This window comes from Saccoglossus kowalevskii, chromosome 19 (assembly GCF_978046115.1).
Source record: "Saccoglossus kowalevskii chromosome 19, keSacKowa6.1, whole genome shotgun sequence".
NCBI classification, from domain to species: domain Eukaryota; kingdom Metazoa; phylum Hemichordata; class Enteropneusta; family Harrimaniidae; genus Saccoglossus; species Saccoglossus kowalevskii.
In genome coordinates, this window is record NC_140659.1 from 18,727,379 (window position 1) to 18,792,943 (window position 65,565).

Below are 65,565 nucleotides of genomic sequence, written 5' to 3' on the forward strand. Positions count from 1 at the left end.
TGAAACCGTAGAATATATACTTTGATGAACTCAATGAACGGGTTATGAGAGTTTAAAAGAAATAACTATTATTTTTGATTAATATTTTAATAGTAAGGGGAGAGAAAATTGTTCTCAAATGTTTGTATAAGTGTATAAGTTCAAATCAAATAAGTGGTTCTCAAAATATATAATTATTTTCGGGAAAAATGGTAAATTATTATGCAAATTAGACAATTAGTGATTGAATAACTATATTATCAGAACTTGCATTTGTCCCATGCTGCAAATTTTGTTTTTTATAATAACATTTATTTATTTTCTTGTTTATCATTATTTACTATTATTGTTCATCAATATTATGTATGTGTTTATCATTAATCATTGTTTATTCAGATTTTAATGTAATATTTATGTTTGGTTTCGGGACAGCGGTAATCCAGATGGTAACAGCGCCCTCAATGGTCGACGTGCTCCTTAAAATGGCTGTCGCAATAAAACCGCGGTAATTGGACTGTCTTTGTTTTACGATTTGTTGTGGTCGTTTTGGCTCGTTTTTTGGTCGTTTGGGTCGTTTTGGTCTCGTTTGGGTAGTTTTTGGGTCGTTTGGTTAATTTTTGGCTCGTTTGGCTCGTTTTTGGGTCGTTTCGTAATATGTCTAAGCCCCACAACAAACGTCAAAATGAAGAATGTTTCAACCCCTTACAAATTTTTATTGGGCTTGTTCAGGCACGCTTCCGGATGGAATTCGACTTTTGTGAATTCAGTGGCAAACTACAAAAAATCGACAATGCATGGGCAGTAAACAAAGCACTGTGCTGCCGCGATGGTTGTAAACTACACTATTGTTTTTGAATCTGTCGCCATTCTATTGTCGGTGCTTCCTGTTTTTGTTTGATTTCCTTGTGGTACTCTTGGGTCGGGTGGCGTCCTTTGAGAAGATACATGGGTGCTTTTGTACCTGGCGTCAAGTTTGCTTCGTGGGGTGGCCAGAGCCAAGCTCCGCCGCACATCAAGTTAAGGTACCATGTACCATTGCTTCAAGTGAGCATCAAAGGGATGGCTAAAAAGCCACGTAGATTTCAACAGTTAACCAACGCAATAAATTTCTTTGCCTATATTTTATAATAAAGTTCTGCCCTAACAACCGTGTACAGTAGTATTTTTTAGTAAATGTTGTGTGTTTTATTTCTGCTGTGGGATTGGTAGGGGGGTTCGTACACAGTCATTTGGGGGCTGAAAATCAATAAATACTAATTTTTAACAAAAAAATCATCCGCTATACGTATATAAATAAACAAGTTGTGAAACATGGCACCTAGTAAATCGACACCCTGTCGGTTTCAAATTTCGATTTCTTACCTTAAAATGCGAATTTTTTTTTTTAGAGGGGATCAGGTGTTACGTTAATAACCATTGTTCATAATCGCTAACTTGGTTTTATTCAAAACTGCACAAATCCCGCGTTTTCTGATGATATCCGACGATTTCATGAACGAAAATGGCCAGCAGCCAGAATCAAGGGGGATTCGCACAGAGTTCTGGGTAAATCAAGTGCGCATACTCATTTTCAGCCAATCAGGCGAGCCGTAACAGCGAGTATTTCCTTGATTTACCCAGAACTCTCTATTTATTGATTTTCAGCCCCCAAGTGACTGTGAGTTCGTAACCTCTTGTGGTGAGAACCGGTGTGACCGGCCTACCTGCAGGGTCCCATGGTTTAAAGTGATAGGTTTTTTTTCCTCTATTAATTGTCAATTGTACTTGTCTCTAACTGCGACACAAAAATCACTACTAGTGTTATTACTATGTAGGCTGTCAATACAACAGAAGCAACACTGGCGACAATTATGTTAACATGTTTCATTGTGTACATGCGCGATGTCGAGATCAACAAAGATTGCAATACCCTACAAAACACGACGACCTCGTAACACTGGAAAGCGCCCAAGAAAGATAATTGATTTTAAAACGGCATCATAGTAATTAAAATTCTAGTTTTAAAATATTCAAATACTATATTATCTCAATTTTTCTCAACTTACCTTTGAAATAATCGAAGTTTTGCGCCACAGAACACAGCGACGCCATTTTGAATGCTGAAAATGTGTGCCTCGTACGATGCCAAAAAAATACACCTTCAGTAGTATGTAGTATTCTTGCCTAGTTACTCTGGGGACTTAGTTTATGAGTAATCCTAATCAATTTTAACTGCAAAATGCTATTTTAATACTTGTTTTTATAAAACTCACAGCATATTTAAAAAAATATGTACACGGACGAGGCCTAACTATTTGTGATCGAGACAAATTTCCATTCACAGGACTTATAGTAAGACATTTCATAAACAGTATATTAAAATGGAAATAGTCAAACGTAAATACATAAAATCAGGAGATATGATTTCCGCAGATCCACAGATTTGTATACGACTTTTATTCGTCGAGTTATCGTGATCTGAAGTTTCATTTTTTCGTTGAATTTGCTCTTGCGCAACGTTCGTTAAATTCAAGATAGAAACTATTTAAAATCTCATTAGCATACAGGCTGCCGGCTTGCTGATAAGAACAAAACTAGAGTACTTACTTTTCAACACATAGCATATCATTGATTTAAAAAAACCTGTTATTTGACAAAGAGGTCAGAGACTGAAATTGCAGAATGACCAGAAAATGATCAGTAAACTCAAAAGGTCAACCACTATTTTGTGGACATTTATAGTATTTTGGATATTTTTTATTAATTACTGATGACCATCCTAGACCGGCAAATCTGATATTGAACCAAAAGTCAGGCAAATCTATACCCTATTCTAGACCAAACAGCTAAAAATTACACCCCCCCCCCCAAAAAAAAAGAACGGTACATCCCCATAATGTTATTAGCATTAAGTGGCTCCGGGTTGCATGCGTACACTCAGCTATGATGTATAATACTAATACGTCATACCAGATTATAATTGCTCATTCACATAGAGCGACATATGGATGTTTTAATAAACAGGCAAATTTATTTTCTCTCGTTTCACCTGTATGTAAGGTAAGTGCAAGAACAAACACACACAGTTAAGACGTACCACGTAAATACAACTATTCATGCGTAATGTAAACTGAATAGTGGGCAATTTACTGCAATTTATGTAGAGACAGTGCTGCTATACGTCTAGGAACTGTATGAGTACGTACGTCTGCTCACGACAAGCGTTCTACTACGCCATGATTTTAAAGTAGGATTGGCATTCATCTCTCAGGAAACGAGTCTTTCCATAGAGTACCTTGCATTTCCTGGGTAGGACGTATGTAAATATGAACTTGCAGACGAGGTGTCATCAAGGCATTAAATGTGTAATATTGTATAACAAATTTAATATTAATATCTGGTTGTTAAAAACACCAGATGAGATAAATACGCATGTGCAACTGTTGTTTTCCTTCCTTTCCTCTAAAATGTGGGGGGGGTGGGGTAATTTATTTTCGGTAAAATCCATGTGATTTTTTCACTAATTCTATCGTAAGCTAAAGCGCATATTTTGCCTCGGTTAATTAGCATGAGAGTCACGAGATATAGCACGAGACAGATATACAGGGTGTTGCCATTAATACCATGCAACATATTCCAAACACGTTCATATATTAAGGTAATATATTACAATTTACTATTTCCACCATATGGTTTCAGTTGCTGACTGAATGCAGATTAGGGTCGTGAATAAGTGGTGAATAAGTTCCCCCACGTGACTTGTTAATTACCGATTGCTTTGATATTACATATATAGGTACTACATGTATATACCTCTCTGGGATTTGTTCATTTCGTGATGATATCTCTAATTTTGATGATTATTTTTGGTAAAAAGTAATATTTTCAACTTCTTTAAAAAAACACAAGTCCGATTGCTATTATATTACATATATAGGTACTACATGTGGTCCTTTTTTAGATTTGTTAATTTCGTGGTGATATCTTAAATTATCTAATTTTGGTGATTATTTTTGTCATTTTAGGTGAAAAGTGTTAGTTTTGAATTCTTGTTGAAAACAGCAAGTCCGGTTGCTATACATATTGTTCATTTTGTTAATGATATCTTCTGTTCTTTAATTAAAATGTGCTTGCTGACAGCGGAGCTACTCCGGCCGACAAACTGCTTGTCAGGATAAAGGTAATTCACGAACCACAAATGGATTAATTGCAGATCAACGACTTGCAACCTGTGGATTACATGTATTTAATAAATAGTGCTTAAATTATAATAATAAATACAGTGACTGTTATTATGACGACTGAAGCAGTCTTAACAGAATAGCTATTATAAAAAATATATATTTCGAATTGAGCACCTCTGTTCCTCACGAATGACAATAGTTTTTAAATTAGTCTTTGCCATATGGATGATCCAAACTTCATCAAGCATGAAATGAACCATAATTTGATTCGTTAATTACCCTAACCTGTTAATTGGACGCTTGAACTTGGGGATTGTGTTTCTAGAAGTTGGTCAACCAAAGGTTCGTACACTTCTAAAACAAAGTGACATAGCTAGAATGTTTTTTTTTTATTGCTACTTATTTATGATATGAACTCGCAACAGACTAGACATGGATCTACACTCTATATTCGTATGTATGTTTGTTCGTTTCATGCACCAGTTTGTTATTATTCTTTCTTATGCGAAATGTTTTTTTTATTTTATTTATACTCCTCTGTTTCGTTGTATCAGCCAAAAGTTGTCGTATATCAAATTGTGCACAACCGCATTTCCGTTTGAAAAATATCTGAATAAAGAACCATATTCGCCAATGGTCAGCATAGAAATGATTTGTGAACGCATTTAAGCAGAACGTGAACAATTGTAATAATGTTATTTAATAGACAGGTGTGTGATTCACGAGTCAAAAATCAATCAGACGTAGCTTACTAGGGATGATTAAAACACCGATGCCACAGTTAATCCTTCATTTGCAAATTAGTAGCTTTTAGTAAAACGACAAAGTTGATTGTCATTGGTGATGTCAATACACTATTTTTAAATAGATACACGTTATTTGTTGATGCTGAATTCTTCGAGTTACGGACACAGATTTACAAAAACATAGAGTTACACAAATGACCACGCCTACAATTTAGAAACGATGTAAACTGTAATCTATATCCAATTCAAATATTAAGTAATTTGTTAATTTTAATTAACATCGAACTTTATTTTACAACACCTTTAATTTGCTTTGCAGGTAACACAACAATTATGAATGGAAGTCTCCAGCGACGATTCCTGTGCATGTGCATTTGTTTACTATTGTTCGTCGTTCTATATTATTTATATTGGCAAGGGGAATACCTAATATCAAATTATGGCTATGTTACATCAAACATGTCTAGCCAAATTACCCATCGTGAACAACCAGTATTTAACATGGTCAATAACAATGATACACTGGATTGGAAAGCATTAGTAGAAGTAATAGTCCTTGGCACTAATAAATGCAGTGTTTTGAATGAAGCACTACGTAAGAAATATAAAGCCGGCGATGCTGACAGAGAGTCTCTTCCAAACTTTTATTTGAATGAAACAGGTAATAATGCTGTGAACGAGTACGTGTATCGTGAGGCTAATATTGTATTCGTCCATCTACCTAAAGCTGGTGGCACTTCTGTTGAAAATATTCTGTTCCAATTAAAACCAAATGCTGGAAGGATACGTACAGTTGCACTGTATCATTGTACTGATTTTTTCAAAGAAGCAGTTAAGTCGAAAAGTAATGCGGTGCAGTCTATATATTACTCAAAACGCTCGTATGGGATTCATGATTATTTGTACCCAAAAAGGCCTGTAGGTTATGTCACGTGGTTTCGTGAGCCATTAGCTAGGCTTATTTCAAGTTATTATTATCTGAAGAAGACACAATGTGGATCAGTCCATGTTGTATGTAAGAAATATTTGATGAATTCCCCTTCACTGACGCACTTTTTAAAACGCACGGAACATGTACATCTCCAAGATATGAGCAATTATATGGTACGACTATTACAGTTTGGTGATTTCCCAGAAATTGATGACACTTTTGAAGATTGTTGTGGATCTGTGTCATTATCCGATGCCAGTAAAATACCTATCGTCGAAGAAAAACACTACCTCGTGGCTAAGAGAAATTTAGAAACCAAAATGGCGTTCATTGGACTGACGGAAGACTTTGAAACATCTCAAGAAATGCTTGCAAATATGTTTGGTATATCACAGCTGACGGAAACGGTTCATGTGAATGTTAATGCTCATAATCCAAATATTACTAACTATGAATTGAGTGAATTACGTAAACGAAATAAATGGGATTTGAAATTATATGAAGATGCAAGGAAGATATACGAAGAACAAAAACAAAACTATATTAAGTACAAGAGGTTTTCGTGATATGCGCATATTCATTTCCTCCTTGTAACCAATTGTGACGTCTGCTTCAGATTTGTGTGTTTCAAGGTGTGGCCATTGTACTCAGAGACCGGACAGAGACTGATGTGGTGAAGGCTCGAAATAAATGAAAAAAGAGTACACGCGTTCAATAAATCGGATCTTTTAGGGTCACGAATTTGATATCCTGTTTATCTATTTTGCAGCTTCTAAGAGCTAAAACTAAAATGTAGTGAACATAATTTATAAAGTATAACACTAAATGCAGTTGTCGTAATTTGGAACGTGTATTGGAAACATCGTATGCAGATTAGGTTTGTTTGCCTAGTTAGTTTTGGAGCCATCACTGTGATTATGGTTACGGAAATTAATAGGAACATAATTTTAAATTGCCAATTTAAACCGTAACCGCTTCACAATCCGTTTTAGTCGACACCTGAAACTACCAGAAATATTCAAATTTATATAGTAATTAATAATTCAAAGAATATTGTGTAAAACCAAAACAGAAGTTACGACTGGGTTAAGCCTATTAAATTTCTAGTCGAGTTAATTCCCCTATCTTGTCTGTTTAAACGTTTTTTGACACTCAACATCATTTCTGACGCTAGCGTTCACTGTCATCGTAACCGAGGGCGGTTATTTTTTGCGGTTGCTATGCGGTGTTTTACGCATTAAGAGTACTTGCGATGCGTCTAGAAAAAAATCCATTGTTATGACGAGTTTATTCGTGTTTGAATTTTTAAAATCGGCCGATCTATCAGTAAGTTATACTTTTACTTCGAGATTTGTAGGAGAAGATACATTTGGCGAAAGGATTAAAAAAATCATTTCCATGCATGTTGTCCTGGCAACGGTAAGCCAAGAATTTTTTCAGATTTTACCACCTAACTTGAGGGGAGGTGTTATTATAAGGGCAATCCTAGCGGAGCGGATCACCAACAAACACAACCCTATTATAAATGCATGGGGTGTACGATTACATCTGATTTCTGAATGGGATACGGTGCTGTACATCTGAGCTAGGAACTGTACGGGTGAGCACGTCTGTTTAAAGCGAGCGTTCTACTACGCCACTGTTGGTACCACTTTATTGTACTTAAATATTACTATATTATAACAGGTTGTTTTAATAATGGTTGACCATTTGAACCCGAAAGAGGAGTCTTTTCACGGACACGTGCTCTTTGTGTTTTCATTGGTATTCAATATAGCGGTATATGTTTTAAGAACTCGTGGACGAGTAATCATCAGTTCACGAGCGGGAACGTGTAGTAACATGTTGCTCACTAGGTAATTTCAGTGCCACGAAATACTACCAAAAGTAGTGACATACTGGTATAGTTAAGTTAAACCCGTCGACCAACGTACAGTAGCGACAATTGTTTCCGCGGGAAAAGCGACAAAACCTACCAAATAATTATATTAGCACAGAACTTGAACGAGTTGACTGGAGACAGTTCTATAGTCGTTCAATTGTCAAGGTTGCAGGCGATTATATAATGTAAGACGCATGTTTTTTTCCTCGGTTAACTGCATGAGAGTCACAAACAAATGGAAAATACTACACAATCCAGTGAGGCCAAAAGCTTGTAAATAACGCCATGCAACTCATTCCAAACACGTACAGATATTATGATAATGCTAATATACTTATTAAAATTCACTGTTCCCGTCATATGGTTTCAGTTGCCGACTGAATACAGATTTGAGCCGCGAAGCTGTAGTCAGCGAAACAACTTTCCTACACGTAAAATGTGTAAAGCTATTTAGTTCTCTCAGTCGTGTACATAACGACATGAAAAAAGAAGTTCGTTTCGCTAAATACAGCTAACAAAACTGCTTGCATACAAGGTTAGGCACATTGGCTGTTAACTGTCCGAATGAGTGCGAATATATGTATTTAACATATATGTATTTAGCGCCTATTCTCTGATTAAAAACTAATCACGTGTTTATTTAAGCTATCTAGGATTTATTAATTAAGTTAATATCACACAACTAAACTATGCAAAGAAATTATACTTTGATACATTTGGAAATAAGTGTTGTAACATGTGACAAATGTTTCACCCCTGGGGAAATACCCACACAAAATAACGGCAAAAAAAGTATATAAATATAAACATAGACAAATAGATGTGTAAATTACCTAAGTCCGTGGGCCCATTCTCAAATATGCCACACCTGCAACTTATCGCCTAAGGATATGGGAAATTTAGGAAACGATTGACTGAATCATAGTAGGAACTAAATTGTTGTCGACTGACAGTGCTCGGACTGTTTTTAAAAATGCTTCGATCAATACTAGTCCAAATTAACGTTATTTCGATTTTTACCGAGGCCAAATATATACATTTATCTATCGAAATATCAATTAAAACAGCTTGGTATATTAGGATTATCACACCAGTGTCAAATCAGACGTTTATGCTTACTTCAATCCGAACGTAACAGGACAATTCTATTACACCTTGCCAAATTTCAATCCAATCACATCACATCAGTCCAAACAAAGGTGATTCCTACACAAATGGTAGAGAGCGCTAAAGTCAAACGTTTGTTTTATTTTACTATTGAAACTAAATGCACACCATAATGTATGTAGTAGTCACATAAAAAAGGTGTACTGTACAGCCCAAAACATACGAATGGCTTATTACCTTGAAAATAACCTGCTGCAAATGGTTCTAGAATAGTCCGACTAGGGTCAAGACGTTGCGAAAATAAAAAAAAAGAATTATGCTATGCAAAAGGCAAACAATTCCAGGAAAAACACTTATTTTAACTTGAACTCACGTAGTACATAAGATCAATGAAATACAATTTTAAATTTTTGTTTGAATCTATGTTTTTTTTACAACGAAACATCCGAATAATTCGATATTTTCAATTTTGTTGGTTGCAAATGCAACGAACTGCTATCGGAACTATGATTAGCATATGATAAACGTAATAACATTTTGCGCTAGCGCACGTTTGATTTGAAATATGCCCATGCAATCCAACTCAGTAGCAATCTCGTTTGTCCGACATTTTTTAGTATTTTTGTGTTCCGAGCTACTTGTGGGTAAGTGGTAACACAGAATATTGATGATCTTGTGGAAATCATTCTTGAGTGTCATCGGTGAACATATCGTCGAGCTTTGCGATGGGGAAAATAATGTCCGTATGAATTGTCATCATCAACCACTTCTTCTATGAAGTCATGCATTTTCTGATCTTCGGATAATTTATTATCAGATTGCAGTGGATCGGGTGTTCTTTTTTCTGCAATACGATAGTTGGTCGGAAGCGGTGGGTGTTCTGGTTTCCAGGGGAGGCGTGCAGTATAGCGTCCGTTTTCTTTCAAGAGATGAGTGTCGCGGTAACGCTCAAAATCGGTTTCCTTGGAAATGGGTTGGGACGCGTCTTTAACACCAATGCTTTTTAAGTCCCAGAAACGTTTTAGAATGTTTTCTTCTTCAATGGAGTTCGTAGCTATGTGTAGAATTGTGGCATCAAAAGTGTGATCGTTTGTTTGTCGGGAATCAGTCTGTCCAGAAAGTAAATACCCGAGTTTTGATGAGACAGCAGTTGGGCCTGGTCTGAGTACTACGTGGTCTTCAACGATATCCCAGTAGTCCGCTCCAATTAAGTTGGAAATTTTAAACGAGTCAACTTCTGAGAGAGAGACCTAGCTCGAGCCATTCCATTAGAGCGCGTCCGTTCCTTTAGAGAGCGTTCCATTAGAGAGCGGTCACGTGACGTGTGATCACCTGACAAGTGCTGGATACACGCTCTAACGGAAAATACCGTGAGGTTTAGCGAATTTACGAACCGCTACGAAAGAGTTTGCTCGTTCGAAGACCGTTTTTGTAAAAGCGACAGCCTTGGTCGATACACTGTTCATTTACACAATCTTTCCTGGCACCATACGCACTCACACTGTTAGCGGCGGAGTGAAACGCGCCCATGTCATGCCATTAACCGATTACTGACGTCTATGTATTTCATGTCTTTGGCATGAAAGCTATAAAATATATAAAATACAATGCCTTGCTATCGTTTGAACATTTCAAATATTTAATTAGTCTAGCGTGTTTTTTTTCATTCCATTGGAGACGAGTCGCTCTTCATTTCATTACAGGACGGTATGACCCAAACCACCCTCTAACGTCGCTCTATTTACTTGAATTGATATGGGAGCTATTAAATATATTTAATACAATATATTCAAACAGTTTTGAACATTTCAGTTATTTAATTGACCAAGCGATCGTGTCATTCCATTACAGACGAGTCGCTCTTCATTCCATTACAGGACGGTATGACCAAAACCACCATCTAACGTAGCTGTATTTACTTGAATTGATATGGGAGCTATTAAATATATTTAATACAATATATTCAAACAGTTTTCAACATTTCAGTTATTTAATTGCCCAAGCGATCGTGTCATTCCATTACAGACGAGTCGCTCTTCATTCCATTACAGGACGGTATGACCAAAACCACCCTCTAACGTCGCTCTATTTACTTGAATTGATATGGGAGCTATTAAATATATTTAATACAATATATTCAAACAGTTTTGAACATTTCAATTATTTAAGTGGCCAAGCGATCGTGTCATTCCATTACAGACGAGTCGCTCTTCATTCCATTACAGGACGGTATGACCCAAACCACCCTCTAACGTCGCTCTATTTACTTGAATTGATATGGGAGCTATTAAATATATTTAATACAATATATTCAAACAGTTTTGAACATTTTAATTATTTAATTGGCCAAGCGATCGTGTCATTCCATTACAGACGAGTCGCTCTTCGTTCCATTACAGGACGGTATGACCCAAACCACCCTCTAACATAGCTGTATTTACTTGAATTGATATGGGAGCTATTAAATATATTTAATACAATATATTCAAACAGTTTTGAACATTTTAATTATTTAAGTGGCCAAGCGATCGTGTCATTCCATTACAGACGAGTCGCTCTTCATTCCATTACAGGACGGTATGACCCAAACCACCTTCTAACGTCGCTCTATTTACTTGAATTTACATGGGAGCTATTAAATATATTTAATACAATATATTCAAACAGTTTTGAACATTTTAATTATTTAATTGGCCAAGCGATCGTGTCATTCCATTACAGACGAGTCGCTCTTCGTTCCATTACAGGACGGTATGACCCAAACCACCCTCTAACGTCGCTCTATTTACTTGAATTGATATGGGAGCTATTAAATATATTTAATACAATATATTCAAACAGTTTTGAACATTTCAGTTATTTAATTGGCCAAGCGATCGTGTCATTCCATTACAGACGAGTCGCTCTTCATTCCATTACAGGACGGTATGACCAAAACCACCATCTAACGTAGCTGTATTTACTTGAATTGATATGGGAGCTATTAAATATATTTAATACAATATATTCAAACAGTTTTCAACATTTCAGTTATTTAATTGCCCAAGCGATCGTGTCATTCCATTACAGACGAGTCGCTCTTCATTCCATTACAGGACGGTATGACCAAAACCACCCTCTAACGTCGCTCTATTTACTTGAATTGACATGGGAGCTATTAAATATATTTAATACAATATATTCAAACAGTTTTGAACATTTTAATTATTTAATTGGCCAAGCGATCGTGTCATTCCATTACAGACGAGTCGCTCTTCGTTCCATTACAGGACGGTATGACCAAAACCACACTCTAATGTAGCTGTATTTACTTGAATTGATATGGGAGCTATTAAATATATTTAATACAATATATTCAAACAGTTTTGAACATTTCAATTATTTAAGTGGCCAAGCGATCGTGTCATTCCATTACAGACGAGTCGCTCTTCATTCCATTACAGGACGGTATGACCCAAACCACCTTCTAACGTCGCTCTATTTACTTGAATTTACATGGGAGCTATTAAATATATTTAATACAATATATTCAAACAGTTTTGAACATTTTAATTATTTAAGTGGCCAAGCGATCGTGTCATTCCATTACAGACGAGTCGCTCTTCATTCCATTACAGGACGGTATGACCCAAACCACCTTCTAACGTCGCTCTATTTACTTGAATTTACATGGGAGCTATTAAATATATTTAATACAATATATTCAAACAGTTTTGAACATTTTAATTATTTAAGTGGCCAAGCTATCGTGTCATTCCATTACAGACGAGTCGCTCTTCATTCCATTACAGGACGGTATGACCCAAACCACCCTCTAACATAGCTGTATTTACTTGAATTGATAGGGGAGCTATTAAATATATTTAATACAATATATTCAAACAGTTTTGAACATTTCAATTATTTAAGTGGCCAAGCGATCGTGTCATTCCATTACAGACGAGTCGCTCTTCATTCCATTACAGGACGGTATGACCCAAACCACCTTCTAACGTCGCTCTATTTACTTTAATTTACATGGGAGCTATTAAATATATTTAATACAATATATTCAAACAGTTTTGAACATTTTAATTATTTAATTGGCCAAGCGATCGTGTCATTCCATTACAGACGAGTCGCTCTTCGTTCCATTACAGGACGGTATGACCAAAACCACCCTCTAACGTCGCTCTATTTACTTGAATTGATATGGGAGCTATTAAATATATTTAATACAATATATTCAAACAGTTTTGAACATTTCAGTTATTTAATTGCCCAAGCGATCGTGTCATTCCATTACAGACGAGTCGCTCTTCGTTCCATTACAGGACGGTATGACCAAAACCACCCATAACGTCATCCTATTGATTTGAAATGTGAGCTATAATATATATTTAATATAATGTATTCAAACAGTTTCCAACATTTCAATAATTTGATTAGCCATATTCACGTATTATGTGCTCATCCCGTTACCTATAGTTATTCCACAAACCATCGATTTAAATTGATAAGTATAAACAGAATATGGTAAACACATTGTTAATGCTTGAAGTAAACATGCCTATTTATCAGATAAAAAACATGTTATTTAATGAAGTCATGAAACACACAACGTCATAGTAATATTTCCTTTAATTCAAAGTTAGTTAAAGCCGGGTCGTCACCAGCGCACGCCGGAATTGAGTCCAAAGCGAGGATCATAACACACTCTAAACACGCTAGATAACTGATTTCCGGAGGGTGTAAAAAGTGAATGCCTACTTAGGGTAGTTTGCTACCACTAAAAATACTCAGAAATCCAGCTAGAGGGATTGGGTTACTGTAATGGTAAAGATTCTGAAATAAAAATATAGGGTCACCGAACTTTTCTAAGAAAGGGCATCAAATATTGATGAAAAATGCATGTTAGAATAGTTTTTTTTTTGTTTTTTGTTAGAATAGTTTACAATGTTGGAATGTTATAAGATGGCGGCTCTTTAGACACATTTAGTAGATAACTATGTAGCATGTTATTATATAGTGGTTAGGTAGCGAGAAATTTACTTCAAATGTGACTTAACGCAGCACTCTTAAATTACTCTTAGTTGGCTTTATTTACTTAGAAGGCCAGTTATATAGTAGATATGATTTGTGCATGATATGTACTTTGAAGTCAAGCCAAACAATATAATGCTCCCTAAAGAAAGACCTCTTCAACTGTAGCAAGCAAGTTACAGTTTTTTATATCACTTTTCATTCTCTATATATTCAACTTTTCATCACTATTATGTAGTCCGTCGTATTGATTCTCCAGCAAAAAACTGTGGGTAAAGTGTGACATCATATCCACTGTTTTAAAAAATTGAGAAAATGTATTAATTTATAACGTGAAAAATACTGAAGCGAATTTGTTCAAATTGTCAGTGTGCATATTACTCACGTGTATAATTGTAGTAATGGAAATTAGAATGTTACAAATAAACATAAAGTGAAGATATTGCTAAAAACGTGAAAACAATAACAATCATTATTTTAATCATTAAAAGTAGAATGACATTGTTTTGTTCCTTTTTGTTGCCAACAGGTTATATATCACCCGTATAATCTATTCACATTGATAAATTGTATACAATATAAGGACATTTGAGCATTTTGTAGAAAAACACACAAATGAATACTGGTATTTACATTTCCGTCCTGACAACTTTTTTATATGCTTGTTTGGCGCCGGTACATGCATGCTACCACGTTCTACACTTTCAGCCAATTTGAAGTTCGAAGTTATAGATGAAATCATTTGTCAATTTCTGACAACAGAGAATATGATGTCATACTTTACCCATAATACTTTGCTGAAGAATCAAGATGGTGTACTACATAAATTATTAAAAAGTTAAATATCTAGAGAATGAACAGTGATATGAAAAAACTGTAAATTGTATGTTCTTATGTTGTCAGACTTTTCTTTTAATATATAACATTCAAATTATTTGTGTATGTAGCTTGCTATTGGATTTGATGTGTGAATGCATCTTTAACTACATCTTCCTACAGGAACTTATTCAAGCAAAATATATTTCCCCATGTTTGACCGCATACATCGGTGTTGATGTGGTGGAATGAATTATATATCGTTGTTTCCTAAATTATTAAAAGTTGATGGTAATAAAGCTATAAACTCATATACACTAAACACATGTAAATATAAATCATGACAGCAACTTCAACTGTCATAAACGAAAACCACTATGTGTATAACTCCCAGATATTCTGAATAAAATATAATTACACGTTCATCTTTTCAATACGCGTAACTATGAGTCCCAAAACCCATGCGTGTTCAATCTTGTGTTAAACCGTTCTAAACTGTCAGAGATGCACATTTCGAAAAGTGATCAACAGTAATGAAGTTAGTAATTCTACCAAAGATACGATACAACAGAGTAAGGAAAATTGTTGTACCATACATATATAGTTCCAGAGTTTCAACTTTTACTCATGCTTGTTAAGTGGTTCTTGAGATACATATGGAGCAACTACTAATTGCTTATTAATATACGTAATTAAATTACTGACTTACATTAATAATTAATTAGTTCCACATGGCATTTATTGACCAAAATTTCTTTGACAACCACCTAATAAATTTCGAATTAACTGTTAACAGAACTTCCAGTTACGGAAAACATAACACATTAAACAAAATAAAAAATCTATGTCACCCGTAACTCGAAGTTACAATGCCTGTGTGGCACCAGTAGTTACTAAATTATAATAATGGTCAGCATTATATAATTAAATTGAATACTCTTCCTAATAATGCATGTAATACAAATAAATTGATGAAACCTATATATTGTTTTACTATCATACCTGTACATGTTCATGCTACTGATACATCTCTAATAATCAGAAGATACATGCACTGTAATTTACATATCAAGTATAGTTCTCTGCATCATATATCTCATATTGATGTCATCTCATTTTTACAGGCGACTTGTGTGGCATCCAAATAATAACACATGGTAGTTTTGTATTTTTATGACTCGTTCATACAGGATCGCATTGAATACTTCGAGAAAGGGTAACACTATCGAGTATAGTATTTGCAACAAAGAAATAGCTATTGCATTGCATAATCTAGTGTTGGTGTTTCATGTTCCCATACACGATCTTGCAATTCTGTTGCAGGTAATATTTCTGTTTATAAGCTTGTGTAGCCTAGTGTGTTGCTATGATAGGTTCGAGCACATGAACATTGCTATGTTATGACATTAAATAGCATTCTTAAATGTGTTTTATGACGAACTTTCTTTAATTATAAAATAACAGCCAAATATGTCAAAGAGCATACATGGACAACACTTAGGTATTGTGCTATGTTGTGTATTTCCGGTGTTAATTACAGTTTATACATTAACATGTGGCTCTCAATAGTATGAGATGGATATATACATAGCACAGATGATAAGTATCAACTGCCGATACATTATACATGTACATCTATTTAGCTTTACATTTATCACTGCTTGTAGCGTAATGATTTAATATTTCTTTACATGAGAAGTTGAGATATGCTGATGCTGGATCACTTCTTCTTCATGACTTATCTCTTCATGGGTGTACCTACATCCAATAATAAAAATGTTGTGGCTATGTGTATAATATTGGAAGAATTTTCGATGAATCTACTGCGGAATATGTATAAATTATCTATCTTTAATTCACAAAAACTGATGCCCATATATGGTCCTTTAGGTTAGGTTAAGTTAAAGTTTGCAAACATAGCATGTCAACACAAAACGCTACTACCACCACAACTGAAAAAGAGAACGTTTTCACTTGCAAGCTCTTGTGATGAAACATGTAAGTCTTACTAATACTTGATGAGCGGTGCGTGTTCCAATATAGTATTTCATTTCATATAGCTATTCATGTGAGAGTATCCTGTACCAAAAATGCATGACTGTATAAAGTAAAATGACTACCATGTATTATATGTGAATGTCACATAGAAGATTGTTACAACAAGATCAGCTAGCTGTGCACTAGCATGTATTTAGTTTTAATTGTTTGAACCAGTATATTTTGTTATTTTAATATGTTATTGATTGCTTATTATATATTTATGCTAATAGTCATGATTTCTACAAAGAACATGCCTGTGACTGTGAAATGCCAAACCACACATTTACCGTTTTGTGTTTGTGTTCCACTGAAATAGACAATTATTGATTTTTTTGGTTGAAAATGATTATTCGTATCTGAGTAAATTTGAGATAATTCTCTTGTTGTAGCCATGCCCACCGATCCTGAAACAGTCGACTGTTTTCGGCTTTCCGACTCTAGCCGAATTAAAAGTGCTCCATCAAACGCCAAAATATGAGAGGAAGCCATGCTCTTGTACTATAATTTTATAATACTGCGTCATTTAACAATACTATTAACGATATATATTTTTCGGATAACATTTTAAAGAGACCATATAGTCTGGAAGCTAAGGCCAAGAATTTGGAGTTTAACTGCACCCCACGTCAAACATTGTGGAAACAGACTTTTCTTATGCAAGATGTTCTGACTTTTTCAAAAATGTTTGTTTCCAAAACAGAAATGTCCTGAAAAGCTATGTAGCTATGGCTACATGAAAATATCATGAAATCGTTAAAAGATCTATATTTTCAATACATATGACAACACTATTTTTGCTCAATATTATTCTGAAGGTTATCATTTTATTTTCTATAATTATAACATGTTATAAATAAGACAATACAACTATGAACATGGCAATCAGATTTGAAAAAAATAAAATCTTTATTTATACAAATTATTTGCATACAGAACTAAGCACAATTATGCGAAATGAACAAGCTTTATAGCAAACTATTCACCATATCATGTGTCTTGGTTTTACATGAAAACAGTAATGATAACTCTGAAGAAAGTGTGCATCTGCACTGCAGCAAATTGTGCAAATACTTCAAATTTATGTTCTGTTACTTTACAAAACTAGTTTTGGGAAATCATACAAAACCTTCTAAGATTAATACATGTCCAATGTTTTCAAGGTGTTTTAAATCATCATTAGTCATAATCACTGTCTGCATCTGCTCTGAAATAGGTGAAGCTCTCGTGACCTTGCAAAAAACACCAATTTGCAGAAAAATTAATGTTCTGCCTTGATGATTAAATTTCGCCCTGTAACTTTAAGTTTACGTTTAAAGCTTCTGTTTCGATAGCGTTTCAAAAATGTATGCTTCAGCAGACTCTGATGATTCAGCTTTGATCAGTCGACATTCCACAAACTCTTTACAAAGTTGATCACCATTCTGTTGAGTAGTAGAAACTTCTCTGTTTTATCTTCTGCTGCTACCCCTGTTGAAATTGAAGTTAACTTCTCTGATTTAGAAAATGGATTCAACATGCTGGCAAGGACCTTGACTACACGTCTCACATCTTTCTCATCTTTTTTTTTATCCGGGAGGGTCCTGCCTCTTTGTAGAGCCACTTGCATTCATCTGACATACCAGCATATCTTCTGATGTTTTCAGTTATCTATGAGCGGTCATCTGTTATTTCAATCCATCTCCCAACTGCATCTTGATTTCTGCTTTTTCCAAGAATTCCTCCTGGTATTTTGCTCCTCTTGTTTATTGTTTCCTCAATAGATCCTCTGGAGTCTTCGCAAATGGATTTTATTTTGATAGTTGAAAACCAAACTGACCATTTAGTTAGTATTCCCCACACCTCGCATAATGGTCTACAATCACTTTCAGCTTAGACTGTAATCATATGAATGGCATTTGGATCCCTGGTAATAAACATGATTTGATTTTATTATTTACCAGGGATGCAAATGTCATAATCGTGATCACACTCTAAGCTGAAAGTGACAATAGAATGTTTCTGAACAATTTTGCGTAAGGAACAACTGTTTATGAAATGTTTAGTATCAATGAGACAAGGGTACATAATTAAGTGTTAGTAAGTTGTAAGTCATGAAACCAAGATCCCATGAAAACATTCTCTCGTATTTTGACATGTAAAAGAACTGAATGATTTGGCGATTATCAATCCTGTTGGACATTAAATATCAAAATCTATGGTTTGAATATTTCACTGAAATATATACCTTGTTTGGTTAAAGAAACAACTTCTCCCAAAGCGGAAATTGTATCAATCGCATTGTTGTTAAAGCGTCCCGGGTTCTTTCGCGTGCTCATTGAAATACGTTCCAAATATCGCAGTGTACGAGACGAGATTTCCGTGGGATCTTAGCTTCATGACTACACACAATCCTATGGATTTCGATAACCCCTAGTTATCTATTTCCGATAAGATAAATGCTTGTACATGGTTAACTTAATTGCAATGCTATTTAAGTAATATGCAAATTAGCTAATATGCAAATTAGCTTATATGATGTCATAAATAATTGGGCAAATAGTGTTGTGAAGACTGTATCTTCCTGAAAAACCAATCACGCAATATATATAATTTTCTTTAAAAAGACAGTGTTGTTGCAAATGAGCTAATTAGCATATATGATGTCATAAATAATTGGGCCAATCCACGATCTACATTTTGGTACCAACTTTACTTCTATATCTTCATATGTATTGAAAATATAGATCTTTTAAGGATTTCATAATATTTTCAGGTTGCCATAACAACATGTCAATTTTCACCACTTTTAGGGCATTTTCCGCCCTGGAAACAGGCATTTTTGAAAATGTCAGATCATTTTGCGTAAGAAAAGTCTGTTTCCACAATGTTTGACGTGGGATACAGTTAAAACCGTTTTTAGAAGGCTTTTGAGAAGTAGCTTCCAGACTAATATAGTTCGTGTTATGTAAGAGGTAGCAATGACGTGACGCGAAAACCGGTGCGTCAACAGTAAATCACGCAGAATTCACACGCAATTGTTTTTAATTATGCTGTCTAAAATTTTCTGAATTGTTTTGTGATTGGTGTTGATTTCACACTTCTGTGATCTTTTCTTGCAATTTGATCTGCGTAATAAGTGGACTGTCAATATTTTGCGTCCACGTATTCTTTAATGTGATGTCGTAATTATGACAATCGCGATAACTCAAGTCGACATAGACCTGTGCGACCTTTGAGAGTTGTACGGCAATAGTAGTCGGCACTTCAACCGACTTCATCGACCACAATGCAATTGACTGTGATTGTACAGTACACGGTTGATCGCGGCGACCAGGCGCGTCAGAAAGGATATATTTTGTATCTAACTCAACCCTGTACGATAAACTTATAACGATAATATGTGGTCTATATGGTCCACTCATCCTCGAGAAACAAATACCTGAGCAGCAATTCAGTCAAGACAAGAAAATTGAATAAGAAATGCGTCTTACATAGATTAACGGCAATGTACGCTGACCAGCAAGTTATCATTCATATGTCAAAAAGGATATTTGAGTACTAGTATGCAAATGAGGAGTTAATGAAGAGCCTCGTTTTAAAATACATTAAAATAACATTTTAAACCTACATTTGAAACCAATTTTTTCACTTTGAAATTTATATTATACTTAATAACGTAAAAAATACTGATATTGATGCACCAATAAATGATTTTGGCCAAAAAATAGCAGGCATTTCACAAGCACTTTAATGTTATTATATGCGTATATTATAGCCATTCAAATTATAAAAATCACGCAGAAATTAAACATACCAATGATACAGATTCTTCTCTTATCTGACAAATACTAGACTAATTTTTGAACTAAACACAATTCTAATGGAGAAATTAATAGTATAATACTAAGGCGGTTATCTTGGAGTTATGCAAATAAGGAATGTTAAAATGATCACATGATTCGCTCAAGAGACATTCTAGTACCTTTTAACAAGAATGTCGCTTTTTAAATCACGAACAAATATTAATTGGAGGTGTTGATATGCCATCATGTTAAGGTATCGTGATGACCATTTCGGATTTATGCAAAATTAGAAAAAAATACCCAAGGATGATGTCATGCCACCATACCGATTCATCACGTCTATCGTCCCAGGAAACAAAATGCATCAAAATATTTTGTATTGACTCCAAATACAGGTCCAGCTCAAAAAACCATTTGCCTGCCGGGCGATATATGTCATTGAATAAATTAGACGACCACCGAAGATGACGTAATTCAACGCCTAATGAGATGGATTTAACGTCGCTATAATCAGGAAATAGTTTTATGTATATGATGTTTAGACATCATTCATTCAGTTAGCAACTGAATAGCAACTGAATCAGCAATAGCCTTTGTGCGTACTTCAAACAATGAAAATCGTTTGGCGAATAAATAATTGACATTTACTACATATATTCTTCATCTCCTATGTAAAATAAAATAAATACAGTGACGTAGAGAGTAGTTTCTGCCATAGTGGGCTCTAAATAATGAGGAGAGACTTGTCTATAATGGAATGACAAGATCACTTGGCCAATTAAATAAATGAAACATTCAAAACTGTTTGAATATATTGTATTAATTATATTTAATAGCTCCCATGTCAATTCAAGTAAATAGAGCGACGTTAGAGGGTGGTTTTGGTCATACCGTCCTGTAATGGAATGAAGAGCGACTCGTCTGTAATGGAATGACACGATCGCTTGGCCAATTAAATAATTGAAATGTTCAAAACTGTTTGAATATATTTTAATAATTATAGTTAATAGCTCCCATATCAATTCAAGTAAATACAGCTACGTTAGAGGGTGGTTTTGGTCATACCGTCCTGTAATGGAATGAAGAGCGACTCGTCTGTAATGGAATGACACGATCGCTTGGCAAATTAAATAATTGAAATGTTCAAAACTGTTTGAATATATTGTATTAAATATATTTAATTGCTCCCATATCAAATCGAGTAAATAGAGCGAGGTTAAAGAGTGGTTTGGGTCAAACCGTCCTGTAATGGAATGAAGAGCGACTCGTCTGTAATGGAATGACACGATCGCTTGGCCAATTAAATAATTAAAATGTTCAAAACTGTTTGAATATATTGTATTAAATATATTTACTAGCTCCCATGTCAATTCAAGTAAATAGAGCGACGTTAGATGGTGGTTTGGGTCATATCGTCCTGTAATGGAATGAAGAGCGACTCGTCTGTAATGGAATTACACAATCGCTTGGCAAGTTAAATAATTGAAATGTTCAAAACTGTTTGAATTGTATTAAATAAATGTAATTGCTCCCATATCAAATCGAGTAAATAGAGCGAGGTTAAAGGGTGGTTTGGGTCAAACCGTCCTGTAATGGAATGAAGAGCGACTCGTCTGTAATGGAATGACACGATCGCTTGGCCAATTAAATAATTGAAATGTTCAAAACTGTTTGAATATATTGTATTAAATATATGTAATTGCTCCCATATCGAATCGAGTAAATAGAGCGAGGTTAGAGGGTGGTTTTGGTCATACCGTCCTGTAATGGAATGAAGAGCGACTCGTCTGTAATGGAATGACACAATCGCTTGGCCAATTTAAGTAACTGAAATGTTGAAAACTGTTTGAATATATTGTATTAAATATATTTAATAGCTCCCATATCAATTCAAGTAAATAGAGCGACGTTAGAGGGTGGTTTGGGTCATACCGTCCTGTAATGGAATGAAGAGCGACTCGTCTGTAATGGAATGACGCGATCGCTTGGCCAATTAAATAACTGAAGTGTTGAAAACTGTTTGAATATATTGTATTAAATATATTTAATTGCTCCCATATCAAATCGAGTAAATAGAGCGAGGTTAAAGGGTGGTTTGGGTCAAACCGTCCTGTAATGGAATGAAGAGCGACTCGTCTGTAATGGAATGATACGATCGCTTGGCCAATTAAATAATTGAAATGTTCAAAACTGTTTGAATATATTTTACTAATTGTATTTAATAGCTCCCATGTCAATTCAAGTAAATACAGCTACGTTAGAGGGTGGTTTTGGTCATACCGTCCTGTAATGGAATGAAGAGCGACTCGTCTGTAATGGAATGACACGATCGCTTGGCCACTTAAATAATTGAAATGTTCAAAACTGTTTGAATATATTTTAATAATTATATTTAATAGCTCCCATATCAATTCAAGTAAATACAGCTACGTTAGAGGGTGGTTTTGGTCATACCGTCCTGTAATGGAATGAAGAGCGACTCGTCTGTAATGGAATGACACGATCGCTTGGCCAATTAAATAATTGAAATGTTGAAAAATGTTTGAATATATTGTATTAAATATATTTAATTGCTCCCATATCAAATCGAGTAAATAGAGCTAGGTTAAAGAGTGGTTTGAGTCAAACCGTCCTGTAATGGAATGAAGAGCGACTCGTCTGTAATGGAATGACAATATCGCTTGGCCAATTAAATAATTGAAACATTCAAAACTGTTAGAATATATTGTATTAAATATATTTAATAGCTCCCATATCAATTCAAGTAAATAGAGCGACGTTAGAGGGTGGTTTGGGTCATACCGTCCTGTAATGAAATGAAGAGCGACTCGTCTCCAATGGAATGAAAAAAAAAACGCTAGACTAGTTAAATATTTGAAATGTTCAAACGATAGCAAGACATTGTATTTTATATATTTTATAGCTTTCATGCCAAAGACATGAAATACATAGACGTCAGTAATCGGTTAATGGCATGACATGGGCGCGTTTCACTCCGCCGCTAACAGTGTGAGTGCGTATGGTGCCAGGAAAGATTGTGTAAATGAACAGTGTATCGACCAAGGCTGTCGCTTTTACAAAAAACGGTCTTCGAACGAGCAAACTCTTTCGTAACGGTTCGTAAATTCTCTAAACATAACGGTATTTTCCGTTAGAGCGTGTATCCAGCACTTGTCAGGTGATCACACGTCACGTGACCGCTCTCTAATGGAACGCTCTCTAATGGAACGGACGCGCTCTAATGGAATGGCTCGAGCTAGGTCTATTCGACTTCTGATGCTGGGTGGGCAAACTTGAGATTACGAAGATAGGGTAAGGATCGATTTTTATAGGTGTAGAAATCTGTGGTGTCGTTAGAGCGGAAATGTTTATTTTTTGACCATTAATCGTGTGTAACGCGAAAGTAAACACATCAAACCATCGAGTACGTGTATTGGTGTCCCCAAAAGTACTTAAGTTGGTTGCTTCTTGCCTGTCTGGTTTCAGGTTCAATTTTTGTTTAAAACGTCGAGTCGCAAACGAGCGTGTAGCGCCTTCATCAAAGAGAATTACTGCTGTAGCCATTTCTGATCCGGCTGACATTTCGGCGACGGCAGTCTTCAGTAGTACTGGTCCTTTGAACGGATTAGCGGCTGCTGTAAAATTAACATGAGTCTGAGAAGTTGGTTGCGAAGCAACGCGGGAAGTAGGCGGAGATTCAGATTCACTTGCCCTATTTTTACCTAGGTTTGTCACGTTTTGCTATTTCGTATCGTTGGTCAGTATTTGGTACAATACGGCAGTCGTTAGGCGAGTGTGAGTTCTTACAGTAAACGCATAGTATCGGTTTACGGTACTCAGTAGCGCGACTTCCTGTATAAAATGCGGCTGTCACGGGAGGTACTGAGGGGAGTTTGCGTTCGTTGAAATGAACAGGGAGTATCGAACCAGCTTGAAGTGCGTCTATTTCGTGGAGGATTGCTTTGCGTAAATCCGGCAGACTTAATTCTCTGTTTCCATGGTCCCGCGCTATCTGTTTGCGTACGTTGATTGGCAGTTTTTCCATTATAATGGGAACCAATAAATCGCCATACGCGTCTTCTGTTTTTCCAGGGGATTTCAGTCCACGCACACAACTTTCGAGTGTATGTTTGAAGATGGCTTAGGTAGATCCCACAGCGATCGCATATATGCAGCAACTATTTTATGCTTTTGACCACATAGCATGTGCATAATTGTCGTTTGTCAAAGTTAAACCGTCGATTGTGCTAGCTGCTTCGCCGGTTAGTTGGGCACGTAAATATTGAAATTTCTGGATAGTATCGAGGTTTGAATTGTCATGGATTGCTGAATTAAAAGCGTCTCTAAAACTCACCCATTGGAGAATATCGCCGCTGAAGAGAGAGCTTAGGTAGACGGTGTAGTTTGTGTAGCGGTGACGTTTCCGGTACTAGGACTTCTGGGGTTGCTCAGTTGAGTCTGTTTTCATAGTTTTCTGTCGATGAATTGACTTACTTTCATGTTCCTGTCATAGATGTCATTAAGATAATCATCTGATTCAATTAGTGTTGTAGCGAGGCTGTCATCTTCTGTTGCGTCGACTATCTGCTTGTCTAGATTAACTAGGAGTTCGTATTTGGCATGTAATAATTCTCGGGTAGCGGTGATTTCATCTAAGAGATCGTTGTTACATTCTCGAGGAAGCGTCTTGATGATTTCTTCGGTTATTCTGAGAAGTTTTGTCATTTGTGTGCTCGGGTACCTTTGAGCTTTGGTATACGTGTCGCTTGAGCAGATTCTGCCATCCAGTATCCTGGTCTCGGCACCAAAACAATGTGGGAATTGTTAAGAAGAGTAGGTTCAAGTTCAGGAATGGAAGAATAAACCGCGTATGGACTGCAATAGATGACTTTATTGAACGAACTATGAATGAACCATGAACGAACAAAACTAACCAAAAAACGAACTGAAGAAGAGACGTTTCGTCTCCTATTCTCAAAGTAAATATTGGCCTTGTTAATGAACGGTTACAATAAATATGGCCTTGTACATGATTGGTGAACAAATAAAGGAGCTAATTGGTTGAAATTAAAACAATCTCACTTGCTGGCTAAATCTCAGTCAAAATCCTAAATTGTAATCAAGCTCAATTTTCCGACAAATTTAGCACATAGAGCTGAGGTATGAGAACTGCCATTATTAATTGACAAGTAACAAGTAATCACAATTTAGTAATTGGGAAAGGATACCCAGCCAAAGCCGCCCTTAGAAAATAGAATTTGTAAACAATGCTCGCTAAATGAGAATGTAGAATTTCACTTTTTACTACTTTGCCCTAAATATCATTTAGACCGCCAACAAATCCAGGCAGATATTGAATTCCTAGCTAAAATCACCAATTCATTTCAGAAACTTCTATATCTACTTGTAATAGAGATGAGGAAATGATCAAAAGCACTGAAAGTTGTGTGAACAGGTGCTTCTCAACACGAAATGAAATTGCATAATTTTTCTGTTGATGATACTTGTACTACTATTTCGTTTTTGTTACCCATATATGTATTGCTAACAACTGATAGAAATGTTCCTTTAAAATTTGTTCCGAGTCTTCGGCACACCAGTTTCTACCTGTTCGCTAAGCTCAATGGCCAAACCTTGAGTGCTTGAAATACACCAATATGGAGCAGAGGTCACAATTGGTTAACAAGGTCGAAGTGAACATGCACTTATCATGATTTCATGAAAACTTCTTGAACTTAATATAGTTTTGTTTTTGTTCTTCGTATATCTTCTTTGCATCTTCATATAATTTCAAATCCCATTTGTTTCTTTTACGTAATTCACTCAATTCATAGTCAGTAAGTGTTTTATTATGAGCATTAGCATTCACATGAACCAATTTCGTCTTCTGAGTTATACCAAACATATGCGCAAGCATTTCTTGAGAAGTTTTAAAGTCTTCAGTCAGTCCAATGAACGCCATTTTGGTTTCTAAATTTCTCTTAGCCACGAGATAGTGCTTTTCTTCGATGAGAGGTATTTTACTTGCATCGGCCAAGGACACAGATCCACAACAATCTTCAAAAGTGTCATCAATTTTTGGAAAATCACCAAACTGTAATAGTCGTACCATATAATTGCTCATATCTTGGAGATGCACATGTTCTGTGCGTTTTAAATAGTGTGTGAGTGAGGGAGAATTCATCAAGTATTTCTTACAAACAACATGATTAATTCCACAGTGTGTCTTCTTCAGATAATAATACGATGAAACAAGCCGTGATATTGGTTCACGAAACCATGTGACATAGGCAACGGACCTATTAGAGTAGACATAATCATGAATCCCATAGGAGCGCTTTGAATAATGCACTGTCTGAGCTGGGTTATTTTTGGACATAATTGCTTCTTTCAACATGTGGCCGCAATGAGCCAATTTAACTTTGCGTATCTTTCCAACATCCGGGTTGAGTTTGAAGAGAACTTGCTCGACAGAAGTGCCACCAGATTTAGGTAGATGTACGAATATAATATTAGCATTGTGAAACTCACTGGCGTCCACAGAATTATTACCAAACATATTTAGATAGGCATTTTGAAGTGGTTCTCTCCCAGCATCAGATGTATTGTAATAGTTACGCAATGCGGTGTTTATTATACTGCATGTGCCGTTTGCGCCAGTAGCTAAGGCCTCTGCCAAAGCTTTCCAGTCTAGTTTATAGCCCCGACTGTTTACGCTAATCCATGGATGATACGTCACATGAGTTATGGCGTCTATTTTATAAGAGCTTGCCATTCGTGGATTAATGGATTCGTTTATTCGTTGCCAGTATAAAAAAATTACCACTATTGAACAGATACAAATGCACAAGAACCACCGCAGCAAGCCACTTGTATTCATGGTTCGGCGTTTACTGAAAAGGAAATAAAATACGTAATGAACATTTGAACATCTTGTTTTTTCAAGCGTATATGTATGGTTTGACATGCATGATAATGACAATGTGACAATGATTGGCGACAGAAATAATCCACCCAGTGGGTTCAATTTTCTGAAATACAATACGAAAACAAGCTTCTATTTACATCATTTGGGATATTCTAGATATTGTAAACAAGGGCGATTTGTGAAACCTCAAATGATGAATATAATTTCATGTTTCATTATAAAAGTGTTCGGGGGCATAGTATGTAAATGCTACTACTTTAGTCAAACAACATGGGAATTGATTTAGAACAGGAACACAACCTCAAAGGTACAAATTTGACCAGTTTAGATGATGGTAGAGACAATGAGTTTACCCTTGGTATGAGAAGAACCAAGCTCAGGTGGTTTCAGAGGTACATGACATTCTTGATAAAACCAATATGTTGTTTTTTTCGTCGACGAAGTTCCGCCAGGATATCAGCACCTTGTTCTAGACCATTTAGGCTAGTCTAAGAGAGATGGAGAAAATAAGGTCATGGTGCTTGGCTGGTTTTTTAAAAGCATTGATCTGACAGTTGGTGTTTATATTTGAATTAACTTGAGAGAATTACCAATAGTTGTAATTCCTGGATCGATTTTCACCTTATTGAAAGTCATAATTGTCTGCTTAAAATAATTTGAGTGTGATTTCTGGTATGTCATGAGCAAACTCTGTTCTAGTTCTCGTCGGATTCAATGTTTTCGAAATAACATAATCTTAACTTGGTGTATCCAGTTTGTATTACTTAATTTTATAATATTCATAAACACAATTGTTAAACTTAATAATACAATCTAAACATATTTACAACCCACCCCACGTCTTCCACATTTTCTCAACCTTACCTATAGCGATCAATTGTGGGTAATTAACTCATTGATTGAGCGCCCTCAGTCACGATTTTTAGTACATGGTGGGCCATAAGCACAACCTCAATCAACATTTAATCTATTGGCTCTTTATAAATATTCTGGCAAAATATGAAAGTATATCTTGGCTGTATTATTTAGTATGAAATCTATTTGTTTGGGAGATTACAAAGAAGTTTTTTCTTGAAAAGGGGATTATTTGTGGCAATGGAAACGTTATATAAAAGGTAGTTTCACATAGATATAAGATGCAATCATTTTGAACACTAAAATGAAACACGCAATAATTGAAGTTTTTTTGTATTTTAATATATATTTTTTTTGGGTACTCATAAAAATTTACATATCTGTGAGTAAAGTAGTTACATTCCTGTATAACTCAAAGTTTTTCAAAGTGACATTTCTCAAAGCTTCAGAAGAGGAATAGTTTATTGCTCAAACCCAGAACCTTTATGTTTGCTTTTGGTTCACATGGACGGATTTTTTCCCTAAGATCACTATATTCATTAGATTTTTTTTTTCATTAGATTGCTACTTGTCTATCTCATTCAGTTCTAGTTCATACCATTTGCCCCTTTATTCCATATATGGTATTAAAGGGGACCACTTTTTTAAGTGCTGTATCATTTTATTGTTATGATTTGCTATCCAATTTTCACACTGGTAGACTCTTTTCATGTATGTTAGAATACCCTTGAAGTTGGGTTTTATATCATTCATTTTACAGTGGTAAATATGTTTCCTAACTAACAGGCTAATAAAATTTATTGTCAACGATTCGCCTGGATCTGATATTATTAAGCACATTCTGCTTGGTGGTGAATTTTGTTTTAATATCTTTCCCCAACTAAAAAGTAGGTCTCTCCAAAGTGCAACAACATATTCACATTCATAGAAGATATGTTCCAGAGTTTCTGGATTCTCCTGACAAAATGTGCACATCTGTGTAGGAAACTTTTCTGGGTTTATTTTATGAAGTTTGTCATTTGTATATAGAATGTTATGTAAAAGTTTAAACTGAAATTCACGTGTTTTGCTGTCGATACTCATTTTTATCATTAATTTGTACATTTTACTCCATTCTATTAGGCCAAGTTTCAACATCTCTTCAAGTTTCTTTTGACTCACTGGAGGGATGAATTGCCTGTCTATTAATTCTTTTTTTATATAGGGTTTTGAGATTGCATCAAGCGGTGTTGGAATTCCAGACACCGATAAGCTTATCTCGTCTATGTCAGTGATTTTGTATTTTAGATTTTCGGGGATGGCAGTAACAAGGCCAATCCATTTTAGTTTATGTAGTAGAGTCCATTCATTTTGGGTTATTGTTTCCCATGGTATAAGACCATTCTCGTTAAACAGGTCTGAAACTCTTTTAATTCCGTTTTCAGCCAATTCTCTATAAAAAATAGGTTTTCCGGCTATTTTTATATTTTCGTTATTCCAAATTACTTGGTTTGTGTTTCTGTAACTCATTTTAGTTTCAGCTTCCCAAATTTCAAGACATTCTCGCAGGAAGTCAGTACAGCGAATTGGTAAAAGTTTTGTTTTATAATTACATTGGAAGATGATATTACCTCCTATACTCTGCTTATCAATAAACAGTTTATATGGATGTTCATTATTTGGATCTACATATCTTTTAATCCATAGTAGCCTCTGTTGTTTTTTGAGGATATGCATGTCTGGGATACCCAAACCGCCCTGGCCCACACCTCCTATCATAGTTCTACGAGCAATTCTGTCTTTTCCTTCCCATATAAAATTATACACAGTCTTTTGAGCCTCCTGAATAAATTCATTCCCAACTGCAGTTGTACTCATAATATATGTGAACTGGGATATACCATAAGTTTTAATAATTTGGACTTTGCCAAAAAGAGAAAGTTTCCTGCTCTTCCAAGAGTTCAAAATAATTTTCATATTGTCCATAGCTTTTTTAACATTTATTTTCCTATTTTCCTTTTGATTGTGAGAAAAGTAAATTCCTACAATTTTGATAGGAGATGTGGGCCATCTAACCCCGAACAGTTTATCTTGCCTATATTTCCATTTACCGAGCCAGACAGCTTCAGTTTTGTCCATGTTAATTCTCAGCCCTGAGCATTTCTCAAAATCCCCCAATAAGTTAAATAGCACCTCAGCAGATTTTTCGTTTGAAATGAAGCATGACATGTCGTCCGCAAATGCTGCTTCTTTAATTTCTTTTCCCGATATGATAATGCCTTTGATTTCTTGTTTTGATCTAATAGCCACCAGCAGAGTTTCTAAAACTAAAATGAAGAGCATCGGAGACAGAGGGTCTCCTTGTCTTACCCCCCTTTGCAACTCAAAGTATCCCGTACTATATCCGTTATTCATCACGCAACATACAATATTTGTATACAATGATTTCACCCACCTTTGAAATTGAGGACCGAATTGAAATTTCTCTAATGCCCTATCAAGATACTCCCAACTGACCGTATCAAAGGCCTTTTCAAAATCTACTGCTATTAGCAGAGCCTCCTTACCAGTTTGTTCTATGTAGTGATACACCTCACTAATTAATCTTGCATAATCACTAATATTGCGGCCTTTAACAAAAGCTGCCTAGGTTTCGCCAATTAATTCAGGGAGAACAGATTCCAAACGCTTAGCAAGACATTTGGATGCCAATTTTGCATCCACGTTCATCAATGAAATTGGCCTCCAGTTTTTCAATAAACGTTTATCTCGTCCAGGTTTTTCTATTAGTGTAATGATACTTTGTTTCTGAGAGGTCGAAAATTCTCCCTGCTCAAAGGCCAAGTTTAATGAGTTCACTACCAGATTTCTTACCAGTGGCCAATATGCCTTATAAAACTCAACCGTTAAGCCATCGTTTCCTGGGCTTATATTTTCTTTCATTGAAGTTAATGTATCAAAAATTTCCCTTGAAGTTAGAAGTCCCTCACATTTTGCCTGTGAACTTTCTGCCAGCACTGGAATTGCAGTATTATTAAGAAATTTAGTGGCCTCTATCGAATCCTTATTTGAGTACAGCCTAGAGTAAAAGGTTTTTATTTCTGTTAAAATTTCATTTGGTTGTTCTATAGTTTTATCCCCTTCTACTTTTAATTGTTTGATGCAGGATTTCTTTCTGTTATTTTTTTCCAAATTCAGAAAATATCTGTTGTTTTTTTCCCCTTTTTCATACCACCTAGCCCGTGATCTTATTATAGCACCTTCTACCTTATAATTATAATGGTCTTCTAATTTCCTTTTCATTTCTTCCATATTGCTATAATTTTCCTCATTTGGGCTGTCACTACACATCTGTTGAGTATCTTTAAGCTGTTTTTCCAAGTCCTCAATTTCCTGTTTACGGTTTCTTGCTTTTTCTTTAGTGTAATCAATTGTAAATTTTTTAATCTGGTATTTAATTAAGTCCCATAACTGACTTCTATCTATATCTTTAAATTCTTCCTGCCAGTTTTCAATCTTTTCCTTTATTAAGTTTCCATACTCTTTATCTTTGGTTAGAGTGGAGTTGAATCTCCAGTGAGCAGGACCATGTTTCTGACAAGAATTTTTTAAATGTAGCCAAACAGCGGAGTGATCCGAAGCTAAACCTGGTATAATTTCAACTTTTTTAACAAAATTTTGCAAAACATCTGAAATTATTAGATAGTCCAATCTGCTTTGTTGAATAGTAGGGCGTTTTCTACGCCAAGTAAACTGTTTTTTGTTCTCATTTCTTATTCGCCAAATGTCAACTAAGCTAAATTGTTCAGTGATATCCTCAAAAATGTCTACCGATTTAGTCCAGGCTTGGGGGTTCCCTCCTGATCTGTCCATCAAGTTATCCACTGTAAAATTCAGATCACCCCCCCCCCCAGATTATCGTACTGTTTGGATCTGGGATCATATTAGTTAACCTAATTTTTAAATCAGTTAAGAATTCAGCATGTTGTGATTTTCTATTGGGTGCATACGTGTTTAGTAGAATACATTGAGAGTTATCAATTTCAGTTTGAAATCCCATCCGTATCCTGTGTTAGTTTATTAACTTTATCAGTATTTCTAATTATAGTCATCACTCCTTTGCTGGTGGTAGTTCCATGTGAATAACTACATTTCCCCTTAAATTGAGAAGACCAGAAAATCTCATCTGCCGAGGTGCTATGTGTTTCTTGCAAATATGCTATATCAAAGTGTTTTTCTTTCAGCCAATTAGAAATTTTCTTTCTCTTGTTGTAGTCCCTGAGGCCTCTAACATTGAGGGTCACAATAGATAACTGCTCTTCTATGAATGCACATGTTTGTACTTGGTTTTACAGGAAATTTCAAAGTTGAATAAGCCCAATTTTTTAAAGTAACACAAACAAAAACAGTAAACATTAAGGACATTGGCAAAAGCCAACGGACACACGGTAACTGGAAGAAACAGTAGAGTACTGCAGCATGGGACGGCTCCCAGGTACTCAATATGAATATGTTTTCAATTATTTCATACTTATGTTGCCCGTCTAATTGTAAATATTTCCTTGTGACCCTAATTACAAGTTCTGTAATGTGAAGTCAGAGATAAACTTAATAAATGCCATGAGGGCTTCATATAATAAAAGTCTTAACTGATAGTTGGCAAGTCCTTTACCATCACAGCCTTCATTTTTCCTCTGTCGTCTTCGATCATGCAGGTCGCCGGTACACGCCTCGCTATGTAACACTTTTTCTTTGGGTTTTCCCTTTGAAATTTCTTTCGGTAGAGAGCCAGTCTTTTTCTTTCGTTTAGTACACTCCTGCTCACATCGTCGGTCACGAATATTTCCTTTCCAGCATACGGGTTGTTCCGAAGACATTTAGGAGCAGCGAACAAAATATTTCTGGCAATACTGGCGTCCACGAATCCCACCTTTATAGGCCGTGGTTTCCCTGAACGAAGTGGCTGCGCTGGCACTCTATGTGCGCGTTGGATGGCCACGCGATCTCCAACGCCCCTCACTTTCATGTGGGATATGATGAATTTCACTATGAACTGGGCACAGGATTTTTCTTCTCTTTCTACCCCTTCTTCAAAGTTGAAGAAGTTCAGGTTTATTCTTCTCCCTCTGTTTTCTAAGTCTTCATTCTTTATTTCTGTTATCTTCATTCTGTTTTCTAGCTCCTTTATTTTGTCCGCCAGTTCTTCTACGTCGGCTGCTTTGGTCACGTGTTCTAGACTTTTCTCTACTTCGTCGATGCGATCACTCATCTGGTTTGAATATACCTCAATGTCCGATACTTTCTTGGTTGTTTCTGTAAGTTGCTCCTTCAGTGGGTCGATTTTCGAGACTTCGTTCCTAATTGAGAACAACAGTCTGAGGACTACCGCTGATCGCTGATCTTCCGCGAGTTCCATTGCTTTTTCTAGGTCGCCATCTTGGATAATACGGTCCTGGGACTCCACGAGTTTTTTGTTCGTCGTTAGCATCTCGTCGACCTTCCTCTCTGTCGTATCGGTCTCATTTTTTCCTGTGGTTGTTGTTTTTTTCTTTTGAGGCATTATTTCGTTAAAATACGTTGTTTTTAGGCTAGTTTCCTTTCTTTTTTCCTGGAGCCGTCCGATTCGAAGCTAGTGATTGTGACGCATGCGCAGACCAAAAGCGCAATAATTGAAGTTTGTCGGTCGCCGGATTTACTGAGTATTTGCTACGTATTCCCATACCGGTAGATCGTCTCAGAAAAACTGTGATGATTCAACTGACCCGAAACAATAACCGAGAGTGATAATGCAACCGCCATATATGTAATCCTCATTCTACACTAAATTTTATAAATGTATGCAATACAAGTATAATTCAAAATATTTACTATATTGTTTTAGAATTAAAGATAGTCCCAATATGAAAAACATTCTCCAAGAATAAGATAACAGTAAGCACGTAGACGTATGGGGTGTAATCAGTGCCAACATATCTAAATTCATTTTATTAGAAGTTTTATGAAATGTTGAGAGCATGATTCTAGAAACCGCACTGGACTGGTCGTTCGTTTGCAATAGTGTCTACTGTTTTTATCCTTCATCTTTCTCGAGAACAACCTCGCGCCGTAGATCCGTCACGCAAAGATTGAACATTAGAGAAAAACTGAGTCGATGTCTTTGTTTCTCTAGTGACAACAGAAGACGAAATGGACATGGGCATTTTGTCACAAATGATTTTTTGCGAATTCTCGACCGACGTGGAACCAGGGAACGCTAATCTGGCTAATCTGTCGAAGGTTATTATTATCCAACGATTGATCATGAAATGCTAGTGGAATAAACAAAATTCGTCGAGCTTCCAGTAATTTTTTTAAAATGTTTGCAGGAGAATCCCGCCACCATCATTCATTACATACATTAGTTTTGGGTTCGCAAACGAGTTTTGTATTCACAAATAGATAAACTATACAAAACAATAAAAATATATTCCATCACAAATATACTACAGGGGTCATTACAGAGCTAATATGTACTTTTTTCTTACATTTGTTATGAAATATACACTGTTTGTATACCCTCTTCATTAGCTAAAATAACAATAAAATGGTTTTAAAAATCAAATATAAATGGCAACATGACAACATGTAGTAAAAAATCAAATGAAAATTACAACATAATGATAAAATGGTGTTAAAATAATAACATGATAAAATGGTGTTAAAATCGAATAAAATGTTAACATAACGAAAAAATGTGGTACAATTGAATAAAATGCTAATACAATGACAAATGGTGTCATGTGCGGAAAATGACTCGTAATAACAAAACACGCAACAAAAAACGGAATGTGTTAAACAGACTTGTATTACCATTCAAACAATATTTAAGCATGCAGCAAAGACAATACAATACTTGCCTACAATATACATTCAGTATGACAACTTAAAAAATAATAATAACTTGGGACACTTCTACAACAGTTTCAAAACTCTTACTTTGCAGTGTTCGTATTCTTTTTTTGACTGTGTCTTCTCTGTGAATGTTCGTTTTACTGGCGACGAGTACAACTTTCGGAACGACGTTCCACTTGCGATATTTTAATGGTCTTTACGTTAGTTGAGCAACAGGAACCTTCTGTACGATACAATGGATATTCGATGTTATGATATTTGAATGGCTTCCGCGTTGATTGAACAATGTACGTCTTATCGTCGGCGACGAGTACATCTTTTGAAACGACGATTCACGCTCGGCATTTGAATGGCCTTCACGTTAGCTGAACAACAGAAACTTTGTCCCAGAGAGAGCCCAAACGCCAACGTCCCAACTGTAAAAATAACAAGTTCTGTCGCACAGCAAATGAATGCGTAAATACATGTGCAATCTCTATTACACTGTAAACAAGGGTTTTCCAACCGCAACGCAACAATAAAAATGATAATATAATGATAAACAGTGTAAAAATTTAATTATAAATGTTAATAATTGGTGTAATAATTGAATGAGAATGTTAATATATATTTAAATGGTGTATTAATTAAATAAAAAATTTAATATAATGATAAAATGATGTAACAATTGAATACAAATGCTAATATTAAGAAAAATGGTGTAACAATTTAATAAAAATGTTAATATAATGAGTGTAGCAATTAAATTAAACTAATAACATGATAAAATGGTTATATACCCTATATATAAAATATGTTTTTGAAATGCAGTCCCTCACCCCCTTGGCCATTTTCGCCGATTTTTAATCGCCGGAGCGATTTACGTCCTAAATTTTGGTTCTCCGGGCCCGGGCGTCTCTAATAAATACTCTATCCAACCGCTGGATTGAATTAGCTAAATTATGAAAAATTCATAGAAGATTGGGTGAAAATCGGTCAGTTTTGGCCTCAACGTTTTTTTTGCTCGGAAACGCAAGGGCGATAAGACTCGATTTTCAAGAACGCAGGTCGCTCGGATCGGACGGTTTCCATTGTTTCGAGTCTGTTGTGTGTCTAGAAACATAACAACTTTGTTTTTTGGTGAATGTAGAACATGCTCTGTTCCAATAAAGGATTTTGATATGCAAATCGAACAATTTTTATAGTTCCTTATTGTAACGTCTCCCATATAAATAGTCATCTACTCCCCAGAATTTGACAATGGTACTAGCCCAGAATTGACTTTCTGTTCAGCGCGTCTTGATTGTAGCAATATTTACGCCACTGTACGAAAATACGCACACTCGCAAATTTGACAACATTCACTTGAGCGTTTTAGGATAGTGGGAATAGAAGCAAATAGATGGAAATGCCAGTTACGTCACTCATGAAGATTGATGATTCGATTGCTGGCCGGGATAAATGTATTTAGTGTTCATTTCTATGCAATGTGTCTACACATGCGATTCTCAATTTCGATGTGTAAAATCATATCGCTGCTGTGGACGGCGACGGCCGAGAGATTGTTTTGGTTTTGCGGCTCTCTTGGAATGGGCAACTGATTTTTAGGTTTCTGTTTTTTTAATATTCTGAAGTTTACTTGGTCGTATTTTGTATATACCACTCAGACGCTGCAAACAACGAAAAATTATCCACAAAAAAAATATTCGTTCACCACGCCGGGCTCGGGAAAATAATACTTACACCAGTAAGAAAAAGATACTGTGGAAATAAAATAAATGTCAGTGAATACAGTATTTATTAATTTGCAGTCTCCATGGACAAATTCGCAGCCTCTAATATTGCAAAACCGTTGTGAACTGAATTTTAAATTTCATCAGGATTCTCACATGAAGTTACACAGATATAAAAAAAATATGCAATATTAAGACAAGGAAAAATAATGCCTTTTTGTCAAGGCTATATCCTAATTTCTCTTATTTTAGGGGTATTTTTATGAGTGTACATGTATGCATTAAAATGATCGTAGCTTAAAATGTAATCATAGTACAAATGTAAAGTACACAAAATTATCGAGTGAATTAAGATCTGTTGGAAAAGTAGCCGAAATGCTGTGACATGGTCTAACTGGTGGTGGGAATTGCCAAACCAGTTTATAAAACAAGCCGGTAGGCTGGTTGGCGATCCGCTCAAAAACAAGCAACATCATGTTTTCGGCCGGTGCCATGGTAGGACATGAACGTGAAGCTAACGTCAGTTTATAAATAAAACCTGGCCCCGTATACGAAGTTCGCAAAAAAACGTTCAGTCTTTAGAAGTCATTTTTTTGTAAAAAACAAAAAAAAAAAAAGTGCTGTTAAATTAAATTGCTGTGCTGTTGCTGTTAAATTTATTATTTCCAACCGTTCTGCGATAGTATTTTCTAGATTGAAGGCAGCATTTACAGTTCATTCATAGTTCAAAATTGCGTTGGGATTACGTTGATACAGTGTAACAATGTTGGCGCACGATCATATAAAGGGGGTAGCTGGTACAGTTTTACGGGAAATAAAAAGGGCTTTTCACAATTTACAAGGAAAAAAGACGTTTTTACAGTTTACAGTGAAAATGGAATTTTGCAGTGAATTGTGTCATCTAGTAGTTTTACAGTTTCGAAAATGTAATTCATCTGGACTATTCTTTACGACTTTTTTATTTGGATGTAAATTCTTGTACGTATCGAGAAAAATTACACATTTTTACAGTGTACAAAAAAAAATACTTGATGATTACGTTGTACGTCTAGCCTGTGATTACAGAATTACGGAATAAATTTTTGCAATTTACGTTGTACGAACAAAAAAATATTGCAATTACGATGAACAAAAATAACCCTTGCCCCCCCCCCCCCACATATACACTGCAATTACAAGACAGGTAGGAGGTAATAAATCTGGGGCGAAAGTATCCAAAAATCAGTTTCTGGCTGTTACCATGGCAGCAGCAGCATTTTCTTTCAATTAGTGACGGTCCGACCTGCCTGTCAAGTATGACCAAAATCAGCCAAGCCCAAAAAAACACAGAGCAGTTAAAAGCCGCTGGTGAAAAGTTACCCAAACTTTGAGGTCAAGCTTCTCGATAATGAAAAAAGACATAAAACAACCATTAAATGTATGCACACTCAAGCTGAGTAGAATGAGCTACTTAATCCTAGAATTGTAGAGTGAGAAGGTATACAAAAAAATTGTTTGGCTGTTGCCATGGAAACGGTGGGCCAGAATTTGTTTTTAGATTTTACAACCTAACTAGAGTGAAGGTGTGACTTGCCTGCCAAGTTTGAACCAAATCGGCCCAACCAAAAAAATCACAGAAGAGTCAAATTTCTCGGTAATAAAAAAAAGATATCAAAAATTCAACTTCGTGCCCACACTCAAGCTGAGTAGAATGAGCTATGTCTGAGGGGTGTTATTCTAAATTTGTAGGAGGAGATACATTTGGCACGAAGCCATCAAAAAAAAATATTTTTGGCTGTTACTATGGCAACGCGAGCCAATTTTGTTTTCAGATTTTACCTAATAACTAGGGTGATGGTGTGACCTGCCTGCCTAGTTTGAGGGAAATAGGCCAAGCCCAAAAAAATCACAGAAGAATTAATACGTGAAAACACCGGAAATCACACACACAGACACACAAAATTGATTTTAAGGGCAATCCTAGCGGAGTGGATCGCCAATAGTGAACAAAAATGTTCGTAAATATTACTGACCGCAAAAGACGCTCATCGCGAAGTGACTTGTGTAAAAATAAAAAAAATAACATGACAAAACGTTGTAGAAATTAAATAAAACTGATAACATAATGATAAAATGGTGTAATAATCAAGTAAAACTGATAACATTATAAAATGGTGTAAAAATCACATAAGAATTATAACATGTTAAAATGGCGTTAAAATTATATAGAAATTATAACACAATACTAGAATGGTGTTAAAATTAAGTAAAAATTATAACATGATAAAATGGTGTAAAAATTATATAAAAATGATGACATAATGAAAAAATGGTGTAAAAATTATATAAAAATGACAACATAATGATATAATGGTGTTAAAATTATATAAAAATGACAACATAATGATAAAATGGTGTTAAAATTATATAAAAATGACAACATAATGATAAAATGGTGTTAAAATTATATAAAATGATAGCATAAATAATAAAATGGTGTAACATGACAGAATGGTGTAACAATTAAATATAGTAAAAATGATAACATGACAAAATGGTGTAAATCTTGTATAAAAATAGTAAATAATGACATGATGTGAATATTAAATAAAAATAATAACATATTGACAAAATTATGCAATGATTGAATAAAAATGAATAGAAATTAATAGTCCACACTTATGTAAGTGTATGTATCAATAATTGTGATTGTAATGAGTTCAATATTTCACTAACTGTACATACAGCTGAAACACATCTGGTTAATAAATCATCCCTATATTGCTACGTTTTATGTTATGGATCGAAAATAGACCATAAGCTGGTATGACGTGTTCACATTGTACAGCAGAGCTGGGTGTATTTTGCCGAGGTTTGCGCGGGCTGGCAATTGCAGGCCAACGATTATCATGTCACTGTTCAACACTTACAACTTACACTTATTGTTTTATATTTAAAATGACCAAAAGTCGGAATATATAATGTACGAGCGCCTGAAATCAGTCGTACATTATAGTGGACCAGACAGGCGATTCTACCCGGATAATGCACGCCACATATGTGTGGGAGGTGTTCGCTTAAACTGCAGGGACGAGTCTGAGTCTGAATGTCTGAGTTTGAGTAAACTAGAATTCAATACTTATTGTTGTGTGATATTCAGAGCACATATGTCATAGAATACACGCATGTCTAGTAACGTCTCCTCTTCAAAACACCCTTAGAAAACGTATGTCATGATTTGCAACTTTCTCGATACTGTCTTTTTTTTTATTTCCCGATGAACGCGAAGCAGTTGATCAGTCGATGCCATAGGGGAAATGACTGTTGTACAGTAATTGGCATCTAACTGTGCACAACAGCGATAACACAAAATCACCAGTCAGTAACTATGAGAGAGAATGAAGGGTGATCTACTGGTCGAGTCTTCCACTATACTCACTCAGAATGTCTGTCCTGGTAATGCATGACTCAGATAAAAAATCTTAAATACTCGCTATGCAACTTTGCGAATTATTATAGTACCATACCATACATACCTATTATAATGAACATTTGAGTATGGGGACATCAAGTCTCAATCACAGAAAGCTAGATAAATACTGTACATTGCAGCCAAAAATCTGCCCAGGAATGCTGGAATAAATTTTGGTATAGGAAATACAGAAGCCACCAATTATTGCTTAGGACAGTTAGCTTTTTGAACCGATGTTTCCGAAAAATGATCTGTCGTCATACATTTCCACTTTACTCATATAGTATCATCGTTGAAAACCCTGCCCTGTGGTTACCACGAAAAATCAGCGTGTCTCCTATTAGAGGAAGAAAACCATTCTACCAGCAGAAGCAGACTATCAATACTCTCGTTCTAAATAAAAACATTGATTGGTGGTTAATGAATATTCAAATTATAGCTTCCAAATATAGGCATTGTTGATGTATCTCGCTACAGTATGTTTTGAGTGGAGCGGGAAAATAATATGGCGCGTGAGAAAGTATACTATTCTAATGGCATGATATTTGTGGTAGGTGTCAAGCCAAATGCAACTGTCACAATAATTTTGTGGGTGTTTGCCAATACACAGCGAAGCCACTATAGAGGAACCAGGGGCATCGTCCGAATCGCACGGTTTCGCTAAAGCTGGCCATTCATAATCGGCCCACGAACCTGTGCGTGATCGTGTTAGGGAAGTTGTATTTCACTGCAGTTAAGTTGAGTCATTTGTTTGGCGCGCCAAGAAGCTGGCGCTACCAATCATCGTTGCTGTATCATACATTTGAAGATCCAGGGGTCATCACAACAATGGCGGCGTGTAGGCTCTGCGCTGATTCACCGGGAGTCAAGAACCGTGTTTTAGTAAACTGACAGAACAGTCAAAACAGATAACATGTCGACTTGTCCGATCCGTTCTTCGTTGCAACTAAAACATCATGTTTCCTTAGAAAAAACACTAAGTTCTTTTCTTTTGATGGTCATTAAGCTCGTTCACAGAGAATAAGCTAGCAACACATTGATTTTTATATTCAACCGAGCTAGCGCCACGATTTTACCAACTTGAAGTAATATGTCGTTTCTATCGTGAGTTCTGATTGGGTAAGTCAAATGAGCCCAAGTGAATCTTATAATCGTTTGAGGGCGTGTGACATACAGTTAATCGTGGTGAAATTTGCCAAGGGTTAATGTTGAGGCTTCGGCCGAATAAATGGTTTTTGGCTGGCGAAGATGGAGCAGGGGCTGCAAGTACACACTTGTAATTGCTTTACAAATTTGTTACCAGAACCAATACATCACTGATTTAAAGATCCTTGCTGCAACCTGTAATTTTGCTACATTAGTGTAATCACTCATTTTAGATATATTAATTTGTGGTATCAAGGAATCATGACTGACAGAGTGAGTGACAGAGAGTGTTAGGAGCAGTGGGTCTAGACGTAGAGATAAAGGGCCTTCAGATATATCGGTCATCACTTGGCCACCGCAATTAGTATGCTAATCCGAACTAAGCTGCTAACATCGTGGCGGGAGCACCAAGACATTTACGATGTTTGAAGATCAAGCTGTGATTCCAAATACATTCTACGGGCATGCATATATACGCTAGCGATTACACTCATCTGGTTGGGCTTTTGATATATAAATGGTGTTGTTTTCGGTCGAAACGTGCTGCAAAAAGTAAAAATCATGAGTTTAAAATGGCGGTTAATGTAAGCAAAATGCCTGTCAATCACAGTTTGAGTAAACAAAAATGTAAATCCCCTAGATGATTATTCAATCTACAAAGCTTGTTGGTTTACAGACAGCATTATCGTTATGCAGTTTGTCTAACCATCGATAACATTTGGGCATGACGATGTAAGACAGCAATGTTTGAAACCAGTCAGTGGGTTTGGAATGCATTTGAATAAGTTATACATAAATAATGTGCAATGATAATAAAACCACACGACCGAGAGCCCGAAAGAAAATAAGATATATTTTATTTTATTTTAGTTATATCTACTAACCGGGAAATAATACGCATAACGTAAAGAAAGTTAGCGATATTTTATCAACTTATGTGTACAATCAATAAAAGGACTCCATCAAAACAAGTTTGCAAACGACTCAACAAGATGTGCCCAGTTTGTTTTCACTAGCATAACAAGTAGTCGTGTTCCATGGCGTCGTATATTGAAACAACGTCGATTTTGTAATAATTACAACACTGTAGATGGGATGTTACAATTGAGTCTACAGTTAAATTGTTTTGATAGAACGCTCCTTTCTTTCTCGACGCTCAATTGATTTTGACTGTAACTTAAAGTCAACGACACGTCTCCTCTTCAGTCCACAAAAACCTTACACGAATCATGGAACAATAAACCACATTTATAGTTTATAGTTCCATGCACGAATCGAATCGTACACGTGATACAATCCGAGGTATTTTTTCACTTGTTCTATTAGCAGTCCAGAGTTGTAGTGTGTATACGGAATGTGCATAGGAAGATTCGTTCTCAGTTTTACTGTATACTAGATCAGTACCGTAAATAGAGCGACGCAACGGAATCAGACAAGTCGGCGGATTTTCTTCGCGACCGTTTAGTAACAACTGGTTTTGTGTTCAGTATCCAGTGGACTAATATATTTACTAGTGGGTGTCATTATTGTCCGACGATGTACATATCCAGAACGCACGATGTTTCAAATCATGTCATATTGAGTTTGCTCATGTATTTGACCAGGTAACCGTAGTTTGACGCAAGGGACCCATCAAACTACTAATAACTTGTACTTGGTTTGGAATGCAATTGTTATGTTGTATTTCAACAAGCAAATTGTAATCCTTTCAAAGGATGTTTATATCAGTAGTTGTTTTGCGGGATTAGCGGGACAGGGGGTAAGATAAGCATTCATTTACTTACTTAGTTAACAGAGGCGAAGTTGGGATTGAACGCATCCCCTTAAAGGGTAAATGTCTCAACTACAAAAAATGAACCATTTGCATCGAAGTATAGGCAAAGAAAAAAAAACACACAAACAGTATATAGCTGAAGATAGGATTATTGGCTGGGAGGATTACTTTGTGCAACTACATTCAGTGCCTTTCATTTGGAGATGAACAAGTCATCAGAATGACTGAAAGCCTCTTGTCAAACTACGATGCTCTTTAATGACAAGCCAGTAAAATTTCAACTATAACTAAGAGCAACATCTAATATTATCTCAGTGAAAGATCTTGGAGGCCTTGAGTTCACAGATACAGGTCGAAAACTTATTAAGTACAACATGACAACAAGGATATCTTAGGGAAGCACCAAAGTTAATATAATATAAAATGGCAAACATAACAAATCAAAATAGCTGAGTCGGTAGACAGAGTAGACTCATACAGGAGATCTGAGACGTCAACGTCCAGTATGATACAATTATGATAGTTTATTGAAAGCCAAGTTAAAGAGTATTTGATGAACCCCAGATTTTTATTTCACTTGCTTAATTATTGAATTGATTGTCGTATGTGTAAATTAGAGAAAATGACATTAATTTACTATTAAGTACTAATCTGAGATGGATGTGTTACAATCAAAATGTTCAGAGAAATGAACAAGTGAACACAAATAAATGTTTTAGACGATGCTTTTGTGTATTTCACCAAAAGCACTGAAAAAAGGTCAAAACATTTCAACCAAATTTCACATAACATCAATTCACATAACATCAAATGATAAAATGAAGTTCATTTATTTAAATCGTATCTATCGCCGCGGTAAATAGTCTCTCACCTTTTGGTTATTCACACTGATTTTTCGACGCCCAAGTAATCCACGTCCCACATTTTGGTTTCCCGGGTGTCCTAATAAATAATTTACCTTACAGTTCGCCTGAATCAATGATATATAACCAAACAATGATGTAAGATTGGGCGAAACATTTTTTTTATTTTTGGTCTAGGCCTTTTTTTGCCCGGAATTCACGTGTTGCTTAAATAACGTTTTCGGAAGTCTAACGGTGGACCCTGGAATATTGCCGATAACTATATGGTCGCAATTTCCGTAGCTATCACCGTGATAATTAAGATTACTATAACATTTGAAACGTTCGGTGTGATATTCACGTACAAATACATTGCTTTGTTTTGAGTCCGACTGTTCATAGACAAAGTGTAATTAGCATAACAAGGTTTTTGTCCTGTGTCGCCTATTCCCTTACCCGAGTGAATTATATCATTAATATTGGTTCCCCAGGAATCTGAGAGTCAAGTAGAGTCAAGGCATTGTTACTACAAGTGTTTCAGGTAAGTTGTCATCCTTTATAACATACAAGTTTTTACTCTCTGTCACACGCAACGTAATATTACCGTAATTGGTATAGTACAGGTGTGATGGTTCAAATACCAAAATGGCAACAGTAACAGAAAGACTTCCCTGGCGGCGATGATAAAATACGCACACTGAGCCAACAGATGAGGTTTCTGGTACTGATATTATTATACTCTGCAAACATCAAGTACAATAACGCGGTAAACCTCCACTACTCCAATGACTAGATACTTAAACTCCAATACAATTCAACGAGATGTCCGATCTGAACTCAGTGCTGAACAATTCCCCTATATATACCGCCACTGTCTATAAATAGACCATTACATCAGCATACATAATGAGTCTGGAACTTACTACAAATTTCTTGAATGTTCCATTACCTTCTATTGCCTCCTACAGTGTTATATTACCTATTCAACCAGTTTCTAAAAAAAATCTAGAATATTCCACCCAGACACAGTACGGATCTAGAACATTCTCAGTGACACGGAAGTAGTAAATAAGTCGTATGCGACACTCTGGTCTTAACATTTTCAAACGATTCTGGAATATTTCATGACCAACGGGTGGTAAGCAGAGACCAAAATGTTTGTTCACCATGTTCACCAGATTGAGAATTGCGCCTCCCCCCTTTGAGAGATAAGCACCAGATGGTTTTCTTAAGTCATGATGCACTGCGGATCTCCTAGTATCCCACCCAAACAAATTGTGTGAATTCGTTGAATGTCACCATGTTCAACAGACGGTGAAATGCCCGTTTTACACCCACACGACCGAGAGCCCGAAAGAAAATAAGATATATTTTATTTTATTTTAGTTATATCTACTAACCGGGAAATAATACGCATAACGTAAAGAAAGTTAGCGATATTTTATCAACTTATGTGTACAATCAATAAAAGGACTCCATCAAAACAAGTTTGCAAACGACTCAACAAGATGTGCCCAGTTTGTTTTCACTAGCATAACAAGTAGTCGTGTTCCATGGCGTCGTATATTGAAACAACGTCGATTTTGTAATAATTACAACACTGTAGATGGGATGTTACAATTGAGTCTACAGTTAAATTGTTTTGATAGAACGCTCCTTTCTTTCTCGACGCTCAATTGATTTTGACTGTAACTTAAAGTCAACGACACGTCTCCTCTTCAGTCCACAAAAACCTTACACGAATCATGGAACAATAAACCCCATTTATAGTTTATAGTTCCATGCACGAATCGAATCGTACACGTGATACAATCCGAGGTATTTTTTTCACTTGTTCTATTAGCAGTCCAGAGTTGTAGTGTGTATACGGAATGTGCATAGGAAGATTCGTTCTCAGTTTTACTGTATACTAGATCAGTACCGTAAATAGAGCGACGCAACGGAATCAGACAAGTCGGCGGATTTTCTTCGCGACCGTTTAGTAACAACTGGTTTTGTGTTCAGTATCCAGTGGACTAATATATTTACTAGTGGGTGTCATTATTGTCCGACGATGTACATATCCAGAACGCACGATGTTTCAAATCATGTCATATTGAGTTTGCTCATGTATTTGACCAGGTAACCGTAGTTTGACGCAAGGGACCCATCAAACTACTAATAACTTGTACTTGGTTTGGAATGCAATTGTTATGTTGTATTTCAACAAGCAAATTGTAATCCTTTCAAAGGATGTTTATATCAGTAGTTGTTTTGCGGGATTAGCGGGACAGGGGGTAAGATAAGCATTCATTTACTTACTTAGTTAACAGAGGCGAAGTTGGGATTGAACGCATCCCCTTAAAGGGTAAATGTCTCAACTACAAAAAATGAACCATTTGCATCGAAGTATAGGCAAAGAAAAAAAAAACACACAAACAGTATATAGCTGAAGATAGGATTATTGGCTGGGAGGATTACTTTGTGCAACTACATTCAGTGCCTTTCATTTGGAGATGAACAAGTCATCAGAATGACTGAAAGCCTCTTGTCAAACTACGATGCTCTTTAATGACAAGCCAGTAAAATTTCAACTAGAACTAAGAGCAACATCTAATATTATCTCAGTGAAAGATCTTGGAGGCCTTGAGTTCACAGATACAGGTCGAAAACTTATTAAGTACAACATGACAACAAGGATATCTTAGGGAAGCACCAAAGTTAATATAATATAAAATGGCAAACATAACAAATCAAAATAGCTGAGTCGGTAGACAGAGTAGACTCATACAGGAGATCTGAGACGTCAAAGTCCAGTATGATACAATTATGATAGTTTATTGAAAGCCAAGTTAAAGAGTATTTGATGAACCCCAGATTTTTATTTCACTTGCTTAATTATTGAATTGATTGTCGTATGTGTAAATTAGAGAAAATGACATTAATTTACTATTAAGTACTAATCTGAGATGGATGTGTTACAATCAAAATGTTCAGAGAAATGAACAAGTGAACACAAATAAATGTTTTAGACGATGCTTTTGTGTATTTCACCAAAAGCACTGAAAAAAGGTCAAAACATTTCAACCAAATTTCACATAACATCAATTCACATAACATCAAATGATCAAATGAAGTTCATTTATTTAAATCGTATCTATCGCCGCGGTAAATAGTCTCTCACCTTTTGGTTATTCACACTGATTTTTCGACGCCCAAGTAATCCACGTCCCACATTTTGGTTTCCCGGGTGTCCTAATAAATAATTTACCTTACAGTTCGCCTGAATCAATGATATATAACCAAACAATGATGTAAGATTGGGCGAAACATTTTTTTTTATTTTTGGTCTAGGCCTTTTTTTGCCCGGAATTCACGTGTTGCTTAAATAACGTTTTCGTAAGTCTAACGGTGGACCCTGGAATATTGCCGATAACTATATGGTCGCAATTTCCGTAGCTATCACCGTGATAATTAAGATTACTATAACATTTGAAACGTTCGGTGTGATATTCACGTACAAATACATTGCTTTGTTTTGAGTCCGACTGTTCATAGACAAAGTGTAATTAGCATAACAAGGTTTTTGTCCTGTGTCGCCTATTCCCTTACCCGAGTGAATTATATCATTAATATTGGTTCCCCAGGAATCTGAGAGTCAAGTAGAATCAAGGCATTGTTACTACAAGTGTTTCAGGTAAGTTGTCATCCTTTATAACATACAAGTTTTTACTCTCTGTCACACGCAACGTAATATTACCGTAATTGGTATAGTACAGGTGTGATGGTTCAAATACCAAAATGGCAACAGTAACAGAAAGACTTCCCTGGCGGCGATGATAAAATACGCACACTGAGCCAACAGATGAGGTTTCTGGTACTGATATTATTATACTCTGCAAACATCAAGTACAATAACGCGGTAAACCTCCACTACTCCAATGACTAGATACTTAAACTCCAATACAATTCAACGAGATGTCCGATCTGAACTCAGTGCTGAACAATTCCCCTATATATACCGCCACTGTCTATAAATAGACCATTACATCAGCATACATAATGAGTCTGGAACTTACTACAAATTTCTTGAATGTTCCATTACCTTCTATTGCCTCCTACAGTGTTATATTACCTATTCAACCAGTTTCTAAAAAAAATCTAGAATATTCCACCCAGACACAGTACGGATCTAGAACATTCTCAGTGACACGGAAGTAGTAAATAAGTCGTATGCGACACTCTGGTCTTAACATTTTCAAACGATTCTGGAATATTTCATGACCAACGGGTGGTAAGCAGAGACCAAAATGTTTGTTCACCATGTTCACCAGATTGAGAATTGCGCCTCCCCCCTTTGAGAGATAAGCACCAGATGGTTTTCTTAAGTCATGATGCACTGCGGATCTCCTAGTATCCCACCCAAACAAATTGTGTGAATTCGTTGAATGTCACCATGTTCAACAGACGGTGAAATGCCCGTTTTACACCCTTTGATGCTTAAGCATATGTCTGGCAATGCCCGGTCATTGGTCACGTGATCAAAAGCTCCATACACTACAAAAAGTCGGCAAACTATTACATTAAGTCATGTTTTAAGTCATGTACTGCAGAAATTTCTCACAGTATCCCACCCCAAAATAATTGCTTGAATTTGTGTCTATACCCACATTTCTTGAATCAGGAGGTGTAAAACAGTGTACCAGGATCTCTCACAACTTGCTCATAAGGTCATCAACCAGTGACTTTGAATTTAGCATTAAATTATTAATTCCAAATGAATTTACCAATTATTTTGTATTTCTTCAAAGTCCATGCATTTATTAGTGTGACAGTTTTTTTGTTTATTGGCATAGTTTGATGTCTTTTTCTTAATAGATTGCAAGGTGAACAATAACATTTCATAATTAATAAAACAGATACATAGTATATATCAGGTTTAAAGTGTTTATTTACACTAAAATATCCGAAAAGCTAAAATTCAAATTTCAATATATAAACAAAGTTCACCACTTCATCATGAACTGAACACTTAATGTTTTTCTGTAATAGACAAACACAAAATAGGGTTAAACAGAAATCCCACATGTATACAGTGAGCAATTTTGTTTCTAATTTTTAAATAATTCTAGTTTTAAAATGTTCAAATACTAAAGTATCTCGATTTCTCTCAACTTACCTTGGAAATAATCGAAGTTTCCCGCCACAAGTCATATACACGTTAACACAGCGACGTCATTCTGAACTCTGAAAACTCGTGCCTCGTTCGATGCCAGGAAAATTAACACACTTCATATCAGTAGTATGTACGTGAATTTTTGTCTAGTTATTTTGGGGATTCAGTTTATGAATAATTGTAATACATGGTAATTGCAGAATGCAATTTTAATACTTTTTGATTGATTGATTGATTGATTGAATTTATTCACTTAATTTACAGGCAATATTAATATAAGAATACAATACAAACATCATTGAATTACATAGTGAATAGGGGGCTGGAAAATAGTGTAAAACACAAGTCGAGTCCACCCCCTTTTCAGGTGAAAAACAAACTACAATAATAAGTGGACGCTAAAAAAATTACATACAACTCAATTATGCATAGTGTAAAAATCTTTTCATTTCTTTTTTGAATGCATTCTTGAGCTCATGGAATGAATTTCTTCTTTTGGTTTATTCCAGATTTATGATATTTTGGAATAATAAGATTACCTAATGCTTTTGATTTTGTGTGATAAGAGTGTTGGATGGAAGAGAAATATTGAGGAAATCCCAGTGGTAACTTGTCATTGAGATTATCATGAACAAACAAAGACATTTGTAAATCATGTTGTTTATAGATATCTATCTAGCACATGGAGCTGATTAAAAAGTGAAGAAGTGTGTGAGAGGTGATCTGACCCTGTTATTATGTCTGCAACTGCTACTTCAGTACTGTATCTCTCTCAGAACCCATATTGATGATTGTACAATAGATCAAAACTTTTGAGATATGAGATCATTTGTTTGTTAATAATTTTCTCAAATATTTTGCTAATTTGTGGTAATACTGACACTGTAATTGACTGAATCACTAGGTACTCCTTTTTTGATAATTTTTAGTCACTTTAGTTATTTTTAAAGAATTTGGAAGTCCACCTGTTGAAAACGATAAATTAATTATATGATTGATAGGTCTGGAAATGTACTCTGCGGCATAAATTACTTTTATCGAGTGTTTTTAGTAGTTGAAATATTTCTTGTTCCGAAGTTGCATGAAAAAAAAAAGATTGTGGTAAGGATATGAATGATAGGATTTAGTGCAATGATTTAAGTTATTAGCAAGTGCCTCCCCAACTGAGACAAAAAATGGTTAAACCCATTAACAATGTCATGTTAGTTAACAAGAGTGGTCTCTAAACCATTGTGTGTAGAAGACATATGAAGTGTACTTGGCAAATTTACATTATTCCTGTCACCAAGAATATCCTTAATAACTTTCCAAGTCTTATTATTATCTCCTTGACAACATGTGAAAAATTCTGCTTAGCTCGTTTCAAAATACTTGTGAGCATGTTCCGATAGTGTTTATATTTTGCCAGGATAACTAGATGGCAGTTACTTTTTAATACTTTTGAATATAGTTTGTGTTTGCAATCAATTGACTTTATAATTCCTGCAGTTTTCCTTTTTTGGGTTAAAGGTTTAGTAACGCATGCTTTTTACAAATACTCGAAAACTTGTTGACGTCAAAACTCTCATAAACACAGTTCCAGTCATCATGAAATGAGCTTACATTTAAATTGGAGTAGTTCCTAAAGCTCGCATTTTTCGGTTCTTGAAAATATATACAGAGATCATCAAAGATGGCAAAAATAGGCAAATGATAAGAAAAATCAACCTCCACTGTACCACAATTTACAAAATTAGTAAGTGTGTTCGTATAATTATGATCAATAACCGTACGCGAGTGATTTGATATACATGTCGGCATGGTAATCATTTGAATTAAATTCAGGGAGCACATACTATTGGTAAGATTGAGTGTTTCATTTGCATGGACATAATAAGTAATTATAATGAAGTCACGGATTCAAGGCTTTCAATATATTATACCAACTATCAGCCATAGTGATTCAGAATGACTGATATTCGCTTGTTGTGAACTGTAAAGATGTCTGAATATACGCCCCCACTCCCCCACCCCTCTGGTCATTTCGACATTTAGTTTCCAAATGATACCCATCTAAACAATACAACTTGTTGTTTTGTATCTGCCAAATTTCAGAAAGTACAATGTCTTTGATTTTTGATTTAATAAGCGATTCGTAGAATAACTTGAAATCTTGAAAATTTCGATTGAGGGACCTAATATTATAATGTGAAATTGAAAAAGTAGACTTAGGTGTGTAATCTATCAGATTTAAGAACTGGAAAGAAAAATAAGATTTACAATTACCATAACAAGTGTTTACATTTTTATCCAACATTTAAATGTGTGAAAAATATCTGAATATATCTACAAAGGATATGGAATACTACACAAGATACTGCAGGATCATGCTCATTCTTTACGTTGGGAGATTGTGAATTCTCAGCCTTGCGTACAAATATCTGTCCATTTCTAGTCCAGAAGAATTTATAATTTGCCTGTTTGCGCTTCGCGTTGGCCAGTTTCAGAAGCCTTCGTGATTTAAGTTGTAGGTTCTCATTTATGTAGATTAGATTGCGGCCTCGAAATTCTAGGCTGCTAACAGTAACATTTGCGAGCTTCTTTTTATTCCGGTATATACTTTCTCTTTACTTCAACATCCATTCCACTAAGTTCAGGGTCAATCTTTCGAAACATTACATCTTTGGTTTATGGTTGTATCAGCACTCTCAGGGATACATTTGGATCTCGATATTCTCACGCCGACTATATTGATTCTGTTCCTCTACTGATTTTTCCAATTATACAACTCTTCTCTGAAGATCTTCATTGACACATCTGATTTCTTTATTTGTATGCTCCAATGTAGTACACCTGGATCTCAACTCTTCAACAATTCCATTGAAGAATTCCAGTGAGGTGCTTATAGTATCCTGGCTAGTTTTCATCTCGTTAATACTTTCTAATATGGATGGTATGCATTTCACTCGGGCACTGATTTCTGATATTTGTTTTTCGATTTCTTCAGAATTTCCTTGGTGGTATAGTTTTGGGTTTGTAGGCGAATGTGTGGGGAAATGCTTGCTTTTACAACTCTGGCACAGATGTATATCGCCTATCCTGAAAACAGACCCTAAAACCTGAACCAAAAGACTAGCAAATCTATAGCCCATTCTAGACCAAAAATTACTCAATAGAGTATGAGGGAAATGGCATTTTCACTGGAATTTATTTCAGGGGAAAAATGTTTTCAGTGAAAATGAAGTATACCACATTATTATATATGTACTGCAGTTTATTTTGATCTCTGAAATCAAAATCGGTATTTCCACACAAGTAGTCCTTTCAAGAGTAGCGTTTTCGAAACATAGCAGGAATAAACAATATTTAGAATTACGATATTCTACCATTGGGTATATGAATATACTTGCCAAGTGAAATGAAATTTGAACAACAGTAATGGTACTTCTAGGCAGTCACTTATTTTACATATCACCCATGCAATGTTTTCGGTATTTTCACGGTCAATATGCAAATTAACATGGTATTGGCGATCAGCTCCACTAGGATTGCCCTTAAAATCATTTGTGTGTGTGATTTCCAGTGTTTTCACGTATTAATTCTTCTGTGATTTTTTTGGCCCGGCCGATTTCGCTCAAACTTGGCAGGTAGGTCACACCTTCACCCTAAACATTTTTGGCCCATCCTTTCCATAGCAACAGTCAAAAAACTGATTTTTGGATACCTTTGCGCTAAATGTATCTTCTACAAATTTAGGATACAACACCTCAGACATAGCTCATTGTACACGGCTTGAGTGTGGCACAAAGTTACTATTTGAATTTTTGATATCTTTTTCATTAATGAGAAAGTTGACCCCAAAGTTAGAGTAATTGTTCGCCAGGAATGGCTTTTTAACTTTTTAAAACAATCCTGACCCACCGCTACCATGGTAACAGCCAAAATCTGTTTTTTTGAATAGTTTTGCCCCAAATTTATCTTGTAATAGCAGTGTTCAAATGACCATGCTTTTTATTCTGGCTACGTTGCACACTGGTAAAAGATCACCGGTGCCGACATTGTTGCACTGCATCAACGTAATCCAAATGCAACTTTGAATGAAATGTAAATGCTGCCTCCAATCTAGAAAATAATATCGCAAAACGGTTGGAAATAATGCATTTAACGGCGGAATGCGTCTGACTGAATGTTATTTTGCGAACTTCATATAAGGTGCCCGGTTTTAGTTATAAATCGACGTTAGCTTCACGTTCATGTCGGAAAGCCGGAAAAATATTGCTTGTTTTTTGGGCAGAGCGGATCGCCAACCGGCTTGTTTTCATTGGCAATTGAAGTATTTTTTATTTTGTAAACAAATTTCGTCTGCTATTTTTATTCAGTTCAAAACTGATTTTTGGATACCTTTGCGCTAAATGTATCTTCTACAAATTTAGGATACAACACCTCAGACATAGCTCATTGTACACGGCTTGAGTGTGGCACAAAGTTACTATTTGAATTTTTGATATCTTTTTCATTAATGAGAAAGTTGACCCCAAAGTTAGAGTAATTGTTCGCCAGGAATGGCTTTTTAACTTTTTAAAACAATCCTGACCCACCGCTACCATGGTAACAGCCAAAATCTGTTTTTTTGAATAGTTTTGCCCCAAATTTATCTTGTAATAGCAGTGTTCAAATGACCATGCTTTTTATTCTGGCTACGTTGCACACTGGTAAAAGATCACCGGTGCCGACATTGTTGCACTGCATCAACGTAATCCAAATGCAACTTTGAATGAAATGTAAATGCTGCCTCCAATCTAGAAAATAATATCGCAAAACGGTTGGAAATAATGCATTTAACGGCGGAATGCGTCTGACTGAATGTTATTTTGCGAACTTCATATAAGGTGCCCGGTTTTAGTTATAAATCGACGTTAGCTTCACGTTCATGTCGGAAAGCCGGAAAAATATTGCTTGTTTTTTGGGCAGAGCGGATCGCCAACCGGCTTGTTTTCATTGGCAATTGAAGTATTTTTTATTTTGTAAACAAATTTCGTCTGCTATTTTTATTCAGTTCAAATCGTTCAGCAACATTTTTGTCATATTAGGTGTAAATCACATGTACTGCTTTGAATGTATATGTCATTCAAATATGAACGGAACGGGGACGTGTCATTGACAATGACTTGTTAGTTTTAAATACCCCCAGGAAAGTGTTCTAGGTTCTTCGCGTAATTAGGTGTTCGTATGCAAGGGATTTTTCCACACAAAAACGAGGAATTAGGCCGAATTTCGTTATCGGTTGGCTTAATATAACCCCAACGGATCGTATTTTTGTGAAAGATTAGTATTTTTGTCCTGATTTATAGGAATCTGAAAAACGCGTTTCACAACTTGTCTCTTATCTAGTTGTATGCGTCATTCAAGATGGCGGCCCCCATATAGTAAATATCGTATTTATTTTATTATCACGTTTGCGCCAGCTGACTGTGGTTTTATCATAGACCATCAACATCAAAGTACAAGGAGGTTTCTGCTGGCGACGTTGCGGCGTTACCCAGTTCCGAATAAAGAGTACCAACGCCAAATGAGCAACATTTTAACCGGTAATCAAGATTCATTCAATCCACAAGCAACGTCACAAGCGAAGTTGTAGCGTGCAGCTCAGCGACGACCGCTGTGGACAAAAGTCATCCTGTCAGTGGAGTACCGCAGTTGGACGGCATGTTTCCCAATGCACAATTCTGTGGAGGAACTTTTAACTTAATTTAAACTACGCATGACTGATTCGAAACATTCTATCGAGATCGGACGGCTCCCTATCGTGCCAACCCTTCACCATTGTATTCAAACGAATCATGTGGTGTGCTGTTACACTCTCCTTCAAACCAGGGATTCAATCAATAAGGGAGTTTCAGTAAAAAAACATCGCAAATCATGCAAATTCAACATTTTCAAACATGTATACTAAAACAGAAATGCTTAGCGATACAAAAGGATAGATATTACATTTCAGTATACACATCTCTGTTGATACTATCCCTCACATATTCTACCCCCAATTATTCCTGTGTAAAATGGAATAGCCTCTTTCAATGTTGACATTTTGAGTAAAATCATGTGATAGGCTGTTAAAATTGGTTGTTACATACTCTTTCGCCGGTTTGGAAATGTGTTTAATTAGCTCTCATTCAAGCAACAATTCAGATTTCCCAGTGGGGGTGAAACTAGTTCGACTCTGCCATTAAAAAATAGGGCTGTTCTCAGCAAAATCGAATAACCCTGGAGTGCACACAATACACTGAATTTCGGGGGAAATCTTGCATTAGTTACAGCAGCAGAATACCACAGACATATCACTATATAAATATAAACACTATATATTGTATTTCGGCCTGAACCCTCTCTATTGCAATTCCAGGAATTACTCCCATATGTGCATCCATTTTTCACCTTGGTATCACCCACCCTGAAAACAAACTATTAATACCACGCTGAAGCGTTTGGTAATAAATCATTCCAGATTATAATTGCTCATTCACATATAGCGACATATGGATGTTTTAATAAACAGGCATACTTATTTGCTTACGTTTCACCTGTATGTAAGGTAAGTACAAGAACACACACAGTTAAGACGTACCACGTAAATACAACTTCATGCGTAATGTAAACTGAATAGTGGGCAATTTACTGCAATTTATGTAGAGACAGTGCTGCTATACGTCTAGAAACTGTTTATGTGAGTACGTCTGCTCACGACAAGCGTTCTACTACGCCATTGTTGTACATCAGTTATATTATATAGGTCAATTCTCTCTGGAAATCACGTTTCTAGTTGTAACCTAAATACGGGGTTGGATAAGTTGACAGTTTGATCACAAAATCGGATAACGGAAACAGAGAGCAACATAAGCAACAAGCAAATAAAGACTAATCATTTGAAACCGAAAGGAAGTTTTTTCACGGTAACTTGTTCCCGGCACTTTGTATTTATATTGGTTTTCAAAACTCACTGACTTTTGTATATTGAATAACTCTCCGTATGTTTTTTGCACGCAGTGAATAAGTAACCCCTCGTTCACGAGCAGGAACGTGCAGCAACAACATGTCGCCTCACAATTCCAGTGCCATTAGATACTACCGAGCGTACTGGTATACAGTCTGGTATGGTTAGGTTGAACCTGTATACCAACGTACAGTGACGACAGCTGTATGTTTTTGCACGCAGCGAATAAGTAACCCTCGTTCACGAGCAGGAACGTGCAGCAACAACATGTCGCCTCACAATTCCAGTGCCATTAGATACTACCGAGCGTAGTGGTATACAGTCTGGTATGGTTAGGTTGAACCCGTATACCAACGTACAGTGACGACAGCTGTTTTTGCGGGAAAATCGACAAAATCTACAAATAATTATAATAGCACAAAGCATTAACGTGTTGACCGGGGACAAATAGCGGAATATGTTTTAGAACACACTGACTTTCATATATAGAATAAATCTTCTAAATTCGTATGTTTTTGCACGCAGCGAATAAGTAATCCCTCGTTCACGAGCAGGAACGTGCAGCAACAACATGTCGCCTCACAATTCCAGTGCCATTAGATACTACCAAACACCGTGAAACATATTCCAAAAATAAACCTCTACTGTACCACAATTTACAAAATTAGTAAGTGCGTATAATCATGATCAATAACCGTACGCGAGTGATTTGATATCCGTGTCGGCATGGTAATCATTTGAACTAAATTCGGGGAAGACATACTATTGGTTAGATTGACTGTTTCTTTTACATGGACATTATAAGTATTTATATTGAAGTCACCAACAAGTATACACCGTGAATTTTTATTATCAATATCACCTAACACGGATTCAAGGCTTTCAAGAAACTCGTCCACATTTGTGTTTGGTTTTCTATATATTATACCAACTATCAGCCATAGTGATTCAGAATGACTGACATTTGATTCTATAGTTTCCAAATGATACCCATCTAAACAATACAACTTTCTGTTTTGTATCTGCCAAATTTCAGATACTGCAATGACTTTGATTTTTGATTTTATAATGGATTCGTAGAATAATTTAAAATCTTGAAAATTTCGACTGAGGGACCGAATATTACAATGTGAAATTGAAAAGGTAGACTTAGGTGTGTTATCTATCAGATTAAAGAACTGGGAAGTAGAATAAGATTTACAATTGCCATAACAAGAGTTATTTACATTTTCATCCAACATTAAAATGTGTAAAAAAAAATATCTATGAATATATCTACAAAGGATATGGAATACTACACAAGATTATGTTAAGAGATTTTGAATTCTCAGTCTTGCGTACAAATATCTGTCCATTTCTAGTCCAGAGGAATTTATAATTTGTCTGTTTGCGCTTTGCGTTAGATAGTTTCCGAAGCTTTCGCGCATTAGGTTATAGGTTCTCATTTACGTAGATTAGATTTCTGCCTAGAAACAGTAACATTTGCGAGTTTCTTTTTATTCCGGTATATACTTTCTCGTTACTTCAACATCCATTCCAGTAAGTTCAGGGTCAATCTTTAGCAACATTACATCTTTGGTTTCTGGTTGATGTATCAGCACTCTCAGGGATACCATGGATCTCGATAATCTCACGACGACTATATTGATTATGTTACTCCACTGGTCTTTCCAATTCTACAACTCGTCTCTGAAGATCTTCATTGACACGTCTGATTTCTTTATTTTCATGCCCCAATGTAGTACACCTGGATCTTAACTCTTCAATAATTCCATTAAGAATTCCAGTGAGGTGCTTATAGTATCCTGGCTAGTTTTCAGCTCGTTAATACGTTCTTGTATGGATGGTATGCATTTCACTTATAGCGATACGACCTTTATTCATCGAGTTACCTTGATCTGAATTTCACTTTTTCATTGACTTCGCTCTTGCATAACGGTCGTTAAATTCAAAGTAGAAACTAATTAAAACCTCATTTGCATACGGGTTGCCGGCTGGCTGAGAAGAACAAAACTAGAGTACTTACTTTTCAACACACAGCATTTTATTTGATTCTCAAAAAGTTGTTTGACATAGAGGTCAGAGACTGAAATTGCAGAATGACCAGAAAATGATCAGTATACGCAAGAGGTCAACCACTATTTTGTGGACATTGGTAGTATTTTAGATATATTTTTTTTTAATTTAATGATCAATTCCTGAGCCCCCCTCTCCTGTCCCGAAAACGGACCCTGAAACCTGAACCAAAAGGCTAGCTAATCTATAGCCCATTCTAGATCGAACAGCTAAAAATTACGCCCCACAAAGGGTGGCACATCCTCGTAATGTGATTTGCAATAAGTGATCTCCTTTCGTATACTCAGCAATGATGTATAATACCAATACGTCATACCTGATTATAATTGCTCATTCACATATAGCGACATATGGATGTTTTAATAAACAGGCATATTTATTTTCTCTCGTTTCACCTGTATGTAAGGTAAGTGCAAGAACAAACACACACAGTTAAGACGTACCACGTAAATGCAACTATTCATGCGTAATGTAAACTGAATAGTGGGCAATTTACTGCGATTTATGTAGAGACAGTGCTGCTATACGTCTAGGAACTGTTTATGTGAGTACGTCTGCTCACGACAAGCGTTCTACTACGCCATTGTTGAACATTAGTTATATTACATAGGTCAATTCTCTCTGGAAATCACGTTTCTAGTTGTAACCTAAATACGGGGTTGGATAAGTTGACAGTTTGATCACAAAACCGGATAACGGAAACAGAGAGCAACATAAGCAACAAGCAAATAAAGACTAATCATTTGAAACCGAAAGGAAGTTTTTTCACGGCCACTTGTTCCCGGCACTTTGTATTTATATTGGTTTTCAAAACTCACTGACTTTTGTATATTGAATAACTCTCCGTATGTTTTTTGCACGCAGCGAATAAGTAACCCCTCGTTCACGAGCCAGACGTGCAGCATCATGTAGGCTCACAATTCCAGTGCCATTAGATACTACCGAACACCGTGCAACATATTCCAAACACGTTCATATATTAAGGTAATATATTACTATCTACTATTTCCGCCATATGGTTTCAGTTGCTGACTGAATGCAGATTAGAGCCATGAACATGTGGTCGGTAAAACAAAGTTCCCACATGTAAAATAGGTAAACCTATTGAACAAATATTAACTATTATATTCCTGTCAGTTGTGTGATAACATGAAAATAATCCAAATATTTAATCGATAAAAAGTGTGTTTCGTTAAAAACAAATAACCGTTTAACAACTCCTTTTTTTAACAGGATAAGGGTAATCCACGAACCACAAATGAATTAATCGCATTAATACATGTATTTAATAAATAGTGCGTATAATAATAAATACAATGACTGTTGTTATGACGATTGAAGCAGTCTTAACAGATTAGCTAGTATAAAAAATATATATTTCGAATTGAGCACCTCTGTTCCCCACGAATGACAATAGTTTTTAAATTAGTCTTTGCCATATTGATGATCCAAACTTCATCAAGCACGAGATTAACCGTAATTAAATTCGTTAATTTCCCTAAGCTGTTAGTTGGACGCCTGAACTTGGCGGATTGTGTTTCTCGGAGTTGGCCAACCCTAGGTTCGTACACTTCTAAAACAAAGGGACATAAATGTTTGTTTTTTTAATTGCCACTCGCAACAGACTAGACATGGATCTACACACTATATATGTCTGTACACTTGTTCGTTTCTTGCACCAGTTTGATATTTTTTTTTTCTTTTCGCATTTAAGCATAACGTGAACAATTGTCATAGTGTTATTTAATAGACAGGTGTGCATTGAGTGTGATTCAATAGTCAAGAATCAATCAGCTTACTGGGGATGAATAAAACACACATGCCACAGTTAATCCTTCATATGTAAATTATTAGCTTTTAGTAAAATGCTTTAGTAAAAGTTGATTGTGATTGTTTTTTTACCGACAATGTGCCAATAATATACATGTCTATATTGTCTCTTCTGGTGATCTGGAGAGTAAAATAGTGTTATTTTACCACCACAGCTCCTAAAACGTTTTTCCAAATTGCGCGGTATTTCAAACACACATGAACATTTATCTGTTCTGAAGAATAAATAAAATATAAGGATAAAACTATTTTAGTGATTGTAACACAATTGATTGTGAACGAGGCTGAACAAAATAGACGGATTCGATAATGTAGCAGAGAAATACACCACGTGATACGGAAACTCTTGAGCAGACTTTTCCAATTAATCTTGGAAGGTGTGTGTTGGTTTTTTGAGGACTGCATTTCATTTAAAAAGGGTATGGCCGTTGTACACACGGTCAGCTGGTGTACACCTGATAATAAATGAAATTCGACCAATTTACCAATACTTAATATATGGGATGGGACACCATCTTGAATACGGCATAAGACCTAAATGAAGAGACAAGTTGAGAAATGTGTTTTTCAGATTTCTACAAATCAGGAAAAACATATAAAACTTTCACACCCAAACGGGTTTTTTTTGGACAACGTTATGCCAAACGCTAACCAAAATCGCCATCCCACTCAGGAGCCAATCGGCGACGGCCTTACATTTAGATGACGATTTCGGTTTCAAATACCCCTTGAAAGTGTACTATGTTCTTCGTGTAACTAGGTATTCGTATGCAAGGGATTTTGCCACACAAAAACTACGAATTTGGCTGAATTGTGTTAGCTCAATGTTGTCCCAATGGATGTGAAAGTTTGGTATTTCTCTCTGATTTGTAGGAAAGGGAAAAACGCGTTTCTCAACTTGTCACTTTTGCCATGTCATGACTCAAGCTCCTTAACTGTAAAATTTGTTTTCATTGGTCATGTCAATACAATATTTTTAAAAAAGATGCATGTTATTTTTTGATGCTGAATTCTTCGAGTCCAGAATTTAGAAATGACTTAAATTGTAACTTTATATTCAATTCAAATATTAAGTAATTTGTTGATTTTAAATAACATCGAACTTTATTTTACAACGCCTTTAATTTGCTTTGCAGGTAACACAACAATTATGAATAGAAGTCTCCAGCGATCAGTCCTGTGCATGTGCATTTGTTTACCATTGTTCGTTGTTCTATATTATTTATATTGGCAAGGAAAATACCGAATATCAAATTTAAATTATGGCTATGTTACATCAAACCTGTCTAGCCAAATTACCCATCGTGAACAACCAGTATTTAACATGGTCAATAACAATGATACATTTGATTGGAAGGCATTAGTAGAAGTACTGGTCCTTGGCACTAATAATTGCAGTCTTTTGAATGAAGCACTACGTAAGAATTATAAAGTCTGCGATGCTGACAGGGAGTCTCTTCCAAACTTTTATTTGAATAAAACCGGTAATAATGCTGTGAATGAGTACGTGTATCGTGAGGCTAATATTGTATTCGTCCATCTACCTAAAGCTGGTGGCACTTCTGTTGAAAAAATTCTGTTCCAATTCAAACCGATTACTGGAAAGGTACGTACAGTTGCACTCGCTCATTGTATTGATTTTTTCAAAGAAGCAGTTAAGTCGAAAAGTAATGCTGTGCAGTCTATATATTACTCAAAACGCTCGTATGGGATTCATGACTATTTGTACCCAAAAAGGCCTGTAGGTTATGTCACGTGGTTTCGTGAGCCAGTAGCTAGGCTTATTTCAAGTTATTATTATCTGAAGAAGACGCACTGTGGATCAGCCCATGTTGTATGTAAGAAATATTTGATGAATTCCCCTTCACTGACGCACTTTTTAAAACGCACGGAACATGTGCATCTCCAAGATATGAGCAATTATATGGTACGACTATTACAGTTTGGTGATTTTCCAGAAATTGATGACACTTTTGAAGATTGTTGTGGATCTGTGTCATTATCCGATGCCAGTAAAATACCTATCGTCGAAGAAAAACACTACCTCGTGGCTAAGAGAAATTTAGAAACCAAAATGGCGTTCATTGGACTGACGGAAGACTTTGAAACATCTCAAGAAATGCTTGCAAATATGTTTGGTATATCACAGCTGACGGAAACGGTTCATGTGAATGTTAATGCTCATAATCCAAATATTACTAACTATGAATTGAGTGAATTACGTAAACGAAATAAATGGGATTTGAAATTATATGAAGATGCAAGGAAGATATACGAAGAACAAAAACAAAACTATATTAAGTACGTTCAATTATAATTCAAACTGTTTTAGGAGGAATCCTGATATGGGCATATTCTATCCTACTGGCTACAGATTGTATTCATTGACCTCGTGGTCATAAAACTGAGAGAGCGGGCAGAGAATGAGCTGAAGGTTTAAGATTTGCTGAACTGTCAGCAGATGGATTATTGTAAACACGTGAAAGACTGCATGTTGTAGGTAGGGAGAATATAGTTGACTGCAGAGGTATTTGTGGTAAGCGATGTCATATTCTTGTTCAATGTCGTATTATTAGTGTTCTTCAAAAGGGAAAAGCTACCAATAATAGATGTAGCAGTACTCGTACATAAGCATTCGAAACTTTCTATGATGATATGGTTAATGAGATTATCTATATCTCAAAGTCTTTGAACAAGTGTTTTCGTGTTCATAGCAGTAATTTAAATTCTCAAAAACAGCAATTTGTTTTTCAATCTAGGAACTTGGGCAGGTGGAGGGTATTATTAATATAAGTGATCAAATTATAATATTGTCTCTAATTAAGATTTCGGTAAATTTGTTCCAAGATGAAACTCTCATAATAATAATAATAATAATAATGTATGTGCTATTTTTCAATGTATATTATTTTCCAAAATAATAGATATTCAATAGATGATGATTTAGCTCATGTGATATTATGGGCTGTTGGTGTATATTTAAATTATGCTTTTGTAATCTAATTGAAGTGTATAGGTAATTGCGTTGCATAGGTTTTTCTCCATTTGAGAACTAGATCTGTCTTTTATGGACAGATGGACTCTTGAACAAACCTCAGACATTGAAAGACCTTGGTGCACGTCATTTGACCATTTGGTTTAAATAAATAGTTATTTGATTTGTAATGTATCAAAATTTGGTTAGAATGTGTTAACTTTTATTTAGTGTTTTGGAAAATACACAAACACATTGTCTGACAAATTTACTATTTTATAATGTTGCCAGTTCTCTCTGAACATGTACAATTCGATTGTATCACTTCCATTTCAGATCAGTACTTTCTTTATTACGCATATGACAATCAATTCAGCTATTAGAAAATGAAATAAAAATATGGGTTCATCATGAACACGTAATTATCATAGATAATAATCAATTGCAATATAAAGACCCTGGAGCGAAGTAGTTTTCAAAATGTCGTGTTGTATTGGTAGTCGTGAAAGATGGACGTGGTGAACTTGGTGGTGGTGACAGTGGTGACAGTGATTTTAGCTTTTGGTTTTGTAGTTTTATACTTCTTCAATGAGAGTTATGAGCATAAAAACCGATGGGCTCAACAAGGACAGTCATATTTTGATTTCCAGAAATCAATGAAAAGATCATGCTTTGACATTGCCAGCTTTATCAATGGTTCACAGACTTCACTCAGTCTCGATAAATGAAGCTTCCAGCTGATTCCAGTTGAAACTCCCTTAGTTCAGGTATGTCCAATAATTCTATCTAGTAATGAGGTGTTCAACAAATGACACTTGACTTAATCTCATGTTTATTATATCCTTATACAAATTCGGTTTGTACTGCAGATAAGTCGAATAACATGTATAACCTATGATATATGCCAAACGGTGTATTAAATTAAAGGTATGAGCTCTTCTTGTCTAGTTCAATATGTCAGAATCCGTTCTTTGCATTCAATACGCTGAACCCCTAGCTTTGCTTAATTAATGTTGTATATTATCAATGATTTGTGATTCCCATTTTGCCTATCCCGAGTAAAATTACTAAACTACATACTAATTCTTGATTGTTCATACACGTATACGCCTGGATGGGGTGCTCTACTCTAATTGACTTTATGTCATCTTTGCTGTCTGAAAGGGGATATGATAACTTTGACTTTCAATAAATTACCAAGTTTGTATCCGGCTGGACTAGTCGGATCTGTTGACCAGCAATGAAGCTCCATCTGTTTTTTCATTTGTTAATTTTAACTTTGGTGCTTCCCTGAGACATCGTTGTTGTCATATTGTACTTAATACTTGCCTGTATCTGTGGACTCGTATTTCATCAGGTCTCCGAAATCTTTCACTGAGATAACATTACATGTTTCTCTCAGTTCTAATTGAATTTCACTGGCTTGTCGTAAATAATCTAAAGCTAATGTAGTACCGCATAGTTACCGTGGCGTTTTGTGGTATAGTATATGCATAAAGTCTATAGTATGCGTGTATTTATGACTGAGCATATTATAGGCCACAATGTACAGTATCTATCCAGCTTTCAGTGATTGAGACTTGATGTGGTCATACTAACATTTCAATTACAATAGTGGCATGCGCGAGTATGTATAGTTTTGCACACATACAGTACGACGGCAATTTCTCCGTGGCATTGACCGATCAACTACTGATTGAGCTAATTCATAAACCTTATTTTTTTCGTTTGAGGGCGCACTCCAGATTCGGAGTTCTGAGGTTCTGAGTTCAACTCTACCGTCACGTGATATATTTTCTGAGCATGCCTGATAGTTTCAAATCATGGCAGACATTTTTCTGGAGAGTTTCTTGCCACTTAACTCGAAACGCAAGCATACCATGATATATGTTCTCTGAATATCACACAGACAAATATCTTGACCATTTTTCCATCTCTGCAGATATTTTCCAACAAGAATCGCCACTCCATTTAACGCGTATTATCCCGATACAATCGCCTGTCCCCTTAGTTAGACACGATATAATGTACGACCACATTCTGGCGTTCGTTGGCCTGCAATTGCAAGCCCGTGAAAACCTCCACACAATACACCTAGCTCTGCCCTGTAATACAGATACGTAATACCAGCTTATGGTCTATTATCTATCCAAAACATAAAACGTGGGGGTGATTAACCAGGCGTGTGTCAGCTGTAAGTGAAATAATGAATTCATTACAATCACAATTATTTTACAAAGTGTAAGTGTCGAATTATTAACTGCGATTTGTATATTTGTTTCTCTTATGATTTATGCAGAATTTGTTATTCCTGTATACATGGGATGAGATTTGTGCCAAAAGTATAATTTTTATATACATTTTTATTCAATCTTTGCACAATTTTGTCATTAAAGTAGTGTTCATGCTACACGACCTTATTTGACCTTTATACTTTTTTATCGTTATGTTACTATTTTTATTTAATTTTTACACTATTTTATCGTTGTGTTACTATTTTTATTTAATTTTTAC

At 35.7% G+C, this 65,565-nt stretch overlaps 2 protein-coding genes across 2 annotated transcripts; one reads left to right on the plus strand and one right to left on the minus strand.

Moving 5' to 3' along the window:
* The first annotated feature begins 2,947 nt into the window (after positions 1–2,947).
* On the plus strand, positions 2,948–6,565 carry LOC146730599 (uncharacterized). The gene is made up of 2 exons (XM_085493497.1): positions 2,948–3,018; positions 5,208–6,565. The coding sequence occupies exon 2, from the start codon at positions 5,222–5,224 to the stop codon at positions 6,383–6,385; it is 1,164 nt and encodes a 387-aa protein (XP_085349623.1). The 5' UTR covers positions 2,948–3,018; positions 5,208–5,221; the 3' UTR covers positions 6,386–6,565.
* Positions 6,566–25,339: 18,774 nt separating this feature from the next.
* On the minus strand, positions 25,340–40,645 carry LOC144359841 (uncharacterized). Its single transcript, XM_085494095.1, has 3 exons — positions 40,349–40,645; positions 27,750–27,884; positions 25,340–27,361 (listed from the first exon to the last, which is right to left on the minus strand). Exon 3 carries the CDS (start codon positions 27,346–27,348, stop codon positions 26,185–26,187), a length of 1,164 nt encoding a protein of 387 aa, XP_085350221.1. The 5' UTR covers positions 27,349–27,361; positions 27,750–27,884; positions 40,349–40,645; the 3' UTR covers positions 25,340–26,184.
* Positions 40,646–65,565: the final 24,920 nt, after the last annotated feature.

Bases quoted from the DNA above. Each gene is read 5' to 3' on its own strand.
- LOC146730599 (XM_085493497.1), top strand. From the start codon at position 5,222: ATGAATGGAAGTCTCCAGCGACGATTCCTGTGCATGTGCATTTGTTTA.
- LOC144359841 (XM_085494095.1), bottom strand. From the start codon at position 27,348: ATGAATACAAGTGGCTTGCTGCGGTGGTTCTTGTGCATTTGTATCTGT.